A 72,089-nucleotide genomic window follows, 5' to 3' on the forward strand; every position below is an offset into this window, starting at 1 on the left:
CATCGTCGTTAACTATTTTGTGTTTGTATTCTAGAGGTGACGCTTTTGCTCGAATGTGGGCATTCAAAACTTGAAATAGCGTTAAACAACAAATATTTTGTGCTCCCGATCTCAATGAACAAATATCCGGTTGATAATGAAAGTTTATAAAAATATGTTACTTCAGCTTTATTGTATTGCAGCCACAAACTACATAATTACACACATTTCAATAGTGACATAAATTAAATCATCTTTCACATTCGACAGTACTTTTCTTCACTGTTCACTATGATCCGTACCGACCAGATTTAAATACATTTATCTTGCCATGGTACATTTCCAGCATCGTTTATGAAGTAATCAGCGAAACCATTTCTTCTAGAATTAGGTGAACTTCGTCCTTGGGTTGTTGGAACTTCATTGCCAAGATCGCATAGTCCCTGTATACTTAAAGTGTCTTCAAGGTTAAGGCCATCTCTAGAGCGACAGTAGTTGTGAAGGACTCAGCAACATTTGATGATGCTAACAGTGACGTTCAGCGTAACATTGATAGGTCTGTGAAATATTCGTCATTTATTCGTCAGAATACCAAATGCGCACTCCACATATCTCAAAGCACGACTTAAACGGCAGTTAAAGATACGTTTCGCAGGAGAGCTTCTGTAAAGTTTGGAAGGTAGGAGACGAGGTACTGCAGAAGTGAAGCTGTGAGGACCGGGCATGACTCGTGCTTGGTTAGCTCAGCTGGTAGGACACTTGCTCGCGAAAGGCGAAGGTCCCGAGTTCGAGTGTCGGTCCGGCACACAGTTTTAATCTGCCGGATAGTTTCATGCGTTTCTTGTAGGAGAGGAAAGTTCCGAAGTACGGTCTCATGACGAAACTAGACAGACAAAAAACTTCATCCCCCAATAACGTAAAGGGCACAGAAGGTTCTGTAGGTCCTGGTAGAGGTTGTCCTTTTGTTAGGCTTGCTTGGCCACTTTCTAGTAGTTTATACAGCTTAGAGTTTTCGAAGATAGTGCTATCCGATTCTCTACCACGAAATCCAACTTCATCAAAGCTGAACAAACAGTTTCCATCTGCAACTATAAACAGAACTAAAGAACTGAATTTCTTATAGTTGTAGAACTGAGAGCCACTGAACTCTGGTTTAACTATTCTCACGTGCTTGCTATCTAAGGCACCTAAGCAGTTCGGGAAGTCAGCATGCTTTTCAAATCTCTGGCATTTTTCAGCCACCTCCTTCTGTAAATTTTGGTATACACTCTTCACCAAGACTTCCCACACAGCTATCCTTACTATTTTACACAGTGTTGTGTGACCGATTCCGTATTGATAATGTAAGTCAATTAGATTGCAGCCACTACCCTGGAATCTAAAAAGAGCAATATTAACTTAATAATAATAATAATAATAATAATAATGTGTTCTTAGTATCACCCCGTTACACAAAAGTTTGGGTTTTGTTACAGGTTCAGAATTCATGAAAAATTGAAAGGGTATTAAAGATTCCTTCATTAAATGTGAAAGGAAACGCACAAAATCAGGGCAAGGAGCGATTTCGTCTGGAGGGTATATATACGCCCGTCAACTGTCGTTCCTTGCGAACACAAAAATCCAGGTGCCACACAAAGCAGTGTCGATGATGTTGGAGTGGCTGGTAGTAAAACTGAGGGTGAACTGACAGCAGAATCTGCACTGAGTGAGCCTTTGAAAAATTTTTAAGAATGCACCTGCTTGCCTACGGCGCAGGATAATTGAAGATTGTTTATTAAAATTTATGGATACTTCACTCCAGTACCGTCAGCTACACCCGAAGCACCGGATGATGACAAATTATTTTTTTAGTCACTGGTTCCTGCAGTTAAAACGTTGCCTTTGGCTGTGAAATTCGAGTTTAGATGCGAGGTGATGAAAGTATTGCAAAAGTTCAGAAGATGAGACTCAAACTTAGTGCTCCGCAATGTCCTCAAAAAAGGCAATCTATCGATCGTTCTGCACACTGGTACAAACAAGCGAGTGTGTTGTCTCGGGATTCGCCTACCCAGACTCTCGCACGTGCCAGTTCCCAGCAACATCAATGCTAGCCCTTCGTCCTACAGCAGTATATGTGTGACAACACATACTCAACAAATATAGAAAAGTGTGTTCGTGATTAATTTTCGAATGAATATTTTGTTTTGAGATGTGTGTATGTAGTTAGACTGCCCTTAACATATTCTTGTATTGCACTGAAATTTCTGCACAACGTTGTTTAATTACTTTACAACTATTTATGAAAAATTTTTGACTACTCCTAATCTCCTGGTGTTATATTGATGCTTTATATCAAAATACTTTAGTAAAATCCCATATTCAGTAATAGGAAAACAGAATATCGTTGATATAAGAATACCATTTATAGTTATGATCCAGTTCACTATATTCTAGCTTTTGATTGAAATAATTAACATGGTGTGAATACTTAAATACTCTCTGCTTACCTTAAAGTCATAGTAAAAAATTCTTGAGGTGAAACTGAAAGCCACATCGCAGAGTCTACGCTTTTTATGAATGACTGCAGTTTTACTGTTAATTAATCAAACGACTGAACAGTTGTAAGGTGTCAGGCAAATCCAACACCTTCCATGAAAACCCTGCCATGATAAGCAAATCCAGTAGTATGTCACATAGCTCCGAATAAATCATGACATTAAATTAAACAAAGTAATACGAGTAACGAGTGAGCAAATGGAATACCACAGACTAACACAAGAATGCCTAAATGCATGTCATACCTTCCCACCGTGAGACAGACGCAGCTCCGAGGGGAGAAACGAGAACAGAAGCCGAGAGCAGAACCGTGTTAAGCTGGAAGGCCCTACGATAAGGGACAGACGGACACCCACGTCGCCAGCTAACCGCTAGGACCACACCACCCGCAAGTTTTAGCGTGAGACTTTTTCGCGTCACTGTTACATTGCAAACTTTAAAAACATTGCCCCACCACGAAAAGTATAACGTTTCTCATTGGATATACAGAATTTTTGTAGGCGGAGCTTAAGGTTAACATTGAGACCATGATTGGTCAGATGAAAACACAGACAGATAGTTTTTTTTAAACCAACTTCGGTAAATTGTAGTACGGAGAAGTTAGGAGAGAAGTTGCTTCCGAGACGGCGAGGTGAGCAGAGCTGTGCTGTCCGCCGCCCCCTGACGAACACCGACAAGGTAATGAACGCACGCTATGCCGCATAACAGCGCATAAAGCTTCACTCAGAACTGCAGAAGTCTCATCTGTTACACCCCCTTTTTGCGTAATACTAGTGTCGTTCGTCAATTAAAGCTCATCGTGTTCACATTTGCCACTTGAAGCAAAAATCTGAAATGCGATGATTTTTCTGTTATATTGAGAAGCCACTTCAGCCACTGTAATTTACGCTGAAATCATTAAGTATTTGGTTATATCATCGCTAGTCTCACTGAACTCTTCTGAACTGTACATGTCATGTGTGGTCTGACGTCTCCTTACCAGCAACAGGTCCCAGGTTCAAACTAGTCAATTCCCTAAAAAACACGTTCAGAGCGTTGTTGCACGAAAGTGTTAGGGAGACACGATATAGAACAAACAGACACCACGCAGAATGATAGACAGTCTTTAGAAAATAGTTAAAGAATTTACTTTCATCTTCTCGTAAATCTGTAAACAGAGTCACGAACGCTCCTTTCAGCAGTCGTGAACTAACTAGTAGGTGAACCCAAAACCTCCGGTTGCGTTGCTTGATCTATCTGTAAACGAAATAAGCCCACTGTCTGCTTTCTTCTGCGTATGTCCATACTGGTTGGCTCCCAATCTAGTACTGCTGCGGGGTAGTGCAGAGCGCAGTCATAGCGTCGGGTATGGCGCGTCGTGATTCATCGCGGCCACAAGACTCGAGACTGGAAACAGGTACGGCTTTCCTTCCAGCGTTACAAACAATTTGAATATGTAAACTATATTTCTTACCCAGCATTATATGCCGTAAAATGCACCAAACGCAAACTGGCCAGTGACTACATTTTTCATTGCAATCTTTTCAAAATATGCGCGGCGTTCTACTTTGCTTTGAAGTATCACAATAACTACGAGAAATAATGAAAAAAAAACAGTTCATTGTCAAGCTGAGGTTTCTGGCTATAACATACGAAAAAAATCATTTCGTTTTACATAATAGTTTTCTCAAAATCGAGTGAGAAAGACTGTATAGAGAGAACATACGCAATTCTAAAACAGTGGTCTTTACTTTTTCGCACGAAAAGTAAAAGTTTTATTGAGAAACTAAACACAGACATGGGTGTAGTTTTGCTTCATCTACATAAAGAAATTTTTCAGCGCAAATTGGATTACTTGAAATTTCACTCCCCTTTGCGCAATTATAGCTGCGATGCCGCCGAGTGTGCACTGGAATTGTTGACGCCGCGATCTCGTTGCGAGCACTCGCGGCTGTTTCTCGCCCGTGTGCATCGAGCCTACGACATCACTACGTGCAGAAGGACAGAATGGGGTCAGTGGTAGCTATCTCGATATTAATTACAACAACGCATCGGACCATCAGGGTTCACTAGGTTTGAAAGATTAACTACTCCCAAAGCTATTATCAATCACCAGAAAAATACTAAATGTGAGAATCTACGGAGACTAAGAATGGTGTATTTACTTTACCAATAACAGCAACCTATAGTGAAGCTTACTCTGTGTACTCTGAAAACGCAGTCAAACACTTTCTCACCAACTTAGGTACCAGAAACAATAGCTTTCGTATGTAATGGATGAACACATCATATAGGTCCGTTGCCTCTTGTAGTTGCTCCTCTCCTAAAGCTTCAGCGAATAATCATGTATACAAGCAATCAGTGAGAACGTTATAAATTTTTACGAAAAGTGGAGAATACGTTCACAAGGCGAAGTTATAATTTATTAATGTTTATCTCTCGTTGTCAGTCAACGATGATCTCTATAAGCAGCGCTTTGCTAGAGCGAATCCTTGACTGTATTGAAATTTTATCGTAATGAACTATTTCGTCAATCTCAACTAATCAGAATTAAATGGGATAACTTTTCGTATATAATTTTCCGCTTTTCAATAATAGATTAACTTGTTTCCCCTGTCCAAATAAAGATTAATTATCTTTCTTTTCGTCGCACGTCATTCACTGAAAAGTATTATTCCTCCTCTTTAATTTCTCTGAACTTTGCTTTTACTAATATTCCAGTATTTTACTTTATTTGCCTTTAGATTTATTTTAGGATTTATTTTGTTACGAAAAGATATATTCATGATGTTATTCTGCTTTGAAATAAGCCTCTGATTATTTTTCTTGTAATAGTTTTAGATACAGGACAAGTCAGGTACTGGTTACTTCAGTTTATAGCAGTTGATTCTTTATTTCTTGAAATTAATTCTTTGGGGAGAAACGAATGTTAATAAGCCTCCATATCAGGTCTAATATCTCCGATTTACCTGTCGCGGTCATTTTGCGAGACGCACTTGAGAGGTAATATGTCGCTCAACTCTTCTCCAACGTATCCGTTCGGAATCTGAATGTGAACCTCTCCGTGAAGCACAACGTCCCTCTTGTAGACTGTGCCATTGTAGTCTAGTATCACGTTAATGGCGGCGCTGAAAATTGTTTCTTTCTGTGGGATGGCGAGCGTGTTCACGCTTGGTTTCATCTGGAGCCGCTGCTTTTCCCCTTTGTCGGCGTGGGGCGGCGTTCGTACTCAAACGCGCTAGGCTGCTGTTTAAATGTATTGAAAGCGGCCCAAGTCTATTCATTTAAGAACACGATAACAACCTGATTGCCACCCGCTTTGTGGCCAGTCAACCAGGAACAATGGCAATTTCTTTTCGTAGCAGCCTGGGTCAGTCCATACCAAGTGGTCCAGCACCGGTTACTTGATCATCTGAGAAAAATTTTATATTTGCTGGGTGACTTACCCGATGTTTAGAAGTCACAAAAATATTTTTTTTAAATTTGTTGTTTATTATTTTGAAATGGCGGCCATATTTGATCCAGGCCGCATGCTTTTTTTCGTATTTGCAAGCATTTACAGTTTTGGCAATTATTCAGTATTGGATTGTCCTAAGCCTTTCAGATAAAATGCATTAATTTCAACACACTCTGGGCAACAAATTAACATCATCATCACTTAGCTGAATGTATTCCTTAATATTTTTTAATAATTGAAAGTTATCAACCACAAATTAAAAAAACTCAAATTTTGATGAGTAGTTTTCAAAACAAAGATTAATTTTTCAGCTTTAATATTTTTCTTCTATTACGCTGTATAGTATAGTTACTTTTTATAGAGTATCCAACGTGAGCAGCTTACACTTAAAAATACACTATTATAAAAAATGTTTTTTTTTAATTTTTCCATTTTGTGGCCTGCAATATCTTTGTTGGGGGACCAGATAAAAATTGGAAAAATTCACAGTTAATACACCTTTATGATATCAAACTTCAGTATAAATTTCAACTTTGAGATTCAGTTGGAAGCTATGGAAAAAAGATTACCAACACGAGTCAAAAATACATGTTTTAACATCTGCGATATCTGGGCTTATGGAATAAAGTGTATCAGTTACAGTATCTAATTTAATCATATCTATGACCACTTACTTTTTTATTGAAACTAAGCCTACTAATTACATTATATTGTTCTCTTGTTATCTGGTTTTAATACATCGCTCATTGAACATTTGAGAAATTTGTTCACTCAGTTTGGGTGTTCGACCAGTCACAGTCGTAAAATCCATGGGAGACAGCTTCCTTAGCACATTTTTAAGTGGCATCCAAACCTGATGCTTTTTAATTTTTTTAAAAGATGTCCTTGGTCCTCGAGGGTGATCAAATACAACATGTAAATCTGGGTTTTGACAGTCAATATTAGCAACTTCGCCAATCCACCACCGTTCATCGTAAACACAAGCCACTATGTCTTCATTTTCAGGAACCAGTTTTACAGGTTCTTCACACTGATGAAGTTCACTATCAGGCGAATTTGATGTGATCTTACACTTCTGTAAGTTGTGTGAATGGGGTACAAAACAATGAAAAGATGAAGTGCCTTTAATCTTCTGACGAGTATTATACCTTTCCTTCAATACACTGTCATAGACTCTTTATTCGAGAGATGTTCTGCTGAGGGATATTATGCCAAAGTCTATCCTATTGGCGCGTTAGATATAAAAAATACCAAGGTCGTTGGAGGGTCCCGCTCGTAAAGCTCCAAACATTCTCGACTGGGGAGAGGTCAGTGATTTTGGTGGCCAAGGTAGGGTTTGACAAGCACGAAGACAAGCAATAGAAACGCTCGTCCTCTGCAGGCGAACATTATCTTTTTGAAGTGTAAGCCCAGGATGGGTTGTCATGAAGTGTAACAGAACGGGACGTAGAATATCGTCGACGTACCGCTGTACTGTTAGAGTGCCTCGGATGACAACTACATGGGGGCTTACAATGCCCTCTGTGGCACTGTAGCGAGAAGGAAGCGACTCTGCCTTACTTCTCTGGTTTCTGTATTACTAACCTGGTGCCTTGCTACTTCGGTTGTTCCTCGTCGCACATTAGTACCGGTCAGGTGCGAGGTTCAGTGTAGGTTTGTAATCCTGCTGCAGTGGGATATGTCGGGATGCTGGTTGTTAAATGTTAACAACGTTTTGTAATATACTAGTTTTAATTACTTTGAAACACACGTCACAAACTTTCCAGTATGGCGGCTCTTGGCTACGCCGTTATACACAACCCTTTGCAACACATTGATAACCATCCATACTCATAGATACTGCCCACGACCCGTGGCATTAACTGATATTTAATAGCCTCACTTTAGCTTGTTTATCACTGCTATATTTACTCGTGACCGTTCTTTTGGATTACTCTCGACCGTGCGTTTTGAGTGGCGCCTCGCTACTAACTCGCTCTGTCTTACCGACGCACAAAAGAGACCCCACCTTTCTCCCTCAGCCCATAGGGACAGTCCAATCGTCTCCAATGCATATGTATATGTATCATAACTCTCAGCAATTGGGCGTTCAGATTGCTGTTGTCAGGCGGATCTGACGTCCCGTTTGCGGACAGTGTGACGGAAGTTATCAGATTGTAGGATCCTACTCCAGAATAGTCGGATCTTGTCCCTACTAAGGTTGCACAACATTGCCTCTTATGATGTTCTCGTTAATACCCCTTGCTGACGCATGATTGAGGCATGTAGCCTGGCTGCTACTGGACATTCCCGATGGCATAAATGTGCGTAATAGTTAGCATAAACACGTGAAGGGGGTGCACGTATGTATTACAGGCGGGTTAATCCATACCAAGTGGTCCAAGAAAAAAATTATTGGTTGCTTGACCATCTCATAAAAATTTTATATTTGCTGGGTGAATTACTCAATACTTTTTAAAAAAATTATTGTTTATTATTTTGAAATGGTGGCCATATTTGTTCTAGACCGCATGTGCTTTTTGTATTTACAAACACCTACATTGTTTACAATTATTCAGTAATGGATTGTCCTAAGCCTTTCAGATAAAATTCATTTAGTTCAACACGCTCTGGGCTACAAATTGTCATTATCACTTAGCTGATTGTATTCTTTAGCATATTTTTAATAGTTCAAAGTTATCAGCCATAAATAACAAATACTCAATATTTGAACAGTAGTTTTCCGAAGAAAGATAAATTTCTCAGCTTTAATTTTTTTTCTCCTATTACACTGTGTACTATAGATACTTTTTATAGAGTATCAATGGTGAGCAGCTTACACTTAAAAAAATACACTATTTTAAATATGTATTTTTTAATTTTTCCATTTTGTGGCATGCAATATCTTTGTTGGAGGACCAGATAAAAATCTGAAAATTTCACAGTTAATAGACTGTTATTATATCAAACTTCAGTATAAATTTCAACTTTGAGATTCAACAGAACACCCCTTGAATAGAACAACGAGTTTTTCTGCCATTTAATCATTTGTTTGTCTGTAGATGTTCATCACATCAACCAAATTGCGTCCCAGTCGAATAACCCTTTGTGGAGCGTCGATTTATTTTTATTTTTATTCTTTTAGCGTTTGTGACTTCTCATTTGTTGAGGAAGCCCTCTCGGTGAAGGGTCACACAAGATTGTATTCGCAGCTGTTCGTTGTGCCTATCTGATAGATAATACATCATACGTTAGTGTATTGGTGGCAGAATCATTGGCAGAGTCGAGTGTGAACAAGCAGTGGGAAATACTGCCGGATGGCACGATCTACAGTGTGTCACTTGTTGTGTATGACAGCACGAATTGGCACGTCGTACCTTCCTGCAGTGACAGTGTGTTTTGAATGGTAGCAGGTAGAGGTCCGACAGCTAAATTATGCACTTAGATCACGGACCTAACCACAAACATATCGTCCACGCATGCGAATGGTTTGCAGCAGATTGATTCCACAGTCAGGGGGGCCAGTGGAATCTGCTGATTCATCCACCTAGGTGTGTGGCGGAGGGGGGGGGGGGGACTTCAAAATGGGTCCAGGTGCATTGGTTACCCAACGGACCACTACATGTCGCCCCTACCACTACATACCAGCCCACACTTTGTCAGTGCAGGTAGGTAGGGTCCACCAAGCGGTCGCTGGTGTCCACGCCGTCAGACAGGTCCACGAGCGTGTCAGCAAGAGAGTGGGCGTAGCATTGTGGCTGACGTGCCATTAGCGCTAGGATTTCACCCGGAACACGTCCTGCCCATTCACCCCCCTCCACGCCTATCCATAGTTTAAGGCCCTCCCTTAAACAGCCTCCAGTTCCGCAAACTGGAAGCTACATCAAAGTTGTTATCGTCACAGTCCAACACATGTAACACTGTGATGAAATTCACTGATAAGAAATGTAAGTTTTTCTGGGTAGTAATATAATATGAATGTGCATTATTAAAGATATAAAAATATTTATGCAGAATTGAAAGCACCACCAAAAATAGAAAACAAAAAATAACGTGATGTTCTTTAAGGGCAATAAGGACAAATCTTCCTTATATAATTCACTTATTATAATACGTTTGAGGGAAACAGAAGAGCAAACATACAATGCGAAAACAATGGTCTTGAATCTGTCATTTCGGTAGTAAAGTCACGGATGCAGTCGAATAACTCTTATCTAAAATCAACGTTATATAGAAACAGGTCAAAGTCGTTTTGTTTATGTAGGTCCTTATAGTAGCTCACGAAAATTAAAGAATATAAGAATGCCATAAAGTAGAAATGCCTAATGAAGGCAGTAAGATATTTGATTGTATGACATATATCGTTAGTAATTGCATGTGTAATGGGTGAACTTTAACTTGTAAATTCTTCCAATGCCATACCTGCGCATTCTAAATGAGGTTATAAAGAATTGTGACTGTTTTGTGTGATTAGAGTCCCATGTGCTGTTGCAAACGACCCAGGAAAATAATCTGTCGATATTCTTTGTCCTGTCGGTTTTTAACCAAAAGATTTATTAATTTCGTAAATGTCATTCAAATCATTTTTTTAAAAATAATAATGATGATGTGTATGTTTGTCACAGAGCAGTTATGGAGGAAATACATGCTGCAGTGTTTCACGGCTGTAAAACGTCCTTCATGCTGCACCAGTTCTTCTTCCACCCCTACAACTTTTCAGCAAAACTATTCAGTGAATAACACGCAAAAACAGCTTGGATCGATCTAGCAAGAACAAAGTAATTTTGATGCCCTTCGAAAGTATAGTGAACATTGGTGCTAGTCTCACATATACTGCCTGAGTTCTGAAACTTTACTGTGGTTCCTCTTTCTCCAAGCAAATTATCCTTTGAGGGGTGAGTTTTCTCACATAGAAGTATGTTTCTTCATAGGCTATTCATCTGAATACTGAGTTCTCGTATTTAAAGAATTCAGTACTAAATTGTTTTCTCTTACGTTTGCTGTGAAAGTACCTGGCACAGCTTAGGCCAATTGTGCAGGTTTTTTGTAACGTGTCTTTTAACTATCTGGCAAAATTTAAGACCTAGCATGATATTAATTTAACATTCACTCCAAGTGCAGCAGAACGCGGTAAACCACGTGGGTCAACTGAAACGATGCCCAGGCGCCGAACAAAAACCGGAAAAACCAGGGGTGAGTGGGCGGGACTTGTTCCGGGTGAAATCCTAGCGCTAACGATTCCTATGTGGCTGTGAACGGCGGCCTTAAGCTTCACGCTGAGTGTACTCATTCAATTTGTAGTTCATTTGTTTGATGAAATCGATTGCGCGAACTAGTAAACTAAATGTACAAACTAACCAATCAAAATTAGATACGACAGGTGAACGGCTATTCACCATTGGTGACAAGTGGAAAAATAGAGCCCCTTACTTGAGGTAGTAGATACTTCTACTGTGAACGTTAGAGCGATGTAATCTTCTTGGTGTTTCTGACACAGATAATACTGCCAACAAGGCCTTATATGATCATCACCGCAGATGTGAATAAGTGACCATTCATGTTTGAAGAAGACCTCTGAAAATTAATATACCTATAAAAAGCGTTCTAAAGAAGCACAATTTACAAATAAGTGAAAAATACTTTATCATATTTTAACACAGTTGCAGTGATCGTGGAATTTTCGTAAGTACTGTATACCCATAAATCTTCGATGCTCTTCTATCTGGTAACAATCATTAAACTTCAAAATTTCCAAGTAGATGATCTGTAAATCACCACAATTGGCGCAAGATAGGCACGTTACCGTTCCTTGCAGCTAGCACATCTCTTACGTTGTTTGAATGTTCCATTACTTTTAAAGCAGTCAAAGGGAGATATGAGGCAGAAAAATAATTAGAATTGACGGCTGCTTCTGATAGAATCATCTGTTTACACAACTATCTGTGTTTCAGTTGCATCGATACTGGGAAAAAAATTATACGAGCAGCAAGTGAGCTACAGCTGTAGACAGGAAGTGTAGACAGGAAGAGAACGTGTTTTCGTGGCGTAGCGTCCTTTATGATGAGGTACACCTCGAGGTAAAAATATAAGCGCGCGACAGCTATGATATTGTCGCCGGCTTATGAAGAAACTTGCCCGATCCGCACGGGGCGCACCTGCCGCAGGTAATGATGGGCGCGGCGGGGGGTAGGCGGGGGCGGCCAGCTGCCCCTAACGACCCCAACTTGGGCCCCAGGGGTGGCTGGCTCGCTGGCTGGTGGCGGTTTCTTTCTCGCGTGATGCCTCCTGGGAGAACTTGGCCCGACCCCAGCCGTGCATAATTAATTCATAAGGGCGGCGGGCCTTATTAGTCGCCGAAGAACTCCAGCCGGCGGAACGCTTTACCGCCACACGTGATCCTCCACAGTCCTACGTCAATGCCAGATGTAATATTTGGCCAATATCCCTTGTGACGTCACTTAAGTATGTGACCATTCTCTTACTTTCTCCCTGAAATGGAGATGCTCAGCTTCGTAATAATATACAAGAATATGTAGTTAATATTGTGACAATAAACTTAACACTTTTATACTTTGCAAAGTAAAACTAAATGTTGTCTTGTACAGATATAACCAAAGTCTTATACAAAATCGACGATGAAGGTGACAACGTTTACCAGGTGTATTTTGTTTTAAAATTAGTCTCCCATTTCATATCTACGGAATATATGTTCTTGGCTGTAAGCAATGCTGATGGTTTTGAGGATTTACAAAGTACAGTATCCATCAAATATTATGATTAACATACTTCAAATACATCACTTGTGATTTGGTTAGTAAGAAAAGTCGTTGTTTTCAATTGTTTTTAGAGTAACGAAAAATTTGCAAAATCGTAAATGCTGTCCGAAATTTTGTTCTTAAAAGTACAATGGGTGCTTAACATGTTTTATTTGCAAACTCAGTGTACTTTACATGACTTACCGTAGACTTACCACTGTTTACTTGTTAGGCGAGTGAAAGAAATATTAGTGCGTGATCCTCTCAAAAATACAAAGTTTAAAAACAATGGATGCAGTTGAACTCCGTGACTGCTCCTATTAGTGTGCACAATAATAGCCTCTACCAGTCACAGGAGACGGTGATTTTATTTAAAGCACGACCAGTTTCGGACTTGTGCCCAGCTTTAGGTGGTTTTACGTTCAATTACATGTTTCAGTGCTCAGTGTTGGACAATACTTCAGCTGTATTGATTTCCAATACCGAGCAGTCAACAAGTAACAGAATGTAACCACCTGAAGATGGACGCTAGACCGAAACAGGTCAGGCATTAAATAAAATCATCTTTTATTGTGACTGGTAGCGGTTATTATTCTACATCCTTCAAATTTAAAACGTCCGATTTGTTTCAGTTAATGCTACTAAGATATTAATTAAAATAAATAGTGAAGTGCAACAACCTCAAAAATAATCTATGACCTTAAGGATGTTCCGTAATATTTCTTCCTTCACACTGTCACGTAAATTCACTCAAACACGTTAATAACGTTTACTTGCTTGGAGAATCATTCACAAGTCGTGAAGCGAGTTTGCTTTCAGGAAAATATTTAGTGTCTTTATCTGAGTCATAATTATCCTCATCATCCTTGCATTTGACAATTACCAATGGTTACATGCGCACATTCCGACAAAGTTGCCATTAGTGAGAATCTGAAATAGGGACAGAGCTGCTGCTTCTCGTTTTATGGTGGAACTATCAACTAATAAGAATAAAACACACTACATAATGAGACCAGACCCATTGACAATGACTGTTTACGGAAAAGAATAGACTCACAACGAAGTTTCCAACCATTTACCTTTTTTTTTAAAAAAAAAATAAGTTTTCGTTCTTGAAAATACAATAACCGTTGTAGAACAACATTACAATATTAAAAATTCACTAGAATTAATAAAAAAGACAAGAAACTCTGCTGAAATTTAACAAATGAGAGCTTTACAATGATCAGTTTACAAGAAATTATATCTGTATATAAAAAAGCACAATGTAAGTCATTCATATACAAGTTACATGATTGATGTATTATTAATGCATACCAGTGCCTGCACTTCACCTCTTCATTAAAACTCATTCTCCAAAGTAATCAAGAGCACAATAACGGAAGTGCAAAACATAAAGTGACTAAACATATTAAAAGCAATCCCGTAGCGTCAATCCCCCTCGCAGAAACTATTCTGAGCACTTCGAGTGTGGATCAACTACTTGGGATTTTCCACACTAACAGGAAGCCGGACCCGTGGCCATGCCTCGGATACGGATTAACAACCTGTTTTCTTAGCTAAGTACAGAAGTTTCTCTGAAACATTACTTTAGGGACAATTAGAAATGAATGGCTTACACACACCCACAACACAGATTCACGCCCAGTACTCTCCAGCAATCCATCAACCCTCATTAATTTCTCGCCATTACAAGAAGAAATCCATATAGATGATCATGAAAGAGTTACATATGTTTAGTAAATATTCTACTCTTGATATTTTTTCGAGTCCAGGACATAAAATAATTACAAAAATTAATAAGTGTTGATTCATATAACTAATTTTCAAAATTAAATATATACAGTAGTACTTATGACGCATATTCAAAAATATATAGAAACAAGCAGCAGATAAACAAGCAGCAAGATGATTATATTTTTAGACGGGCCCGGTATTCGGCGGTTATCACAGCAGTTTCGCTGGCTGCAGCAAGATCACAGATTTGGCATGCAGCCGGTAGGGTCCTGCAGACTAGCTGAAGTTGTTCGTCCAGTACGTCACCACACTGATAAGTTTCCTCCTCATTGCGGAAGCCCCACGTTCTGAGGGTGGCTTTGCACCTTACACCCCAACTCGCAGTCTGTTCAAAGTCTTCCAGGTCATGTATGATAGGTGTGAACCTTCGGCTATTTCCTCCTTCATCGTTATGTGATTGTCTTCAGCTGGGGAGTCTCTGTTGTGGGTTGGCAGGAGAGCCAACACCGTGATTGTTAAGAGGAAGCCGAAAGGCACGCGTTTTAGCTCACGCAGGCTGGCGTGAGGAGAAGGAAATTAGAATTTAGAAAAACGGACGTAGCTGGTGGAATACTTAACTTTAATCCATTAATGATGAGCGTCGCTCTTGACGGTACATGAGTACAGTATCAATAGTAACTGGTAATGGCGCCTTGCTAGGTCGTAGCAAATGAGGTAGCTGAAGGCTATGCTAACTATCGTCTCGGCAAATGAGAGCGTATTTTGTCAGTGAACCATCGCTAGCAAAGTCGGTTGTACAACTGGGGCGAGTGCTAGGAAGTCTCTCTAGACCTGCCGTGTGGCGGCGCTCGGTCTGCAATCACTGATAGTGGCGACACGCGGGTCCGACGCATACTAACGGACCGCGGCCGATTTAAAGGCTACCACCTAGCAAGTTTCTGATTTCGGAATCTCTGTCTGACCATGATGTAATCTAATCGAAATCTTCCCGTATCTTCCGGCCTTTTCCAAGTATACCTCCTCCTGTTGTGATTCTTGAACAGGGTATTCGCTATTATTAGCTGAACCTCAATTAGTGTTTCTCCTCTTTCATTCCTTATCCCAAGCCCATATTCTCCTGTAGCCTTTTCTTCTACTCCTTCCCCTACAACTGCATTCCAGTCGCCCATGACTATTAGATTTTCGTCCCCATTTACATACTGCATTACCCTTTAAATATCCTCATACACTTTATCTGTTCATCTTCAGCTTGCGACGTCGGCATGTTTACCTGAACTATCGTTGTCGGTGTTGGTCTGCTGTTGAATCTGATTAGAACAACCCAGTCACTGAACTGTTCACAGTAACACACCCTCTGCCCTACCTTCCTATTCATAGCGAATTCTACACCTGTTATACCATTTTCTGCTGCTGTTGATATTACCCGATACTCATCTGACCAGAAATCCTTGTCTTCCTTCCACTTCACTGACCCCTACTATATCTAGATTGAGCCTTTGCATTTCCCTTTTCAGATTTTCTAGTTTCCCTACCACGTTCAAGCTTCTGACATTCCACGCCCCGACTCGTAGAACGTTATCCTTTCGTAGATTATTCAATCTTTTTCTCATGGTAACCTCCCCCTTCGCAGTCCCCTCCCGGAGATCCGAATGGGGGACTATTCCGGAATCTTTTGCCAATGGAGAGATCATCATTACACTTCTTCAATTACAGGCCATATGTCCTGTGGATAGACGGTACGTGTCTTTAATGCAGTGGTTTCCATCCTCATGTCGTTGATCATTGCTGATTCTTCCGCCTTTAGGGGCAATTTCCCACCCCTAGGACAAGAGGGTGCCCTGAACCTCTATCCGCTCCTCCGCCCTCTTCCTTATGCCGGAAGTGTTCGGCCGCCAATGCTGATTATTTATCAAAATGTAGGCAGTGGCGGGGATCGAACCCGGGACCGAAGATGTTTTGATTATGAATCAAAGACGCTACCCCTAGACCACGGGTACATAGCGATGATAATAGTTATTTTTGCCCAGCACACTCTGTAGCTGCTTCAAGTTCTGCGGCGAAGGCAAGTCTTGTGTGGCACAGATGTGCTCGGGACTGGGATGTATGCCTTGGGCATTGAGTACATGTCCCAGGTAGAGTAAGTCACGAGCAAAAAACACACATTTGTCCTTCCGCAAGCGAAGGCCATTTTGTCGTAAGACCTGAAATAATGTTCTGAAATTGGCTAAATGTTCTTCTTCCGTTTTTCCGGAGATCACAATATCGTCCAGATAGTTTGCTCCAGTAGGGACCGACGCACAAACGGTTTGTAGATATTGCTGAAACAATGCAGGGGCGGATGCACACCCGAATGGCAGGCGTTTGAATCGATACAAACCAAGAAGTGTGTTAAGCACCAAAACACGCTGGGATTCTTCGTCCACGGGTATTTGCAAGTACGCATCTGCTTGGTCCAACTTCGAAAAATGTTTACCTGAGCACAGTTTGTCAAAAACATATTCTGGGCGGTGTAAAGGAAACGTTGCAGTCGCTAGTTGTGGATTCACTGTTGCCTTGAAGTCCACACAAAGTCTCAATTTTCCCGAAGGTTTTGGCAAAATTACTAAGGGTGATGCCCAGAGAGAAGCCTGCACACGTTCAATTACACCTTGTGATTCCAAATCGTGTAACGTTTTTGCGACCTCATCACGCAATGCGTAGGGAACATTGCGCGCTCTGAAAAATTTCGGTTGCACGTTTACTTTCAGTTCCAAATGCGCTTTGTAGTTCTTAGCGCAACCGAGGCCCAGTGCAAAAATGTCTGCAAATTCGTCACATAGACGAGAAACACTGTCTGAAGGCACAGTCTGGATCACTGATAGGATCTGATTTACTATAGACAAGTTAAACAACTGAAATAAATCGAAACCAAAGAAGTTCACTGCAGAAGAAGAACGAAGGACGTAAAATGACACAAGTTTTGTTTGTCCCTTGTATGTTGCAAGAAGGCTGCGCTGTCCTAACACAGGGATCTTGTGACCTGAATAGGTAGTTAACTTAACAGTTACGGCACGCAACGGAGGTGTGCCCAGCAGTTTGTAAGTGTCTTGATTGATCAGTGAAACTGCAGCCCCGGTATCGAGCTGGAATGGTATCAGTTTGCCGTTAATGTCCGACTCCACAAAAAGTTTATTGTCTCGTCGCCAATGTTGTGGGTTGGCAGGAGAGCCAACACCGTGAGGTCTGGAACGGGACAAGGAAATAAGAATTTAGAAAAACGGTCGTAGCTGGTGGAACACTTAACTTTAATCCATTAATGATGAGTGTCGCTCTTGACGGTACATGAGTACAGTATCAATAGTAACTGGTACTGGCGCCTTGCTAGGTCGTAGCAAATGACGTAGCTGAAGGCTATGCTAACTATCGTCTCGGCAAATGAGAGCGTATTTTGTCGGTGAACCATCGCTAGCAAAGTCGGTTGTACAACTGGGGCGAGTGCTAGGAAGTCTCTCTAGACCTGCCGTGTGGCGGCGCTCGGTCTGCAATCACTGATAGTGGCGACACGCGGGTCCGACGTATACTAACGGACCGCGGCCGATTCAAAGGCTACTATCTAGCAAGTGTGGTGTCTGGCGATGACACCACGGTCTCGACATACCTCCCTGGTGATGCATCGAGATTTAGAACTTCCATATCGAGGCCTTGCGTGAAATTATCCCATTTTGCTTTCTTGGAAGTTAAATTATCTTTTGAGCTGGACGCTCTCTGGTTTCACAGCTGCTTAAACAGAACAAACAATAGGTCTATGTTGTGCGCGTGGGATTACGTCTGTAACGTACTTCTTTACTTGTTGGGCAATATGTTCACTGGCGAAGATGTTATCTGGGTTATAACCTCTATGCCACTTGCCACTGTTGAAGGGTGGTGGTAGCTTCCGGTCATAGATTAACATCAGTCCCATTCGTTCACTCCAGTCTTCCAGATCTTCTCCATTTTCGTCAGTTTCCTTGTAGCCCCATAATGTACTGTGGCAGTTAAAGTCGTCGATTACTAACTTTGTTGGTTGAGAGAGGAAATTGGGTGATTCATTGAAGGCCGGTCGTGGTAGCCGAGCGGTTCGAGGCGCTACAGTCTGGAACCGTGCGACCGCTACGGTCGCAGATTCGAATCCAGCCTCGGGCATGGATGTGTGTGATGTCCTTAGGTTAGTTAGGCATTTAACATAAGTTAACTGTAAAGCTATTGCGCACTAGACAATTACGAAATTCTGTAGTTAAACATACCATTATAAGCAGATCAGGGCAGTCCATCGCCATTGTGTCTTTACGATGCCTGTCTCCATTCTTACATGATAAGTCACTTGATTTCAGTATATGACTGTACCTGGATTCAGAAGATATGATCTTAATATAATCTTCATAAGCTGAATTTTTGAAGGTGTGTTTTTCAGCGTACTTTGACTCTAACAGTCTTCTCCATTTCTTGATTAACACTGATTACATTCAAAGGAAATGGCTTCCATCTGGATGATTACATCATTTGCTTGAAATCTTCAGATCCTTCCAACAGTAATTTTGCGTTCCGTAACCCAACATCTTTATCTCACATGAAAACGAATGCCCACAAACAGGAAGTGTCAGGGGACTAATTTGCTTGAGAAAGAGTAGATGGTGAAGTTTTAATTTTCACTATTCTCATTATCACAAAATATATAGGATATTCCGGATAGGATGATCAATATTCAGGGATACGACAAGAGCGACCATTGTAAGAAAAGAAGTCTAGTAAACGTGTGCTTACAAATGCATACTTTAAGGTTAAAGTACATACTACTGGATATATGAGCTCTTGTTCATTTTCTCTATGTAAAACTTCTGTTGTACTGAATAAGTGATCATAGCTCCTAGGGGTATGCAATTTAAGGCCCATTTTTACTAATGCTGCGCCATTAATACGTACAGGTGTCGATTTGGAGAATTCTTGTAAATTTCGCGCAGCTATGGCTGGAAGCTAGCAGTTAAGGTACCGACTGGCACATCTGATGGCAGTTGCGGGCAATGTTGTTATTTACTATTTTACACATCTTCAACAACTGTAGTCGTATATAACGAAATGACAAGCCACTAGAATCATAAAGGAATTTTAATTTCTTTACCGATTTCGGGAACTCACTGCCCTTCTTCAGAAAGTTATGTCTGTCGTATCATTTGTGTCATACAGCAAAATGTAGTTCAGTGTCTACATAAAATTAGTAATACTTTATCCAGACACTGAAGTACATGACCATGGCATTTTGTTGTAAGCTCTGTTTTATTGCCACTCTGAAATTGACAGAGTTCGGATTGGAAGAGTGTCTTAAAGTATCTTCAGGTACGCCATGTCCAGCTGAAGCCACTCATTGAGTGTTAGATAATGTAGACCTACCAGATTGCGTGAATATTGATTAACGCGTTTCACCCGTTCATCCCAATAGTCCCACACATTTTATGCACGATTATGACTGAATGAACCTGGCAGGCCATTCATCGGTGTTCCACGGACATAGCAAATCGGCAATGTGGGTCACTATCACAAGAGCACCAATGGTCCACGACAACAACATCGAGTGATTATTGTCAGTATCACCTCCGTATACTGTTAAAATGTTGTTTGAAATGAATTTGTGAAAATATATCAGTTCTACAGAAGGAGTCACATTTAATGCAACCTGAATAAATGAATGCCTCTCTGCTTTCAGTAACGCACAGATTCCAGCCGCTGTACTCAGGATAGGATAAAACGTTATGCTCTTCCTTCAGACGTACCGAAGTGTAATGAATATTCTCCAAAGACTCTTTCCGTTGGTATAAATGACCGTGTCAATTGTCACAAACACCCCTGATACGAAAGCTTTATTAAAAGTTTATTTTGATGGCAAAATCGTCATAGTCGTCATGGAACTTCATATTACTCTTAAAAATTATAAAACATTCGACGTTTCGATCCCTCAGGTGGAATATGCTTGGAGATACTCTTCTCTGGTGGCCGAATACGTCTGGGGACGCGTGAATAGTCCTGCCAACGCTCGCAGTTGAAGAATCGAAACGTAGAGTATTTTAGTATGTTCGCAGATGATGCATCTGTCGATGACAATGGGTACCCAAGCTTTCAGTTTAATACGCTGAATAACTAAAGAATGGAATGTAGTCGAATTAAGTCGGGTGATGCTGAGGGAATTAGATTAGGAAATGAGATGATGCATCTGTCGATGACAATGGGTACCAATGCTTTCACTTTAATACGCTGAATAACCAAAGAACGGAATGTAGTCGAATTAAGTCGGGTGATGCTGAGGGAATTAGATTAGGAAATGAGACACTTGAAGTAGTAAAGGAGTTTTGCCATTTGGGGAGCAAAATAACTGATGATGGTCGAAGTAGAGAGGGTATAAAATGTAGACTGGCAATGGCAAGGAAAGCGTTTCTGAAGAAGAGAAATTTGTTAACATCGGGTATAGATATAAGTGTGAGGAAGTCTTTTCTGAAAGTATTTGTATGGAGTGTAGCCATGTATGGAAGTGAAATCTGGACGATAAATAGTTTGGATAAGAAGAGAATAGAAGCTTTCGAAATGTAGTGCTACAGAAGAATGCTAAAAATTAATTGGGTAGATCACATAACTAATGAGGAGGTATTGAATAGAATTGGGGAGAAGAGGAGTTTGTGGCACAACTTGAGAAGAAGAAGGGACCGGTTGGTAGGACATGCTTTGAAGCATCAAGGGATCACAAAATTAGCATTGGAGGGCAGCGTGGAGGGTAAAAATCGAAGAGGGAGACCAAGAGATGAATACACTAAGCAGATTCAGAAGGATGTAGGTTGCAGTAAGTACTGGGAGATGAAGCTTGCACAGGATAGAGTAGCATGGAGAGCTGCATCAAACCAGTCTCAGGACTGAAGACAACAACAACAACAACAACCAAAGAAATTGGTACACTTGCCTGATATCATGTATGGCCCGTGCGGGTACGCAGAAGTGCAGCAACACGACGCGACATGGACTCGGCAACGCCAGCCGCAGTTTCCTCATAACTGAACCTTAAGTTCTGATACGTAAAAGCCACGTATAACACTATATAGCTAGCTAGCGTTACCCTCTGAGGATTTATAGTTGTTTGACCGTGTGTTTGCCTAATGAATAGATGGTATCTAACATTAATTTCGTATCTATGCCAATTAATAGAAAACTAAAATGCTTTATTTTGGAAGTAATGAAAGTAGTGAAATTCATGTTAATGAAACAACAAACGGTCACCAGCCTAGTTAGGCATAATAATTTGAAACATTAAGTTTAACGAAAAATGAATGCGAGTTGCTAAAGTGACTCATTAGTACTCCTTTTGAATGGTGCCATGAATACACACGAATACCGGACGAACTGATTAGTGGGTAACTGCAGTTACCATTTAGACAAATCAGTAATGATAGGAAGTTAAATGATATTTCACTTAAAGTACTAATAGTTTCTGTCTCAACCATTAACCAATTCAGCACTAAGATGTTACTCAAGACATCACGACACTAAAATTGGGCATGACAAGAGGTCTGATTTAATATACAAACACCACCATTGAAGTTAAAAAACACTACATTAACACTTGTTATACTCTCACTGTTACCGAAATGTGTCAGATTTCCTTAGCAAGTGCAATATTCCGTTTACCTTTCTTATAATAGAAAAGAATATATTGGGGACTCAAACTGAAACTGTCTTTACAGACAAATTCTGTGACTATTTGAGAAATAAATTGTAATTTGTCAGTATTGGTTTCTAACCCCACTTGAAATAATTGATATGTGAAACGTTCTTCTGCTACGGAATAGGGAAACAATAGGGAGGACTATACCCCTTTTGTTATCACTCGTTTTATTTAACAATCAAATCATCAAATCCCTTTAAAACAACAATATCTTAATCCTGATTACTTTAGGTAATAAGAATAGTAAGTCACAAGAATTTATTGAATCTGCTACCAATGTCGTTTTATGAAACAAAGTGTATCTCATATATAAGAAAATTGTAGAACCACTGACAATTATTCGCCTGACGGCTTAAATTAAGACACACATTGTTTCTGACCAGTCTTTGAACACTGAAAACTGATGTTCTCAAAAAAATTTACCTAAATAACAAGCTGCCAAGATACGCCCAATAAATATCAGGATGAAGTTAATACAAAGGCACTTGTTTCACACTCAAGAGTCAATCAATATCACTAAGGCTTAAGTTTTGAAACTTTGGCTCCAAAGCCCAGTAACACAATTAGTCAGCGCAAAGTCTTACTAAGAGTAGCACAGCAACAACCTTTCACAATTGTATGTTGCTCTTGAGACAAGGTTTAATAAATATAATAAATACCCAAGTAAATATAATTAGCGCCAGAATTAATTAGCGAGGAGTGACGCCAGGTCGCTCGAAGGCAGAAGGAAAACTTAACTTGGAGAAGCCAAGCCGGAAGGCGGCAGTTCGTACAAGACCCACTTCTCGAGCTTCGACCCGGAGTAAACTACCATTACCCATGATTTCACAGCCCCAGTACCCACAGGTGGAGAGGCAGCGCTTACTCCAAACACTAACCAGCCCCCTGTAACATTTAACAAGCGCACAGAACAGGTCCGCAGGAACAATGTAAACAACCATCAAAAGATATTAAATAACAGGTTAAATTATTCACTAGTAAAACGGCACATAGCCTTTGCCCCACTACGAATGAACTACACAGGCAAAGTACAACCAGAAGCGCAAATCTTATCACTAACCTTGAGGATGGTGGTGGTGGTTTTTGGGGGGAAGGAGACCAGACAGCGAGGTCATCGGTCTCATCGGATTAGGGAAGGACGGGGAAGGAACCATCCCGACATTTGCCTGGAGCGATTTAGGGAAATCACGGAAAACCTAAATCAGGATGGCCGGACGCGGGATTGAACCGTCGTCCTCTAACCTTGAGGAGAATTGCTTGCTATTAAGATATAAAAAAATAGCTTACAATTACTAGCAAGGCCAGTGAGCACTCGAATCTTAGTCACAATTAAATTACGTGAAATCTTTTGCCCCACTGTTCTATGAAAACCGTAACGAGCACAATTCTAAAAATTTCACTATAAACTTTACTGTGGCTCACTGCGCTAAGGTTACCAAACTCTCGAATGCAGTATATTTGATAAACAGATTACGGCCTTGCAGCTCATTACGTATTACATCAAACAACAATTTCCCACGAGCTGGGAGAGGCACGCTCGTGCATTACATTAATATTTAACACCTGTCTTAAACACCATGAGCTCTTCATAGGCACACCTTTACTTCCATGGTAACACCCATGCGCTTACAGTTACCAGAAGTGAGGCAGCAGCCCTCAACACCTTCACACACATGCCCTAAGTACAATTTCACCTTTCGCTGTACGTCCGATATGACTTGCGTCGGGTGAAGCAGGCGGCAATAAGGCAGCGGACGACCGTAGACAGCCGTGTCCGGAACTAGCAGCACACAACCCAAGGCAACAACAAGCCTCAACACAGGCGAGAGGAAAGGCTCTCCACCAAAGCTGCCCCATACACGTGGTCGGTTCACGCTCCACTACAAGCGCACTTCGGCCTCAGGTAACATTGAACGCCAACTGTCCAAGTCCTTGGTGAGAGCCTCCGTTAATTCCTCCGGCAAAGATAAGACAGCCAAGACTCAGTACGTGCCACAAGCAACGATAAGAGCGCGAAGGCGAGGTACTTGCAAATACGCTGGCGCGCCAGCAAAACGCCACGTCTGAATATGTTCATACTTTAAAGCAAGTAATTCAAATATTAATTTCTGTTAACTTCAGAATATAGTTCATACTAATAATCAAAGCAAAATTACTTTCATATAAATTCAATTTGTGTGCCTTTCTCACTACCTGTGAATCAGGTAATTTATCTAGTAACTAACAAACTTTGGCACTGAACTCTGGCACATTTAATGCAGAAACAAATCAATAATTATTCAGAAACAGGATAATCGGTCTTCTGCACGTTTAGGATGGGACTCTTCATTGGTTTCATGATCAGAACAATTTTAAGGTCCACACACATGTTTATATCACTGAAATTATTATTGAAAACCACTCACACAAACGTACTGGTCCATGCTATGATACATATTTGAGTTCTTAAAGCAGACGGAGCAGTGACGCTATAGTGGTGACAAGCACGTGGCAGCTATCTGGTCTCACACTCTTGTTGTTGAATGCTCTTTATAAATTCTTCTTGGTGACGTATTATCCACGTTTTGGAGCCATTCCATAATAACAAGAGCACCATACGACAGCCGGAACCACGTCCGAGTCAATTTCAATATAAATTGACTTTCAAATGCCTCATTAGGCACCCTCGATATTAACCGTACAACGGCTAGCCTCAGACTGCGTAGCATGTTCCCCCGTAGCCGCCCAGATCGACCGCCAAATCCATATTTTAGCGCGCGCCAGTGCATTTCCGTAGCGGAGGGGTTTCCCTGCACCTATTTTACTATACAAGATCCCTAAGCATTAACCAGTTTTTACATCGACATTTCTTTTTCTTAACTTTCATAATTTTTAAAGTTTCATTACTTTTAAACATTATTAAGGTTGTTTAATTTTTTGTACTGTAAGTACATTACTACTTCCCTCTGACAAATCAAAGATCTTAGCTAGTAAAGGACAACCGCTTCATAGTCAAATACACGTAATTGCACTGCATAAACTACCTACAATCAAATGGTTCAAATGGCTCTGAGGACTATGGAACTTAACATCTGAGGTCATCAGTCCCCTAGAACTTAGAACTACTTAAACCTAACTAACCTAAGGTCATCACACACATCCATGCCCGAGGCATGATTCGAACCTGCGACCGTAGTGGTCGCGCGGTTCGGGACTGAAGCGCCTAGAACCGCTCGGCCACACGGGCCGGCTTACCTAAAAACGATATTGGTGTTGTAACTCGACTAATGTCTGAAGTAGTGGTAGAAGGAACTGACATGTCCATGAATCCCTAAGGGTACGATGAGGTGAAGATGGCCTCTGAACAGCACGTTGCATGGCATCCCAGATATGCTCAATAATGTTCATGTCTGGGAAGTTTGGTGGTCAGCGGAATTGTTTAAACACAGAAGAGTGTTCCTGGAGCCACTCTGTAACAATTCTGAACGTGTGGAGAGTCACATTGTCCTTCTGGAATCGCCCTAGTTCGTTGGAATGCACAGTGCTCATGTATGGATGCAGGTGATCAGACAGGACGCTTTCGTACGTGTCACCTGTCAGACTCGTATCTAAACGTATCAGGGGCCCCTTATCAAACCAACTGCACGCGTCCTATACCATTACAAAGCCTCCACCAGCTTCGACAGTCCCCTGCTGTCATGCAGGGTCCATGTATGAATGAGGTTGTCTCCATACCCGTACACGTCCGTCCGCCCGCCACAATTTGAAGCGAGACTCATCCGACCTGGCAACATGTTTCCAGTTGTTATCAGTCCAATATCGGCGTTGTAGGGCCTGGGCGAGCCGTAAACCTTTGTGTCGTGCAGTCGTCAAGGGTAAACGAGTGGGCCTTCGGCTCCGGAAGCCCATATCGATGATGTTTCGTTGAATGGTTCGCACGCTGACATTTGTTGATAGCCCAGCACTGAAATCAGCAGCAATTTGTGGACGGGTGGCACTTCTGTCACGTTGAACGATTCTCTTCAGTCGCCGTTGGTCCCGTTCTTGCATGATCTTTTTCCGGCCGCAGCGATGTCCGAGTTTTGATTTTTTTACCGGGTTCCTGACATTCACGCTACCCTCGTGAAATGGTCTTACGGGAAAATCCCCACTTCATTGGTACCTCGGATATGCTGTGTCCCATCGCTCGTGCGCCGAACACGTTCAAACTCACTTAAATCGAGATAAGATGCCATTGTAGCAGCAGTAACCCTTATAATAACTGCGCCAGACATTTGTGTTACATAGGCGTTGCGACCGCAACGCCGTATTCTGCCTGATTACATATCTCTGTATTTGAATACGTATGCCTTTACCAGATTTGGCGCTTCAGTGTATATTGTTTAACGTTATTCATGTCTGTTGTAACACTGTTTTTTATTTAAAAGGTTGAAGTAGTCATTTCTGTAGAGATGCACAATATCTAGGAGACCGTAGCAGAAACAACATACTATTTCGCTTCTGACAACGTTAAATATCCATTGAATCTATTTTTATCAGCATGGACGTAATTCTTGAAAGAATTTCAGCAAGAAAAAGTAATTATGAAACCAATCGCTAAATCAAACAATTTGTTTCGTATTCCACCTGGTTGCCCAGCTTCTTTATATGACGAAGTGTCTTGATCACGTGCTACGATAACGCCCCACCCTCATCCCTGTAGAGTTTCGTCCATTTTTCATAAGTGCACCCGGAAAGTGGGCAGTTTGCGTATACGCTCCTATGCGTAATTGTGTGTTAATGTTTCACTCACACGAGAGCGGTCCGGTGCGGTGTCGAGAGAGACTGTGGAAGCGATACGCTGGCGCCGCCTGGGGCTCCGGCTAGCCGATACGCCTCATCCCCGCGTCAGCTGGCTGTGTGTGGGCGCGCATTGTGATTACAACGACCTGGGCCTGGGTCCGCGCGTGTATCGCGTGTGTGCCCTCGGCAGAACCTCCAGTGGCAACGCTCCCATTGTTAAGCGCCGGCCATTGTCGGGCAACAATGCGTGCACGGCGCCGGGCTAATACGGCTTCCTCGTGCGCGCCCTCATCACCACTCCGGCAGGCAACGATCCCACGGGTAATGCGGGAGGTTGCGGCGGGCAAGTAGGTCGTTAGCGAGCAGATGGTGCCCCGCGTCTCTGCCGCCAAGGAGATCAGCGGGGCTAACGGAGCGGCACGGCAGCACGGGCCCGCCGCCCGCGGACTCTTGTTTTTGCCGTACACGTTAATGTCGCGCGAGAAATTAAAATATGTTACGAGAGACTACTAGGGAAAAATCTACCACGCGGCTGAAAAATTAGTGCCGTCTGAAGAAAGAAGATTCTACGCCGAACGGAAAACAAGGTAGTTGGTCGTCAGACAGCAAAATACTAACAGGACCAGACTACTAAAACAGGAGATTTTCAAGAACAGTGCGTGACATAGGAGATTCATAGATAAGACAGACAGAAAAGGGACATGTTGCATAAGACTCATGAACAGCCGGTAAGTACTTATAAGTGACAATGGGAAATACGTTTCTTTAACTGTGCTTGACAACAAAACGGAAAGACAAGAAGAAACCCACACCGCACTATAAATCGGTGACCGGCAGGGCGTCACGCTAATACGGGGTAACACCCCTCGAGCCTTGACAAGTCTCAGTTTGGCATGGAAGAGTGTGACGACACTGGCTTGTCACATGTTGCTATTGGGCAATTCGTGTAACTATTTCATGTTGTATTCGTGTTAATCTTCGAATGTAAGAGCGAAGTCTGAAATTATGCGGCGTTAGAATGTGGCAAGAAGGCCCAACTGCGAGCTCTGGGTGGTCGACAACAGTGGAAATCGAGGTTTCCCACCCGGAAGTCCAACAGGCAGTGGGCATGTAGGTAAGCCACTTGGGATATTTCCTTAGCCAGTGTACTTCAGAGGCCTTTTCAAACCAGTGCGAGCCATGGGATTTCTCGTGAGAATTGCACAAAATCCCACATTTTTTTCCTAGAGGCAGATGGAAAGAAAGAGCCACCGCTGTGTTTCCATAAACTGCATGGAATGCGAGCTACATTTTCACGCCCAGTCATGTCTGCCAGTCATGAGATAAGAGTCTGTACGCCGCCAACAACCTGTAGTTCGTTAAGAGAGAATACGAAAACGCGCTCCAGGAGCAAATTCTGCAGCCTTCGTTGTCTCTGTGGGAAACCGCACATTTTCCTCCCCCCCACCCCCCCCCCTAATTTTGAGGTGTGTTGTGTGGGAGCAAGAGTCCATCAGGTATCGCGTTGGGGGAAGGGGAAGTCAGGAAGGCCTTGTGGCTCGTCGAATGAACCTGTTTTACGCTTGTCAGAAATGGTACAAATGGCTCTGAGCATTATGGGACATAACTTCTGAGGTCATCAGTCCCCTAGAACTTAGAACTACTTAAACCTAACTAACCTAAGGACATCACACACATCCATGCCCGAGGCAGGATTCGAACCTGCGACCGTAGCAGTCGCGCACTTTCAGACTGTAACGCCTATAACCGCTGGGCCACCCTGGCCGGCTTACCCTTGTCAGTGTTGTTTTTGTGTGGGGAACTCCGTAGTTGACCTCAAATTGTACTATAACAATAGACGTGTTGTAACGTTACGCGTGTGTAGGCGTGTGATTTGGCCTCCTTAAGGTGCTGAGAGACGAGGTGAAGCTGTTGAACGACTGAATGCTAGGCAGCCCAGTGCACAGGATGCACCCAAGCAGGTCGGACTATGCGCGATACTGGTGAGTACAGACACAAACACGAGCAGCATCGCCGGAAGCGGGTAAATCCCAAAGTTGGAAATTCGAACGGCTATCTTTCGAATGGTCTTTGAGCAGGAGACGCAATGAAAACGGTGGAGTGTCAGACAAGCTGAAAGATGGCTTCTTCAAGAACCTATAATAATTCTGTCAAAAATTAAGGTGAATCTGAATACATCTGAGATCTCAGAAAAATGAATCACATCCGATTGTATAATTGTATTTCAGTATCTTTAAAAGCGCTTAAGTTAATATTTCACAGCAAATAAACATTTTGGCAGTTAAACTCTGGATTAACAACTTTTAAACGCTTCAGGCCTTTTCAAAATGCGATATCTCACATGATAACATTGCACCATAGCTATCATCTCTGATAGCTACGTATCTGTATATACTTTATTTCTTGACTTATTACGCTTTTTATATCTTTTCATTATGCAAATGTTTGTGAGAAAATTCTATTCTTCACAATTACCCAGCAAATGGATACAGCATGAGTACCTCACATATTGTCATACTTGTGCGTTTATCTAACAGTTTACTATTTTTTCAGTAATTTTACTTAAATATTACTTACAGCTGATCGCACAAGATCATGGTAGTTTAAGAAGTAGTCAATCACGTGTGTTAAGTGACACGACCTTTCTGAACGAGAGCTAAAATACGCTTCTCACAAGCAGGCATAAATAATTTTTAAATAATACTTAACGACGATCTGTAGTCATTCATCGCGATCGCACTTGCTCTAGCATACGGACTTATTTATTAATGAACAGATCTATATTGGTGTTGTAAGTATTCTATAAAGAGTTGTCTCGATATGAGAAAACTGTATAATCGTACACTACTGGCCATTAAAATTGCTACACCAAGAAGAAATGCAGATCATAAACGGGTATTCATTGGACAAATATATTATACTAGAACTGACATGTGATTACATTTTCACGCAATTCGGGTCCATAGATCCTGACAAATCAGTACCCAGAACAACCAACTCTGGCCGTAATAACGGCCTTGATACGCCTGGGCATTGAGTCAAACAGAGCTTGGATGGCGTGTACAGGTACAGCTGCCCATGCAGCTTCTACACGATACCACAGTTCATCAGGAGTAGTGGCTGGCATATTGTGACGAGACAGTTGCTCGACCACCATTGACCAGAAGTTTTCAGTTGCTGAGAGATCTGGAGAATGTGCTGGCCAGGGCAACAGTCGAACATTTTCCGTATCCAGAAAGGCCGGTACAGGGCTTGCAACATGCGGTCGTGAATTATCCTGCTGAAATGTACGGTTTCGCAGGGATCGAATAGAGGGTAGAGCTTCAGGTCGTAACACATCTGAAATGTAACGTCCACTGTTCACAGTGCCGTAGATGCGAACAAGAGGTGACCGAGACGTGTAACCAATGGCACCCCATACCATCACGCCGGGTGATACGCCAGTGTGGCGATGACGAACACACGCTTCCAATGTGCGCTCACCGCGATGTAACCAATCACGGATGCGACCACCATGATGCTGTAAACAGAACCTGGATTCATCCGAAAAAACGACGTTTTGCAATTCGTGCACCCAGGTTCGTCGTTGAGTACACCATCGCAGGCGCTCCTGTCTGTGATGCAGCGTCAAGGGTAACCGCAGCCACGCTTTCCGAGCTGATAGTCCATGCTGCAGCAAACGTCGTCGAACTGTTCGTGCAGATGGTTGTTGTCCTGCAAACGTCCCCATCGGTTGACTCAGGGATTGAGACGTGGCTGCATGATCCGTTACAGGCATGCGGATAAGATGCCTGTCATCTCGAGTGCTAGCGATACGAGGCCGTTGGGATGCAGCACGGCGTTCCGTATTGCCCTCCTGAACCCACCGAATCCATATCGTGCTAACAGTCATTGCATCTCGACCAACACGAGCAGCAATGTCGCGTTAAGATAAACCGCAATCGCGATAGGCTACAAGCCGACCTTTATCAAAGTCGGAAACGTGATAGCACGTATTTCTCCTCCTTACCCGAGTCGTCACAACAACGTTTCACCGGGCAACGCCGGTCAACTGCTGTTTGTGTATGAGAAATCGGTTCGAAACTTTCCTCATGTCAGCACGTTGTAGGTGTCGCCACCGGCATCAACCTTGTGTGAATGCTCTGAAAAGCTAATTATTTGCATATCAAAACATCTTCTTCCCGTCGGTTTAATTTCGCGTTTGTAGCACGTATCTTCGTGGTCTAGCAATGTTAATGGCCAGTAGTGTATATTGATTTAAAAAACATTTCTGTCAAATAACGTGTATATTTGGTATCGTTTCCAGTTGCTGAGCAAAACTGATTGTTTGTTGGCCCTGGATTGCACATGTGAACATCATCCTGAAATAAAACTTTAATGTTCATGAAATTCAATAAATGAAACTAGGAAAATGAATCTAATTACATACCAAAAGAAACTAACTGTGTACTCAATGAAAATTGTATAACCAAAATCCAGTATCGATGTACATTATAACTGTTGCGTGATATGAAGATGATTGATGAATTCTTCTCGGACTAGCAGCCGAGTGGTGGTGTCGTCTTGTCGCAACGTTTCGATGAGTTTCGTACCCATCATCTTCTGGCGAAGTGTCGGGATGCTGTGTTCTACATATCTATATAGCTGCTTGGCCGTCGTCCTCTTCTGTAGGCCGGCCAATCACGTTCTTGCGGAAGGGGTTACCGCTTCGGTGGTGGTGGGTGGCCGCGGCGCGGTGCGGTGTCGAGACTCGGTGGCTATCCAGTCTGTCTGCGAACGCCGCTGCCTTCAGATCGGAGCGTTCCTGACGTAGTTTGTCAGTTGCGGGATTCCACGCTGCATTGAGCTGAAAACCACTATCCCAGTTTACTAAATTGTTGTGCAGATGTATCTCCACTGCATGTTTGAAGATCCAGTCACAGAAACCGCTGGCGCTGCACATCTTCTTCGTTTTTTCGAATTCGACGGTGTTTCCCTCGATAATGCTGTGTTCTGCTACTGCGGACTTCTTTGTCTGTCCTAGTCGTACGTTCCTGATATGTTCAGTACAGCGCTGCTAGGTACATCGCTGTGTCTGCCTGATATATTCGATCACACATTCGCACTCAATACTGTAAATGCACGGCGTCTGCAACCACGGTTGGTCTTTGGTTGAGCCAGGTATATCTTTAACTTTTTTCGGTGCTCGAAAGATGGTCGTTATTTCCTGTTCAGGTTTTCTCATTCTATTTAATGACAACATTTAAGTAATATTTTGCTCTTTGTGTTTGTTCTTTTTAAATATCGTCCAACAATGGCGTTGTGCCTTGCAGAGTGACCTAGTAACTTCATTTCACTGTTACAGAGCAAGGCAGTTCCGCTTTCTCTGCGTCTTTTTCCCTCGCAACTGATGGGATTCTTGACGTTGTCACCCATGCTGCATCAGTACTGATGGTACAGGTCCTGGGCCAGCACCTAGGCCAATGAAGTGACATGGAACGTCTGGATGGACACTGCGTACCACGAAATATTGAAGTGCTTTAGGAAGAAAGGAAAGAAATAAAATGCAAGGAAAAAAGAAATTTCACAATAAATATTTGTGTCAAACCTGAACGTCCTCAGTCGCAAACACCAGCTCTCCACTCTTCCTTTCCCATTCTCCCTGTACATGTCAGTGTCCACCTTCATACACACATCAAAATTAGTTCCCAGAACTCCTGAAGATAGACGTGGATATTGTATCACAGACACAGTCCCTTTGATTGTTCAGAGGTGTTACGAAACCTGCCCAAAGATGTAAACAACCATGCATGAGCAGCGCCTATTAGACGGAGGGGGTCCGACAGCCGATGAGTTCCAGTCATTCCACCAGGAAGGAATTACACGGCTCGTGTTGTCTGTAGTTCAACCATGCTTAGATGGTCAATACTACAGTTCGATCGCGTTCGCATTGTTACTTTGTGCCAGGAAGGGCACTCGACAAGGGAAGCGTCCAGGAGTCTCGGAGTGAACCAAAGCGATGTTGTTCGGACATGGAGGAGATACAGAGACAGGAACTGTCTATGACATGCCTCGCTCAGGACACCCAAGAGCTACTACTGCGGTGGATGACCGCTAACTACGGATTATGGATCGGAGGAACCCTGACAGCAACGCCACCATGTTGAATAATGCTTTTTGTGCAACCAAGGACGTCGTGTTACGACTCATACTCTGCTCAATAGGGTGCATGATGCCAAACGTCACTCCCAACGTCGATGGCGATGTCCATATTTGCAACCACGACACCATGCAGTGCGTTACAGATGGACCCAAAAAAATGCCAAATGGACCTCTCAGGATTGGCATCACGTTCTCTTCACCGATGACTGTCGCATATGCCTTCACCCAGACAATCGTCTGAGACGTGTTTGGAGGCCACCCGGTCAGGCTGACACCTAAGGCGTCTATCCAGCGAGTGCAGCAAGGTGGAGGTTCCGTGATGTTTTGGAATGACATTACGTGGACCGATGTACGCCGCTGGTGATCATGGAAGGTGCCGTAACGGCTGTACGATACGTGAATGCCATCCTCCGACCCATAGTGCAACCATATCGGCAACGTACAGGCGAGGCATTCGTCTTTGTGGACGACAATTCGTGCCCCCATGTGAATGGATTCCTTCAGGATAATGACATCGCTCGACTAGAGTGGCCAGCATGTTGTCCAGACATGATCCCTATTGAACATGCCGCGGTTAAATTGAAAAGGGCTGTTTATGGACGACGTGACCCACCAATCACTCTGAGGGATCTACACCGAATCGCCCTTGAGGAGTGGGACAATCTGGACCAACAGGGCCTTAATGAACTTGTAGATAGTATGCCACGTCGAATACCGGCATGCATCAGTGTTAGAGGACGTGCTACTGGGTATTAGAGGGTAGTCTGGACCACCAGCTCTGAAGTGTTTCTGTATGGTGGTACAACATGATGTTCATCCATCCAAGCATATGTAACGTTGCACTCTATCTGATGATTAGTTCAAAAATTTAACTTGCTTCATTTCCTGTTTGCTCCTCCAAACTTTTTCTCAGTGTTTAACTTACTAAATGTTACGGACTATAAGACGCACCTTTATTTTTAAGCATTTCTTGAAAAAGGTCTTTACCACTTTTATTATTAGATTCCAAAACCAGACCTAAAATTCTTAGTTTATAAACCCGAATTGGGCTTTAAAATCCCTGAAAACTGTCATCTGAACTTTCTTCTTCTTCTGCTTCTTTTTCTTCTTCTTATTCTTCTTTCTCTTCACGTCATGATTTTCCTCTTCTCTAGTATCAAGAGCGTTATTTACGCCGCACTTCTTGAAATATTTAAGAATAATGTCTTCTCTTTCTCTAGGCGACGAATGTTTTGTCCACTGACACAGTTGTTTGATTGTAGGCCGTTTTAGAACTACCTTGAGAATGAATTCATGTTGGGTTTTATCCATCATTCATTTCTTCCATTCCTCTCTCATACACACTTTAAATGGTTTATTTATCGAGACATTAAGCGCCTCTCCTTCTATGCACCTATATCTATTCCAGTATTTCGTACAGGTTCCGGAATTCTCGAAGAAACTTTTTTGATGTGTGTATTTTCTATTGCACTGTGTATATGAGTCTGTAACAGTGCTCTGGTACAACTACTCTAATGTTAAACGATGCATTATTTATTCACTTTTGTCCATTTTTGTAACTGTACCTCACAGCATTATCTGTTGCCACTTGCTCAGGATTCTCTGATACACCTCGCTCTCTCCGCTTCCTTTTAGGTTCTGCCTAGGACTGCCGCCAGTCAATTTCCATGCAGGAACAGCGGCACAACGGAGGTCACAATAAAGGAGGGCCGGAAATTCTTTCGCAGCTAGGAAGCGTTACGCTTCTCTTTCGGTTGACTGCTCATTTAACGAATGGCCAATCCGGTTTTTCGGATAAAGAGTAACGTTGCTTTGTTCAGTTTTATGACAGCACCTATGGCGTTCTTGCAGACCGCGGCCGGACGTTAATTAAAAGCGCTGACTCTCATCCGAAAAGCAATCCGGAAAAGGGTGCAGCAGAGTATAAAAGGAAGAGAGCAGCTTCGCTGCGAAATCGACCTCCGATTAAAATATTCATAAAAAGCACGCACGGTTGCGGCAGATAGGCTGGGAAGCAATGAATAGTTATGAAGTAATAAATATCCGGCCTGAACCAGAGCCATCAATGGAGCGCCTATTGAGTGAGGGGAGGAAAAAAGCAATTCTCGCGAATTAGTTATTGAATGGATGCCAATGCCTTGCGAGCCCGAGGAAGCCCGGCAGGAGATGGCAATTGGGGGAGGTTTCCTCCCTACGACATAATATGACCAATAAGAGCTTCTTCGTGGCTCCTGTGGAGGCCTAATAAAGTGTGTGCCGTGTCCTCTGAGCTCTATTAGACTGTTGTTCAGCAGCTAAAGAAGTACCGTTTACATTGTAAAATTCAATTGTTATACATAAATGATGCCTTATGAAAGTCCATACAGCACAAATTACTGCTATTAGAGGTTGTTCTATTAACCATGATCCAGCGCAAAAATGTGCTAACAATTCTATTATGCCTTACATGAAAATGACCTTAGAATTCTAGAAGAATGTGGCGAGGGAAACAGCAAACGTTTCATTTAACACAATTACGTGCAATAACTAGGCTTAAATGTAATTAGCCCTGCCAGGTGGAACTAGATTTAAAGAGGAAGAAATTATTCGTGCCACAATAATTCCTACATCTATATCTGTTGGAAAATGTCACACACGAAATGAACTCAACAGATTTGGTTTAAAATGTACCAGTCGAGGCGGTTGTATCTCAGAGACTAATTATCCAATCCAAGTAAACCAAGTCTCATTTTGAAGAGGTGGAGGCACGTGCTATAGCTCATTCCGAAACTCAATAGATATGAGTGCGACCGCGAAAAGGTTTCAGAAAGATAGGAGAATAAGAACTTGAAAAAGTTTTAAAATATCCTGGTATTCTAAAACTGTAGCGATATATGAGCGCCGAGCACATCGAGAATTACAGACGAGAACGCATACACTACTTGATTGTAAGTAGTCAGGTACCTAATAGAGAACACAAATGTTGTGTGTGTGTGTGTGTGTGTGTGTGTGTGTGTGTGTGCGTCCACTCTTCGCCTTTATGACGGCTTCAACTCTAAAATTACCAAATATGCAGCAACCAGTCGACTGGTTGCTGCACATTTGGTAATTTTATGGTTTACGGTCGCTGCACGACTTGGGAACCACATGGAGCCCACCATTCATAGGCTTCAACTCTGCTGGGTGCTCTTTAAATTAAATCACTTTATATCTACGGAGGAACGACAGCCCGTTCTTCCTCAAGAGCCCAAACCAGAGAGGGTTGTATGCTTGAGACTCGAGCGAAGTCGACGTTCCAAATCACCACAAAGGTGGTCCTTTGGGTTCAGGCCTGGACTCTGGTTTGGTCACATCAGTTCAGGAATTATGTTATTACATTTTTAATGAATGTTACTTCTTACTTTTAGTCACTTTATTCTGTAGTTTTACGCCTAGCATAGTCGAAGGTTTTTCGACACCTGCACCATCTGTGGCTGTTCTGCTCTGCTATCACAACCCACATAAGTTTATTTCGCACTATAGTTCTAAAGTGGCCTCGTTGTAAACGGTTTACTTACCTGGTTTTCAGGTTCATATGGCGTACTCTTAACTCTATGATGCGCTTCGCTTTCCAAGGTAATGCTCCGTGCCTAAATTGTTTTGTAAAGAGATTTCATCCACTTTCACACATTTGTCCCCGGTTTATTCCTATTGCCACCTTACGTGTGATGATGTTTCAGTGGAAATAGTCTGACAGAAATATCTTTCAGATGACTTCTTCACCCTCAGATCTGACCAACCGCCTTTCCAGCCAGTGATATGAACTGCTGCTGACAGCTTTTCGTGACTTTATTTGTTCTCTGGTTTTTGAAAAAAAATAATTAAATAGGCTTTCAGCACATCTTAGAATCATTCCGTAGTTCTATCCTCCTGTACGACTATACTCTTGCTTTCCTTTTCCTTTTGGATAAAATCCCACGAAGCCTTAACCAGACGAAACGCATTATCTGTAGTAAAAATAACTTTACAATTGAGACTGTTTCCTTGTATACTTCTGGAACTTATTTGCACAAACCATTGCCCCACAGACGCTTTTTTATAACAGGGTCCATTGTCATACTAATACAGTCATCGTCTCGGAACAGTTCATTTATTGCACAGAGTATACAATACTGTGAAATATGTTCATATTACAATGGTTGAAATAGCCTATTATACCTGTATGTGGATATGACGGTCTAACTATCAACTACAACGATCATATTCGCATTCACTACCGTTTCATCGAAATAAATCAGAATTGTTCAAGTGCCAAGACTGAACTGATAAGTGGCAGCGTCACACAAATCTAAGTTACCAACCACACACACACACACACACACACAAACACACACACACAATCCGCTCATATGTAGAAAGAAAGAATTATAAGATTTAAATAGTTTTCAGTACTTTAGTAGTACAAAAGCAAAGATCCTGAGTGTTAATGCTGCTAGTGCCAATTTTTCTCTGCACGATGTTATATGACTGTTTTGTGAATGTATGGAAACACAGTTAAGGACTCTGAGCGCAATTACCTGCAGCTGAACTGTAACTGTAATGTGAAATAGCTATAACAAGGTTTCCGTTGCTGTGTACGTTATCATGTATGTCGAGCGGTTTCTTATCACGATTCTCCTAGTAGAGATATACAATAATGAAAAGTACCCAACAAAGAGTGAAGACACTGTACTAAGTTGAAACTTGGGTGTTAACTCTATCAGACTACTGTCAACGCTATTTTATCAAATTCACGTAACTAAACACTTGTCTCTTTCGGTTAGTAAGGTAATCAGCTGTCGGAAGTTTGTGTATTTTATCTTGAACTACGTTTTTATACTACAAAGAGTATCTTTTTTATAAGTACAAAGAGTTAGGTAACATCTTGTGCTTCTGAAGATGACAGTCTTAGTACAACCGAAGCTTAGGTCATGTTTAAATAAATTAACTTCCTGCAGCTGTTTGCTTTACTAATCGAATCTTACAATTGCTGTTAATACCCATGTTCAAGATTGTGATTCAACCCTTTGGTATATAACTGGCTTCGCAACAGATACACAGTTTGATTTTCTCCATCGTCTGTGACTACAGTGGTGGTGATGGCTGAAAATCACTGCCTTCTGGCTCGGCAGATGATTTTCTTGATGCGGGAACCTAGCAATAGGGCGATGATCAATTTCATAAACAAATAAATTAGTGGAAAAAGCTAATGACTCAAACTGCTGCTTTGCCACCCTGTCCTGCTGTTAAAACTCCGTTAAAAAGGACGTTGAAATTGCAATGTATTAATTAATTTGTGTGAGGTGGCAGTAATTTATATAAACTTCCACTTCTAAACTAAGTCAATGTTTGGCCCTCACAATAAATGAATCTGATAATTAATTACACAGCACCAAAATAGTCTTCCCAGAATACAAAAGACCGTTAAACAGTCACTTTCCTTCCGCTGTCGGTATAGTTGACTCGTTCTCTTCGTCAAAACAGTTCTCTACTTACTTCCTCACACAGTCACTGCTCTCGTTCCGTACATTCATGCATCTTTGACGAAAATCGGACAGTTTTTGTTCACCTCATATCTTGAATCCTTCGTGCCTGATGATGATCGTCTACGTCTACTCTCTGTCGATAAAGTGCCTGCCTTCTATTCTCCGTTCCTCTTCCGTCTCCTCCCTCTTCACGCCCTTTCTTCGGTCGAAAACTTCAAAACCTCAATGTTTCCTCATAAAATTTAATGAATGATTACCTCAATGATGTTATAACTCATATCTGGCAACTTCTTCATTCCACTCATCGCTAACTTCGAGAAATGCTGCCTCTGTCTCTATACTTAGACCCCCTTCTATACAACCACTTCCACAAAGGAAACAACTCGTTTTCCAAAAATGAAAACTTATTTTTCCACTAATTATCATCATTTCCTGCCTGTCAAACTTTCCCCTACCGACTATCTCTTCCGTCTCAATAAAGTTGCACAAGCGATTTTTTCTTACTTGTCATAGAAAACGGGTACATTTACCATTGTATTTGATTGCTAAAAAAATTTAATACAAACACTACATTTGGAATTGCATTATAATTTTAAATTATGGCCAAGAGATGATGCACTAATTATACAATGGAGACAATCCTCGCTACAATATAGTTTCGCATTTAGGTTTTTCCTAAGTGGAATCAGGGGACCACATTCGAACCAAGGTAAACACCCTCATACCGTACATCGACTCCTCATTACATCACTGTTGGTACTACACTAGAACGCCAGTAACGTTCTCCTGGCATTAGTCACCACCACGCCCGTCTATCGGACTGTAGCGGGGTAACAGGAGTTGAAATCACTCTTTTGTTGTCATCCGCTGTCCAGTGGCGCCACTATTTATACAGCCTCAAGCGTAGCTTAGCACTGAGTAGACCACTAGCACGAATATCGCAGAATGTTCTTCAAACCAATCGCAGAAAACTGGTCTTGGTGACATACATCGTCAGCCTCAATACTTGCGTCGTTGTTTGGGAAAGAATATGACATTCATGAATGGCTGCAAATGGTCTTAAAGTATCCGAACACCCAGAGGACGCAGTCTATTCCACATGAACACAGCTCACACCATTTTGAAGCATCAGCTTTCACAATACATTGTTAACAATTAGGTTCCATGAGATGTCGTGTCTGCGGTATACTCAAACCCTATAGTCAGCTCTTACCAACTGAAATCGGGATTCATCTGCCCTGGCTACAGTTAACCAGTCGTCTTTTGTCCAAACAATATGGTCACTAACCCTGGAGAGGCGGTGTAGGGATGTCGTGTTGGTAGCAATGGCTCTCGGGTCGATCGTGTACTTCCATATTCCGTTAACGCCAGATTTTGGCACACTGTCTAACGGATACATTCGTTGTACGTCCCACGTTGATTTCTGCAGTTATTTCACTCAGTGTTTTTTGTACTTTAAAACTGACAACTCTACCCAAACGCCGCTGCTCTACGTTGTTAAGGGAAGGTTACTGCATTGTCTGTAGGGAAAGGTAATGCCTGGAATGTGGTATTCTCGACAATATCTTGACCTATCGATTCCATAGTACTGAATTCCCTAACGATTTCCGAAATGGAATGTCCCAGGCGTCTAGCTCGAACTACCAACCCGCGTTCAACCTCTGTTACACTACTGGCCATTAAAATTCCTACACCACGAAGATGACGTGCTACAGACACGAAATTTAACCGACAGGAAGAAGACGCTGTGATACGCAAAGGTTGGTGCCGGTGGCGATACCTAAAACGTACTGACATGAGGAAAGTTTCCAACCGATTTCTCGTACGCAAACAGCAGATGACCGGCGTTGCCCAGTGAAACGTTATCGTGATGCCTCGTGTAAGGAGGAGAAATGCATACCATCACGTTTCCGACTTTGATAAAGGTCGGATTGTAGCCTATCACGATTGCGGTTTATCGTATCGTGACTTTGCTGCTCGCGTTAGTCGAGATCCAATGACTATTAGCAGAATATGGAATTGGTGGGTTCAGGAGGGTAATATGGAACACCGTGCTGGATCCCGGGCCTCGTATCACTAGCAGTCGAGATGACAGGCATCTTATCCGCATGGCTGTAACGGATCGGGCAGCCATGTCTCGATCCCTGAGTCAACAGATGGGGACGTTTGCAAGACAATAACCACCTGCACGAACAGTTCTACGACGTTTGCAGCAACATGGACTATCAGCTCGGAGACCGTGGCTGCGGTTACCCTTGACGCTGCATCACAGACAGGAGCGCCTGCGATGGTGTACTCAACGACGAACCTGGGTGCACGAATGGCAAAACGTCATTTTTTCGAATGAATTCAGTTTCTGTTTACAGCATCATGATGGTTGCATCCGTGTTTGGTGACGTCGCGGTGAACGCAAATTGGCAGCGTGTATTCGTCATCGCCACACTGGCGTATCACCCGGCGTGATGGTATGAGGTGTCATTGGTTACACGTCTCGGTCACCTCTTGTTTCCATTGACGGCACTGTGAACAGTGCACGGTACATTTCAGATGTGTTACGACCCGTGGCTCTACCCTTCATTCGATCCTGCGAAACCCTACATTTCAGCAGGATAATGCACGACCGCGTGTTGCAGGTCCTGTACGGGCCTTTCTCGATACAGAAAATGTTCGACTGCTGCCCTGGCCAGCCCATTCTCCAGATCTCTCACCAATTGAAAACGCCTGATCAATGGTGGCCGAGCAACTGGCTCGTCACTACTCTAGATGAACTGTGGTGTGGTGTTGAAGCTACATGGGCAGCTGTACCTGTACACGTCATCCAAGCTCTGTTTGACTCAATGCCCAGGCGTATCAAGGCCGTTATTACGGCCGGAGGTGGTTGTTCTGGGTACTGATTTCTCAGGATCTATGCACCCAAATTGCGTGAAAATGTAATCACATGTCAGTTCTAGTGTAATATATTTGTCTAATGAATACCCGTTTATCATATGCATTTCTTCTTGGTATTGCTATTTTAATGGCTAGTAGCGTAATTCCCGTCGTGCAGACACAATCCCATAGGAACTTTTTCACATGAATCGCTGAACACAAAACACAGCTCCACCAATGAACTGTTCTTTTATACCTCTTGTACACGATACTACCACAATCCGTATATGTGCATATCGCTATCCCATGACTTCTGTCTTCTCGTGTAGAAAAGTATACGTAATCAGGAGCTGCTCGACGAATGTACCCGATTCTTTTAAACTTCCTACGTGCAGTCGTTGTTCCAGTTGGTCTTCTGGTAGCACTTTGGAACTCTAGAGTGATTCCTTCTGCTGATATGTCATTTTTTACAACCACTCGACGGTCCCTGTCCGTCAAGGCATGAAGTCAACCTGATCTTCGTGACTTCACAGTCACGTAACCAACGGTCGACTTGGACAGCTTTGAAATGTCCCTGCTTGATTTGCTTATGTTCGAAGTCACTGACCAGTCCTGACCGGTCCATTTTACTGCTACTGCTTCTCTACTGACATCGCAACATCACAGATTTCCCTACTCCTTTTATATTGGTGGATCTCCTCTTGTGACATTCAGCGGTCATTTCTGCGTTACATAAAGATGTCCGGATGCTTTTGATAGTAGTGTACATCAAGCGATTGGCCATTTCCCCCTACTCTTGGCTTGAGGTCTCTGTAAATTAGGATGTGGAAAATCTGTAATTGTATTTGTTCACATTGTGACACCATTCTGCTAATTCCTCATGTTCTATGAGGCTCCACTAGACGATTAGTAGTTGGCTACACAAATGATATATTTGAACAGCGGTCTCTATCGGTCTGTCTAAGCGGTATGGAACGTTCTTTGGCTTCTAGGTTCTAGCTTACAAGACGTCCCGTCACGCCCATAAATTTGCACTTAAACTCAAACACCTCTTGCAGATACAGTTTATCATCGATTAAAAATACACCCATGGGTTGTAGTGCATGAATGATTTCATACCGATCTTTCAGGAATTCGTCTTGAACGTTGCGTTGCAAAGCGGTTCCTTAAAGCCCTGCTTAAGTCTGAGAAGTTCATGCTTTCCGTATTGCCAAATACCAAATGTATCGCCTACATAGCGGAATCAGCGTTTATGCTGCACAGAACGCTAGCCAAAGTGCAATGGCCAAAAATCTGTATCATTATGTACTGTAGCGAAGCTTAGATGAGAAAGCCCCTACATTCTAGCGCTAACATGTACAGATGACTCTGCGACAGCGCGGCAGTTTGACGGCCTATATAGAGCCATCCCTTGCTGTTGAGAGGAATCAGCCAGTCATACTCACGGAGTAGAATTTTTATGTAAAGTTTTTTGGATATTCAATGACATCGATTACTTGTAACTATCATGTGCGATATAAGTAACCCGCTAACAATATTCTTCTTTCTACAGTTTCTAATCTGCTTAACAGTTAAACAAAAGCTAGACGTTAGCTTGCTTTTAATAGGCCTGAACTGTCAGGAATATAGGCCTCGAATAAAATTTCAAGCTTCTGATGACTGTCTGCATCATCGTTATGTGGAGATAGGTGTAGAAATGTTGCGATACGTAAAAGACAATCGCGACCTATGAATCACAGGGAATTTATTCCACATGAGTGTGTGGCAGTCTCATGAACATGGGGATATCTATACTGTATCTTAAGGACTATAAGACGCATTTTTTTCTTCGAAAAGTCGCTTTTAAAATTCCGTTGCTTCCTATACTCGAAGGAAATATAAAAATGACCAATTTTTGATTTAAAACACCCGCCAGTCTTAAAAACGGCAATATTCGATGCTGCGGGGAATCTATTTCTGTCTGACAACATTGGATTCAACTGGCTGCAGCAGTGTACTGATGTGACGTACATGAGTTGCGGAGATTCTCAACCTTCCTTTCTCCAGCATAAGACTAGAATAATGCTTTTCTGTCTAATGACGACGGACCACCAATAGCATCCACAAGACTTTAGCCAATAATGTCCCTTCTTCTGCATCAGCACCGGAATATTATCCTACGACGATGGCCCACCAATGGTAGCCACGAGAATTTTAACCAATACTCCCACTTCTCCAGCATAAACGTGGGAAAACTTCCCTTTATAAGAGAACGTGAAACTCGACTCTGACAGTATTCTGACTATAGTGGTCACCGGAAGATCCTGAAGAAGATCCCAGCAGAGGGGTCGAAACATCGATTATTTTAGTGGAAATATGACGCGGCGTAACAGCCCAGAAGATTTTAACTTTAATGTTAATCGTGTTGTTACGGAAACAGAAAATACTTTGAATGTCTCATAAGTGACGTGAAGTGGGGAGCCCAACCAGACATGTTGTACTATGGACTAATAAACTCTGCAGTGGACTACCTAAGTTTCCTGTTTGGAAATATATACTAGAAAAACTAAATGTGCTGCTATTTTTGCTATTAGGCAGTGCCTAGAAGCAGCGAAGTCGTCACCAAATAGTGCCTTTTTAACAGAAGCCAAAGCAATTGCTCTTGACCTTCTTAGAGAATTACTTTCTAAAAAGATTCTGCCTCTATGATCCGTGTTAATTAATCATTCCATCACTGTTAAAGCTAACGGTTTGCCAACTAGAGTACGCAGGAGAATACACACTGGAACCACTGTTAATAACAGGCTTTTAATGTCTTATATTTACATTCCCGTTGACCCAGAAGGGTCGAATGTTACCATTGTTCAGCAAAGAGTATGAAACGTCTGATAAAAGCTGTATCTACGACGTGGTAAATATAATATTGAAAGCCGAAAATGGAAATAAATCCGATCATCTAATGCGGGTAAAAGAGCAATCAAAGGTATTCGGTTAAACGAAGCAGTAGATGGACTTGCAAAAGAAAACATCAAAGAAGGGGGACCCGCTAATTACACAGTTCGATGTTCGGACATTCTCTATACTTCAAGAACAGAGGTGGGAACAATGGCGGAAACTATCGCAGCAGGAAAAGGGTTTTACGTTTCGTTCAGTTTAGTGCAATATACCAACAAAATCGTCGTAGTGTCGCAAAACTCTCCCAAGAAGGTGCGTGACATCAGTTATTAGAATAAGGTCAGGACATGAATGTTTCCCGGCATACCCTAACAGGACTGAAGTGATGAACTCCTGCAAAACTGTGAACAACCAGAAGACGGTCGGAGATCTTTATCATATCACTCTGCGATGTTAAAAGTACGCTTCATATCAAAATAAACTGTGGGGAAAATCTCAAAAAATGAAGATTCCCTTGCCAACAAATATTAAAATGAAACTTCCTGGCAGATAGAAACTGTTTACCGGACCGGGACCCGTACTCGGAACCTTTCCCCTTTGACGGGCAAATGCTCTACCAACTGCGCTACCCAAGCAGGACCGACGCCCCATCCTCACAGATTTACTTCCGCCAGTACCGCGTCTCCCACATTCCAAACGTCACGGAAGCTCCCCTGCGAAACTAGCAGAACTAGCACTTGTGGAAGAAAGGATATTGTTGAGACATGGGGCGTTACCACCCCCTGGGGGTGTTTCCAGAATGAGATTTTCATTCTGCAGAGGAGTGTGCGCTGATATCGAACTTCCTGCCAGAGTAGCTGCACGCGAAATGCAAAGGTCTCGGTCCGGCTCACATTTTTAATATGCCAGGAAGTTTCATATCAGCGCACACTTTGCTGCAGAGTGAAAATCTCATTCTGGAACTATTAAAATACTGATGTGCGAGAACAGTTTCAGAAACAATGGTTTTAACATTACGTTACCTACAATAAGTGGAGATATTGCCCTGACATACAAAATACCTAATCAGTAATTATGTACAGGTAGACGTGTATTGAAACTTTAATTGCTCTCACTAACGTATACAATTTAATGGCTGTATTGTTTGCTACAAAAAAGTTAATAAAAAAATCACAAATATTATGAAATTAAGAACCACTTCACATCACACAAGCATATTAAAAAAAGTCGTTATACCACTTTCAACATAAAAATAAATATCTTAATTATGTGTATTAGGTATTATCAGTTATATTACGTACATCAGTTTGACTCGACAGTAAAAAAGATAAAGGACGTATTGAAATTTTTCCTACGGAACCGTTTGAATTTTAATATATCCGACCATGTTTTTTCGTTTCTTGGTCTAGGACGAAGATAAATCTGGAGATGCATTAGAGGAGTTTCCAAGCAAGAACATTCTCTTCCCAGAATCAGTTCTTATATTAAATAGTGGTAACAATTTAATGTTTAGCGATTCTGTTACCCTTTTGTTCGTTTAGCGACTTAATGCCACCTGGAACGCGCATCTTTATTCCTGTCTGTGACTAAATGACTGTATATGCTTCCGTATCATTACTTTATTTCAGATGTATATAAGTCTATAGAAACAACGATAATACGGCAGGGCCTCGTCCTTGTTTTGTTCTCGAATTGGCGCACTACAAATATCACGTCCGTTGTCAACAAGATACGCTTACTGGCACCTCAGGAGACAACGTAGACTTCTTAGTGTGAGCAGGTTCTCTTGCTGGTGCAATTTGTTTTCTTGCTGTTCCAAGATAGTGGAGCAGGAGTGGCAATTTTCGGTGCTTCGATATTTCGATAAATCTTGTACCTTATCCGGTGACACGTTGCTTACAGCAGTAGTTTGCTCTAATGTGCCAAATATTAAGATGATATTTCTTTTTTAAAACTGTGATACGATTTAAGGTCAAATAAGGTCGAAATATAAGGCAAAACGGCACTTTCCAGAAGCACTAAAAAGTCACTCTATACATACTCATATGCTGTAGAATGGGTTGTTACTTTCGGCGCTGAAACACACAGCAGCTAGGAAGCGAAGCGCATGTATATTTATTTTCATGTTCGCAAGTAATATCACGTTTTATGAAAACTGTAATCCGACGCCTCTAGTTCCACGTTAGCGCTCATAATATTAAATCACATCCTTTCATTTCACTGTGTAACTGATAAACTTTTCGATACCCAACTTTCAAACATCTACGCTCTGAGCTTCACAAAATGTCAGCCAATACGATCTTCGTTAAAGATGACTGCTACTCGTAGTGACGCAAATTCCCCTTGACCCACATAAAAACAAACTGGTTATCATTTCTCTACTCAAAATTAGTGCTGTTTCAGAGCAGTCTGCACGTAATGGAGTCTGTTCAAATCTCTCCCCACATTAACGTGTTTCACCGACTCCCGTTCAACCATCACTTTCTCTCTATGTTCAGATTCTGCAGAGAGTATTTACATCCCATTTTGTTATTTACAATTTCCTTCTGTATATTTATGCATCCAACGATTGCAATAAACCATAAAACGTTTCCAGATATTTAATAGGAACTACAGCCACCAAATAATAAGCACAAAAATATTGAGGTAACGTTTTTTATAATGCAATGTTACACATTTCACAATGTTGTATTAGAAAATAAAACACAAAACTACATGCTTCTAATAGAGTTCTAAAATGTCATCAGAATTTTGGTTTGTGTTCGTTGTTTTCTTCAAGTTACAGTACAAACAAACTGCCAAATACAGCACATCACCTTCTGTATAAGAAGTTTAAATATGATGCTTGGTCAGTCAGTCTGACATCAGTCAAACACTGCACACATAGGTAGCTTTCAATAACAGACAAGAAAAAACAACTATTTTAAAATTATCCGTGATAACTGTTATTGCAAAAATAGCCATCGATGCCGTACCTGCCTTCGGCTAACAGTACTGTACTATGCGTTGAAGTGGTTTCTTTTGTGTGAATTTATTAATTTTCCTGATTGTAAATATCGCAAAGTCTTGAACAAAAGAATTTGTTCGAAAAGCAATAAAAGAGAGGAAATGCAGTTTTTCATTTGCTACTGAAATTGTTGTAAATGCTGATCAATTTTTACTGTAAATAAAATTGCATTCATTGAGTTCAGTAGAATGGATAAAAATGAGCTTCATGCCAAAAGTCATTATTGAACAGTGGTGTGCTTGCGGACGAATGTTCACACAAAAGAAGTCGTTTTGTGAAATGTTAATCACACTTCTAATGAAGATGCTGGGCATTCATTTAAATAATAAACTAACAATAATGCACTAACAATACAGCACTTATGGCGCTCGAACTTTGTTTGACTAAACAAGTCGCTTTCAACTAAATTCAAAGGACCATAAATTAATTTGCATTACATTATTAAAACAGAGCATCTCAGAGGTGGTCTTTTTTCAAATGGAAAACAAATTAGAGATATAACGGATCAGATATTAATGTCAAAATGATACATCAACTACACTTAAAATCTAAACGTGCAAGTATATCCATAGTTTTTCATTGTTCTTTCAATGTACCTGCCATAATTTCTCAAGCATTTCAGTTGAAATAATTTTAGTATTTGTTATGTAACAATCCACAAGTTGGATTATTACTTGATATTGTTGTTATCTTGTTCCTTGAAGGTCTTTCAATTAGCCACATTTGTTCACTCTTTCATCTTTCTCAAAATATATGTTATACAGCCCCCTTGAATGGAAAAGGCACAATTCATTAGTCTAACTTGGCTTCCACCAATCGACTGCATGTTGTTCACTTCAGCTGGTACCAAATTTTGGGGAAAGTACAGCAAATATTAGTTACATAGCTACTACAGTAAATATTAGTTACATATCTACTACAGTTGATTACATAGTGTTCATGAAAAGGAAATTACGTAAGTGAACAAAGTTTGTTGTCACTGGAACTTGAGTTTGTGAAGATTGTACTCCTGTACCCATATTACCATTACAGTCTTTTCATGACACCGTAGTCACCTCATTAATTAGCTACAAATCAGGTCAAGTCTACAATAGGCAAATACATATTATGTGTTGTTAAAGTCTGGATTACTTTAGAAATATTCAGGATCATATTTAACATGATTGGCCCCTCTTTTTATGCGAGTCCAGAGCTGAAAACAGGAACAGGGCCTTCAGACTTCATCATTCATGATGATAAGTAGTAACGATCAGCAGGTGGACGCCACATAAAGTTTGAGATTCACGTTATACACAAGAGATAATGAATTTGAGCTTCTTGAAAACTGATATAAAAGTATGGCTTTTAGGTAAAGTTTCAGTTTATATTTCGGCCAACACAGCATCCATCGACATTTAAATTTGGAAAATGAGCAATGAACATACAATTGTGTCTGAGAACAAATAATTGACTTCTATGGGTTTCACTAGATCATCATAGTCATTACAAAAACAGCTTGCATAACCATAATGTAGAAGGAAAGAAACTGTTTGTAGAAGAGATAATTTCAGGTTCTACAAGTATCATTTGGTAATGTATGTGGAAAAAGAAACCATGTAGTATGTTGGAGAAATTGTTTTGAGGAGTTTGAATAATTGGAAAGGACGCTGTCGAAATATGGTCTTCTGTGTTGAAATAAGATGAACTGGACCCCATACAGTAAAGAAGGGTAGAACACTGGCGACAGGTCCCACTGTAGATAGAACAATTACAGTCATTGAAGAACAAAGTATAATGTAACATCAGTGGGATGCAGATATCCAGACAGGCAGGGCAATGCAGTTTTAGGTGGGTACAGGCCTCAGGATAATAGGTGTCATTTCAAAGAGACATCAGGCAGCTCATCAGATATAGTTTACATGAAACTGTTCTATTTGTGTTAATAACGCTTAACATAAATGTTCCATTAAGTTGTTTTCAAATAAAAAGCCTCATTATCACATGCTGAATGTACATAAACAAATTGTTTATTACTTGAATACAGTAAAAAAATTTATGGCTTTATTTGGGATTTGTTATTCGTTTCTTTTAGGCATGTAGGTCTAATCATCGTTCATTGACCCCTAAATGTTTTGTACATGGATTCAGATTACTGTCTGTTATTCATGTCCTGTAGTATATTTCAAAGGAAAGTCTTATAAATGTGAATGTCCACCATATGCACCTGATGAGTGACTTTGTAGGGCTAAATTTAAAAAAAATTGCTCTTCACATTTTAGGTGAGTAATGGTTATGAACTCAGTATTTCACTTCGTAAATCAGGTACAGCAAGTGCAAGTACACTGGCTGTTTACTGTTCACTCACAGTGAACTTGCATGCGCATGCTTACATAAAACAGTGAATCAGATTCGTCTGGCGTTGAGTTCTCTCATTGGATCACTGATGTTTGCAAATACTTCTGCAAACTTGAATAAGGTGAATGAGAAATCTGTTTTTAATCTATGAATTGGACTTGCTGTCCATTTCAACATTTGCTAGTATCACTAATAGATCAGTGGAGCGTCTTTAATTGCTCACTTTGAGAAATTTAGACACAGGCTCATCTACAAGGAGTTAGTTGTAGTGGTGTCTTTCATTTTTCATTGAATGTGAAGAGACGTTTCAGTATTGTCGCTATGGGCCCCAATTTTTCAAGATACAAAGTATTACCAAAATGTTTTCAAAATATTCATACCTTTCACAGGTAATAAGAACTCTAATCCACAATGATTAATTTGATTATTTACATTTATAACAATGTGACATTCTGGCCTGAATTTACAGACATGTACACCTTGAAAATCTTATTACATTTATTGAATCATTGGTATATCAATGTTTATTTCCAAAAGTTTAAATCTCTGCTTATACTACACCTATAGCAAAATGTGGGAAGTAGACCTCATTCAGCACGAAAGGGAAAAGCAATCATAATCTCAAGTTTGACTGAAAAAACATTACTTCAGTTATGAACGAGTGTCAGTTCCACAGCAGATGATTCAGAGCCAATACAGATGTACACTATATATGTGTACACTATACATGGTAAGTTTCTTGTCTTCCCTCCATCGACTCCTGAATGGGTGTCTACCACTGCCTTACAGAAAATAAGTTTCTCTGTAAAAACTATCCGAAAATTTACATTTCACGGACTATCACTTCAAAAGATTATCAATTGTAAGATTAATAATTATAATATTATTGATGCCCAAATTTCAATGAACTAATGACAGTTATCAACATACACACAATTGTTAATAGCTTTGTAGACAATCTTTAATAACACAGTCCTGCACATATCTGAAATGCTTCCAAAAGGATTTTATTCTATGTGTTTACTCACGACGATGTTCATATATATAAATACAGTGGATTAGTTAGTCTCTCACACTGTTTCACAGCTTAACTATATTTGTGTGTAACACTGGTTAGCTGACACAAAAGAGTTTCGGTTTCTGGAAATCACTTGTTCCTTGTTCAATGATTTGGTCCTCTCACGGATCATGCTTGTTGTTAAAGTTGTAGCACTCATCTACGCATTTTTGTTAAACAGCAATAAATACTACTTTTCTTTGAACATTTTGCAGTACCGCAAGCCACCATGCATGATGGGTACATCATAGGTTCTTCCGACCGTTTTCTTTAGCGTGATTGGAGTCTACTTTATTATTAATACGACTTTGGTTCGATTCTTATTTGTTCTGCTACTACTTCCCTTCAATAGAAATCTTTAGAGAAACAAAAGTAATCAAATATCATTCCATTATGTACGAGCACGTTGAAATAAGTATACTTTCACAGGAGTAACAGAGGCAGTGCATTGATAATTTAGTAGTAGTCTGTACTGTTATAACAGTACTTTATTTAAGTATGTCTAGATCTGTAACGAAGGTGGCTAGTTCGCTTAAAAGTCGTACAGCAAGAGAAGAATGACTTCGTTGATCACAAAATGTACTTGGTATATTTCGAAATTATTTTCGTCTTCAGAAATCCTAGTGGAAAGATAGTGAAAGGTCAAGAGCATTATCAGTTCTGTATTTAATTTGAGATCTCGTCATGTCATCTCATATCATTTACACAACTGGTAGCACTTCTGTCCTTGCTATTTTTGCACTTGGTTTTCTGAAAATAGAGATAATTTCGAAATCTGATATGCACACTTCCTAACCAGTGAAGTCACTCTTCACCTTTTGTATGACTTTCCATGCGACCTAGCCAGCTCAACTACAGATGTATGCCGATTTATGGAAATTCTTACTAGCCTCCTATATCGGTTTCTGTCACACTGTTACGAGTGCTTACAATGTTTGCCTTTTGTTTTCAATAAATATCTCGTGAAAATACAATACCAACGATGTAATCAATGATAAAACCTTCTTCAGTTAGAAATATGCATCTAACTCTCCATTTCCTAGGGTTACCAGCACTTGCGTTTGCACCTTGACATTACTGGATCTGGTACCATCTGTACCGATAATTTTCCAGTTCTGAACCCACAAGGCAAGTAGTTTTGCAATCTCATTATTTCTATTAAATGAGTTAGTGAACATTGCAGTGAGATCTCGTCATGTCATCTCATATCATTTACACAACTGGTAGCACTTCTGTCCTTGCTATTTTTGCACTTGGTTTTCTGAAAATAGAGATAATTTCGAAATCTGATATGCACACTTCCTAACCAGTGAAGTCACTCTTCACCTTTTGTATGACTTTCCATGCGACCTAGCCAGCTTAACTACAGATGTATGCCGATTTATGGAAATTCTTACTAGCCTCCTATATCGGTTTCTGTCACACTGTTACTAGTGCTTACAATGTTTGCCTTTTGTTTTCAGTAAATATCTCGTGAAAATACAATACCAACGATGTAATCAATGATAAAACCTTCTTCAGTTAGAAATATGCATCTAACTCTCCATTTCCTAGGGTTACCAGCACTTGCGTTTGCACCTTGACATTACTGGATCTGGTACCATCTGTACCGATAATTTTCCAGTTCTGAACCCACAAGGCAAGTAGTTTTGCAATCTCATTATTTCTATTAAATGAGTTAGTGAACATTGCAATGGGAGAAGCTCCAGCGTCTAGTACTGTCGCAATTCGTACATTCCTCACTACAGTGCTGACGGCACCCTGAACTAGGCTTTCATGTTGTTTGTTACACATATTTAAATCAGTACAGAACATGTTTGTAATTTCTGTTCCAGCACTGTATTGCAACAGGTAAATGAAACAGGCATCGTTGTCCTCACCCCAGCCTGCAACCGACATTTGAGGGCAGCACCTTGTTGAAATTTAAATAATAGGTGGCAATTTTCCACCACCTCAAACACAGTAACTATTTGTTTCTGAGTGCGTCAGTTAGGTTTAGCAGTGAAATTTTGCACTTGATTATTTCCCTGATGATTTGTTTACATTTGAATGACCATGGTTTCTTAAATGAGGATTCCACGTGTTATGACACTTATTGTGTCACTAATTTCCTCTTTTAACAGGTTATCTGGGATTGTACCTACTGTGCTACCTACGCTCGCACGGTTCCAGACTGTAGCGTCTAGAACCGCTCTGCCACTTCGGCCGGCTTTCTTCTTTTATTTAGCTTTAGAATATTCTGATTTTCTTGCGTACAGTGCTTCATCAGAGGCCCAACCAGCTGCACTATACAATTGTTATGACAATCGTTTGTTCAGCCTTGATTGTTGGAATGATTGCCCTCTGGCGTAGACTAACTGGTGCTTCAGGCATTAGTCATTTTAAAATATTCATGTAACTGTTGCCGAGTCCAGTATCCACATGAAACGCGTTAAGGTCTATTCAGAATTATGTGCAAAATTTTCCCTGATACTTAGTAGTAGTTAGTTTTAAAAATCTGCTACCAATTGATACCAGTATCGTGTTTCGTTCAAATATTTTTCGAAGTTTTTTCATTAATTACCCTAACGCATATAGAAAGGCTCTGGATTACTAATTTCTTTCGTAGACCTGGTAAACTACTATGCTAAGAACACCTTTTTAAATTGTTCATATGACTGACAACACTTGGCAGTTTCTGTTGCCCACATTGCTGCTCTGCCTTGCATAAACCCTGTGGCGAACTTTCTTTTTTTTTTTGTAAATTAGATCCCGTCTTAGTTAAAACTGCTTCAAATGGTTATATTATAACGAGTGGGTGCGTGATTTTTTGCCAGGCGGAAAGACTTCGAAATGCTTATGCTCTAACAGACTTTCCTCTAAATGGAGAGAATGACAAAGTAATACCTGCTCTATTCCGTAATATACCCGATTAGATGACTGACTACTATAATCTACATCGTCTCCACGTCTCATATGAGACTAACTTGGAATGTTCTATGTATCACCTGTTCTAGTTGGAAGGATTGGTGTGTCATGCACAGTTCCCTTAACAACGGACAACACCCTCCTGACATCATTAATTTGTGCAGCAACATTGTTATGGAACTGAGGGAGATCACTATACATAGTTTTAATTTGACAAAATTCAGACTGAATTAGAACCCTCGAGGTATTTTGTTCGAATGAAGGGCCAATAGTAAACTGTCCTATGGCAACTTTCAACTTGGAATTCAGATTTTCATTAATATGTACCTTTTTCTCAGATATTCATTTCGTAAGTTTGTGAGAAAAGTCCTGGTTCTGTAGATAAAATTGTATTTTGAATTTTACCTCAGTAGCTAAGCTACCTACTCTCTCGATTAGGTGCTGAGCAGTTCACTTTAGGATGGATTGTTCTGGTCGTATTGAATGAACACCTTTGTCTGGTAATCCTCTTATAGCATCAGGAATGCTCTTGTATTCACCCTTTAATTCTGAAACTTCGGACGCTAGTGCTTCTGGTGTAGACTCCAAAGTGTCCTGTTTGCACAGAATGACGTCCAGTTCGGATTTAAGACTATCCTGTTTTGTGGCAAGGAACAGAAATTATCCTTCAGATTTACTTACTTCATCATTATTTCTCTCGTTTTATACAACTCCACGCAACGATCTGTAGTGTGGCTAGTTAGTGGAATAAACTCCTTCTATTCCGCTCTTCATTACGTTTCATCTGCCGAAGCTTCTAAATTATCAATTGCCATATCTGCAATTTCGCTCCCCCCAAGATCGTTCTTTTCTACAGTTCCCCAATTTATAATTTTACCTATTTTTAGCATACCACAGTTGTATATCTGTTTTAAACAGCAATATACAAGTAATATTGACTCAGAGCGTGAATTTTCCACAAGAAATTATCGTTATGAAGAGCAAGATCCTACCACTATTCTGTATTTCCCGCACTGTGCGTCTAGTTGACGCTAATTTAATGAATGAAGTAGTTTATTAAAATATTTCAACACTAGATTTGAGATAAAACATGGACTGTTAATTATCTACACGATTCACAGATTTACATAACATGCATGGGCAAAAGCATAAACAATGACACCTTCACCTTATGCATGGTAGCATATTTTAGATCGTCTGTGAAACGAAATGTCGTGTGACGAGGGCCTCCCGTTGGGTAGACCGTTCGCCTGGTGCAAGTCTTTCGATTTGACGCCACTTCGGCGACTTGCGCGTCGATGGGGATGAAATGATGATGATTAGGATCGTCTGTAAAAATATCCATATCGGAAAACTTTATGTAGACAGTTTCATGAATTTGTAAGTTCCCTTTAGCAGTTTCATGAGTACAAAAGTAATATATAGAGGAAACACAACGAAATTACATTGTTGTTGTTGTTGTTCTTGTGGTCTTCAGTCTTGAGACTGGTTTGATGCAGCTCTCCATGCTACTCCATCCTGTGCAAGCTTCTTCGTGTCCCAGTACCTACAGCAGCCTACATTCTTCCAAATCTGCTTAGTTTATTCATCTCTTGGTCTCCCTCTACGATTTTTACCCTCCACGCTGCCCTCCAGTACTAAATTGGTGATCCCTTGATGCCTCATAACAAGTCCACCAACCGATCAAGTTGTGCCACAAACTCCTCTTCTCCCGACTTCTGGTCAATACCTCCTCATTAGTTATGTGATCTACCCATCTAATCTTCAGCATTCTTCTGTAGCACCACATTTCGAAAGCTTCTATTCTCTTCTTGACTAAACTATTTATCGTCCACGTTTCACTTCCATACGTGGCTACACTCCATACAAATACTTTCAGAAACGACTTCCTGACACTTAAATCTATACTAGATGTTAACAAATTTCTCTTCTTCAGAAACGCTTTCCTTGCCATTGACAGTCGACATTTTATATCCTCTCTACTTCGACCATCTTCAGTTATTTTGCTCCCCAAATAGCAAAACTCCTTCACTTCTTTAAGCGTCTCATTTCCTAATCTAATTCCCACAGCATCACCCGATTTAATTCGACTACATTCCATTATCCTCGTTTTGCTTTTGTTGATGTTCATCTTATATCCTCCTTTCAAGACAATGTCCATTCCATTCAGCTGCTCTTCCAGGTCTTTTGCTGTCTCTGACAGAATTACAATGTCATCGGTGAACCTCAAAGTTATTATTTCTTCTCGCTGGATCTTAATTCCTACTCCGAATTTTTCTTTTGTTACCTTTACTGCTTGCTCAATATACAGATTGAATTACATCTGGGATAGACTACAACATAGTCACACTCCCTTCCCAACCAATGCTTCCCTTTCATGTCCCTCGACTCTTATAACTGCCATCTCGTTTCTGTACGAATTGTAAATAGACTTTCGCTCCCTGTATTTTACCCCTACCACCTTCAGAATTTGAAAGAGATTGTTCCAGTCAACATTGTCAAAAGCTTTCTCTAAGTCTACAAGTGCTAGAATTGTAGGTTTGCCTTTCCTTAATCTTTCTTCGAAGATAAGTCGTAGGGTCAGTATTGCCTCATGTGTTCCAACAATTCCACGGAATCCAAACTGATCTTCCCCGAGGTCGGCTTCTACCAGTTTTTCCTGGCGTCTGTATAGAATTCGCGTTAGTATTTTGCAGCTGTGACTTATTAAACTGATAGTTCGGTAATTTTCACATCTGTCAACACCTGATTTCTTTGGGATTTGAATTATTATATTCTTCTTGAAGTCTGAGGGAATTTCGCCTGTCTCATATATTTTGCTCACCAGATGCTAGAGTTTTGTCTGGACTGGCTCTCCCAAAGCTGTCAGTAGTTCTAATGGAATGTTGTCTACTCCCGGGGCCTTGTTTCGACTTAGGTCTTTCAGTGCTCTGTCAAACTCTTCACGCAGTATTGTATCTCCCATTCCGTCTTCATCTACATCCTTGATATTCATGCAAGTGGTTCTCTTTCCTCCAAAGGTCTCTTTAATCTTCCTGTTCGCAGTATCTATCTTACTCCTCGTGAGATAAGCCTCTACATCCTCTAGCCATCCCTGCTTAGCCAGTTTACGCTTCCTGTCGATCTCATTTATGAGACGTTTGTATTCCCTTTTGCCTGCTTCATTTACTACATTTTTATATTTTCTCCTTTCATAAATTAAATTCAGTATCTCTTCTGTTACCCAAGGATTTCTACTAGCCCTCGTCTTTTTATCTACTTGATCGTCTGCTGCCTTCAATATTTCATCCCTCAAGTCTAACCAGCTATCTGAAACCTTCTAGTATCTCCGGAGTTCTTCCATGTATACTACCTTCTTTCATGATTCTTGAACCAAGTGTTAGCTATGATTAAGTTATGCTCTGTGTAAAATTCTACCAGGCGGCTTCCTCTTTCATTTCTTAGCCCTAATCCATATTCGCCTACTACGTTTCCTTCTCTTCCTTTTCCTACTCTCGATTTCTAGTCACCCATGACTATTAAATTTTCGTCTCCCTTCACTACCTGATTAATTTTTTTATTTCATCATACATTTCATCAATTTCTTCATCATCTGCAGAGCTAGTTGACACATAAACTTGTAATAGTGTAGTAGGCGTGGGCTTCGTGTCTATCTTGGCGTCCGCAGTTCGTGGTCGTGCGGTAGCGTTCTCGCTTCCCCCGCAAGGGGTTCCCGGGTTCGATTCCCGGCGGGGTCAGGGATTTTCTCTGCCTCGTGATGACTGGGTGTTGTGTGACGTACTTAGGTTAGTTAGGTTTAAGTAGTCCTAAGTTCTAGGGGACTGATGACCATAGATGTTAAGTCCCATGGTGCTCAGAGCCATTTGAACCATTTTTTTTTTCTATCTTGGCCACAATAATGCTTTCACTATACTGTTTGTACTAGCTTACCCGCACTCCTATTTTTTTATTCATTATTAAACCTACTCCTGCATTACCCCTAGTTGATTTTGTATTTATAGCCCTGTATTCGCCTGACCAAAAGTCTTGTTCCTCCTGCCACCGAACTTCACCAATTCCCACTATATCTAACTTTAACCTATCCATTTCCCTTTAAATTTTCTAACCTACCTGCCCGATTAAGGGATCTGACATTCCACGCTCCGATCCGTAGAACGTCAGTTTTCTTTCTCCTGATAACGACGTCCTCTTGAGTAGCCCCCGCCCGGAGATCCGAATGGGGAACTATTTTACCTCCGGAATAATTTAACCAAGATGATGCCATCATCATTTAATCATACAGTAAAGCTGCATGCCCTCGGGAAAAATTACGGCTGTAGTTTCCCCTTGGTTTCAGACGTTCGTAGTACCGCGACAGCAAGACCGTTTTGGTTAGCGTTACAGGGCCAGATCAGTCAATCATCAAGACTGTTGCCCTTGCAACTACTGAAAAGGCTGCTGCCCCTCTTCAGGAACCACACGTTTGTCTGTCCTCTCAACAGAGACCCCTCCATTGCACCTACGGCACGGCTATCTGTATCGTTGAGGCACACACAAGCCTCCCAACCAACGGCAAGTTCCATGGTTCATGGGGGGGGGGGGGGAGGGGAATTACATTAAGTCCTGGTAAATGGTCACCACTTGTAGTGATATTTTTTTGTATCACTTATTTAATTTTTTTATAGACTATAAGTGCCATAAGCTCTCAAACAAAAGAATCCGCACAAAAGGAGATAAAAAACTGGAAGTGTAATTAGTTTCATAGGAGACAGGAATGGGAAGTGTAATTGTTCTCGTTGTTCTCAACTGTTCTCATTTGGAAATACTGCTTATGTTTACCTTAAATAAAATTGTATTAATTGACTTTGATAGAATGGATAAAAATGAGCTACAGGCCAAAAAGCCATTTTTGGTTTATGGCGCGCTTGGTGACGAGTCACTATGACTGTAGTTAATGTTAATATAAAAGAGATGTTTTTGTAGACAGTCAATCGGACTTCAAATTAAGACGCAGGTTCAGCTTTTTCATATTAAACTAACAATACAGAACTTATGGTGCTCGACAGTTGCGTCAACAAATAATTTGCTTCCAACTTAATTTAAACCGCCAGTAATTAACTGTACCACATCATTAAAACAGGAGAACTGAGATTTTTGTTTTTTTATGTATGGAAAACACGTTTGAAATATAGTGTTCTAAATATTATTGCCAATATTATACACTGAAAAGACTTACATCCTTATCGAGCCAATGCCAGAAGAAGAAGAAGAAGGAAACATTCTAGTGGCCCATTTTTCTCAAATAGAACACCTACAGTTATCGAAGGACAAAGATTTCTATAAAACCTGTGGGTCGCATGTATTGTTTTTTCCGGACATTATAAGTTTTCGTGAGTAAAAGTATAATAAATAGCCTTTACTGTTCATTCAGTGTAACTGGTATGATCTTCGAACATTTTAACTAAAATAATATTAGCAATTCTTATGTGATACTCCACAAGCATAAATATTGCTTCATATTATTTTTATTATGGGCCTTCGGGACCATTCAATTAAGCTCAAGAGTTCACATTTGCATCCTTATTGAAACATATGTTGTAGCGTTTCTTATGATACCAACATTGCAGAAAGATTACCAAAAACGTCTTTGCTTGATTCCCTTCCCACATATTTCACAAATAATTTATGTACAAAAGCCACAAGGATGGAGTGCAAGAAAATTAGTGAATGCTTTTTTATGGCAATGTAATACTGTATTTTGCATTTAATTGCGTTTTAATTTAATCAAGTGTTTATGAAGTTGAGTACAGGACGTATTGAATATCCTTGGTCCATCTTCAAGAGTAGTTCACTGTCTTTGACAACAGAAGTCCTGAACAAAACGAGACGTCAGCAAACAATGTGAAAACTTAACTAATTTTAGATACTATAAGAAATTAAAACACTTGATTTTCAAAATGAAGAAGGTAAATAGCTTTCATTAGCTTTCAAAGAAAAAGCTAATGTGTTTGTGTTTGTTGCTTAATCAAAGAGTAAATTGTGCGTCAGTGAGAAACTGATACCGTTTGCAAGCTATGGCAAATGTAATCGGTAGGCTATGTTTGAAAATGTACGTAGCTACTTCCTCATACAATTGGTAATGAAGGATAACAGTAACAGAATTTGTTGCTTATGGCAAGAGCTTCTGCTAAGGCTGGATGTGCAGCAAATGAAATAAAGAAAAGAGTAAAAATGGTCTGGAAGAAAACCAAACAGTTTTGTGCTTGAAACGTGTTTTAAGCTACAAGTTTACAGTCAACTTATACTGCCAATTTTCATTTAAAGCAGAGTTACATAGATGTCAAATGGAGCTACCACTAAGAAATGGAACATTATTTGTATATCAATTGAACTATGAATGTTGGGAATTACTAGAAGATTAAGGAATGTCAAATATTCTTCATGGAACATTTTGGAATGGAAAACGTACACTGAGGTGACGAAAGTCAAGGGATACCTCCTGGCATCGTGTCGGTCGTCTTTTTGCCCGGGGTAGTGCAGCAACTCGACGCGGCGTGGACTCAACATATCGTTGGAAGCCCCTGGAGAAATATTGAACCATGTTGCCTCTACAGCCATCCATAGTTGCGAAAGTGTAGCCGGTTAAGGTTTTTGAGTAGAAAGTGACCTTTCGATCATATACCATAAATGTTCCATTGGATTCATGTCGGGTGAGCTAGATGTACAAATCATTTGCTCGAACTGTCCAGATTGTTCTTCAAACCAATTGCGAACAATTGTGGCTCAGTGACAAAGAGCATTGTCATTCATAAAAATTAAATCGTTGTTTTGAACAAAACGTCCATGAACGGCTGCAAAATGGTCTCCAAGTGCCAGGACATAACCATTTACAGTTAATGATGGTCCAGTTTGACCAGATGACCTAGTCCACAAAACACAGACCACACCGTTATGGAGCCGCCAACAGTTTGCACGGTGCCTTGTTGACAACTTGGGTTTATGGCTTTGTCGGGGCTGTGCCACACTCTGGCCCTACTGTCAGCTCTTACCAATTGAAATCATGATTCATCTGACCAGGCCACGGTTTTCCAGTCGTCTAGGGTCCAACCAATACGGTCAGCAGCCCAGAAGAGGCGAAGCGGGCGATGACGCGGTTCTCTCCGGCCATAGCCCATTAACGCCAAATTCCACCGCACTGCCCTAACAGATACGTTCACCGTACGTCCTACACTGTTTTCTGTTGTTATTTTAAGCAATTTACTTGTCTTTTAGCACCGACAACTCTATTCAAATGCCGCTGCTCTCGGTCAGTAAGTGAAGACCGTCTGGCACTGCGTCGTCCGTGGTGAGAGCTAACGCCTGAAATTTCGTATTCTCGGTCCACTCTTGACACTGTGGATCTCGGAATTTTGAATTCCCTAACGATTTCCGAAATGCAATGTCCCATCACCGTGTGGCGATAATCAAGTCAGAAATCTATTCACACGAATCATCAATGAACTGCCCTTTTATACCTTATGTGTACGACACTACTGCCATCTTCATATACGTATATCACTATGCCAAGTCTTTTGTCTTCTCAGTGTAGTAGTTACCATAACCAAATGAAATCGAGGTGTGCTCGACATGTAGCCATGTGAATATATGGTAGTACTGACATGATCTGAACTGAATAAGATAGATACTTGTTTGTGGATCCTGCTTCGGTGGAAGAAGATAGTGTAGTTTCGTGCTTCAGCATACAGTTTGGTGCTATTTTGTAAGACTGCTGCGTGGTGTAGGCGCTTGCGAAGCCACCCCATTCGGTATGTTTTAATTATTCTCGTTTTTCAGATATGTTCGGAAAAGATTCATTCAAAGTAAGTTCCCGAACTGCATATGTGTCGATTTGCTACGGAACTATACTATTACCGGCACTTTACAAGCTGTGAGAATCCACATGCACGTGTATGGCGATATCCAGTTATAACTTTTCCATCTGTGAGTACAACTGGCTGATGATATCTCACTCTCACTGAAAATCGACATTGGAAACATTTGGTAGCCATCATTATAAAAATTATGGCCTGATTAAGTGATTTGTGTACATGTGCCTCAGTTATATTGGTGATGTGTACTGTACTTTCTGGACTGCAATTCCTCAACGACCTTTTAAAACATTTCTGAGATTTTTTACACGCCTTTTTATCGCAATGCACAATTCTGTTTTCTGAGGTTTTTCATACGGCTATTTATCTCAATGTGCAATTATCAATGTCCACCGATATAGACACGTAGGTTTGTTCATTCGTATGCAATGTGGCCTCATTGAACCTAGCCGCATTGTCTTGTGTAGTCGGTTTTGAAACGAAATCATCTGTTCGTTTTCCAGTGGCCACGTCTATAAAACAATATTTATTATATCACTTGGTCTTTGTTAAAGGAGCTAGTATTCATAATATTCCATCTGTGCTACTTAAGAACATTTTACCCAAGACAAATCGCATTGCAGTGTCCAGGGTTCTGTCATATCATTACTTAACTTTATTAAGACAGATAGGGTTGTTCACGATTGCATATTTGAAAATCGATATAAAATTCAAGGTGAAATATGTTCAACGTTTGTTTGAACTTACACTTCGTGTTTTACAAAATGTGGTAGGCTTCCAACCTTTATGGTGAAATAGCAAGTCGTACTCGAAGCACCGACCGTACTATACAACTGGAACAGTACGTCACAAATACTAAATAGGTCAGTTAGTGAAACGTCGTCAGCTGGTGAGTGACTAACTTTCATATTTCGCGTTTGGGGATAATGTATCACCAGATATCAGGTACATCTAATTTAAAAGATGAACTGAAAAAATTTATTAGCTACGAATGTATGTCTGCCTCTGACAATTACGTATGACCATTTAACTTCATTCAGTTAACATATACGACTCGATTATCTGATATCTGATGATACGTTATCCAGAAACGCGAAATATTAAAATCATTCATTCTCCAATTGATGTCATTTTACTAAGTGGGCTATTTAGCATTTGTACGGTACTGTCCCAATTTTACAGTGAAATTTATACAGATTGTAGACTAGCATAAACTTAATATAGGCAGTTAAAGAAATATAGGCTGGAAATGAGTTATTATGTGGCACTGAATCCTGAATGAGTAATTCGTGTGAGGCACGTGTCGACAAACCTCTTATGTTTCATGATAAACAGATACCTGCTGTTTCGGTGTTGGTGGCGTTATGTTGGGAAACTACACGCAATATTCTGTAATGCCTGCGCGGTGTTTGTACGACTAGTTGTGGATGCTGGAGAATTAATCAACTTGCAGATATGTAATTAATGTATGGTGTTGAAGGTTGTAGTATCCGAAAACGCAAACGAATGTACCTTAAAAAAAATTCGGAAAAGGCGTGATCCTACTTGGGAGAAACCATTCACCATGGGTAGAAACGTACGAGAGACGTCGTTCTAGCCCCAGACGGCTGGCCAGAACTATTTGAATATCAGTATCGTGTGGACCAGGGTCCATCAGAAATCATCCATCCAGTCGACCGTGAAATGCTTTTTCTGACAGTACAGTGCCATCTTTGTCACAAACAAACCGTGGAACAAGCATGCTCAAATGGTGTTAATCTCTGAGCCACTCTGTTTATTGGTTATCCGTATCACTACTAGAGTGCAGAACGCCGTACACTTTGTACTGTTCACGGGTAAGAGGCGACTTTCATCCTGTCAGTACAGCGACGACTTGTGTGATAGAAATCTATTGGTAACCGTGTTTAGAGACCACCAGCAACCTATGCACGCGTTGAAACTGACAGATCACTCTGTGAAAGCTTCTATGAGGTGAAGTTGTTCCTTTGATGTGTAGATTACATTATATTCTCATTTTGACCTGTTACCTCGGAACCTCAAGTATAGTTTAGGATACCCCATCCGCAATGTAATCTTGACACCTAGGGTTTAGGACATCTTGTACTGCAACAGCATACTGACCGACGTCTGACACACACACACACACACCACACACACACACACACTCACTCACACATACACACACTTGTGGGAGATTCCGTCGCCAGTACTTTTTACTCATCGTGGACTGACCACTGCTGTAGGTCCGCATCGCGTCGCACCGTATCCGGTGAGCTGCCTGCTATCCCCGGATACTCGCCCGCTGGCTGGCTGGCTGGCTGGGAGGCGCGCATCTATCCGCGTTTTTCATTTGGCCGTCCGCTGAGCTTTAGCGGTGCTGTCGCCCGGACCGGCCTGGCGGGTCCGGGCACCGCCCGCTAATGGAAGAGCGCGCCACACACGCCGATAAGTAAAATAAACATCGAAATAACTCATTTCTCTGCACAGTGACTTCGGAGGATCGTAAATCACAGCCGGTGTTGCGAGCTGGTCTGCGCGCGCTTTCATTACGATAAAAGATCTATTGAATTCGGCCGGCGCCACCGTTGCCGCCGTCGCCGCAGCCAGACCGCTCTCCAGAGCTGCGTATGCCAGATTACCTATAAATTTCCGGCTTTTATGGCTGTAAGTACACATTTTATGTTTAAAGAATGTCGCCGTCATAAATTCCGTGGCACATTAAGGGCTGTGAAAGAAAGCTTTATGACACGTCTAAATACGGAGAACTCCCCAAGAGCTCTGGACGTCTTTACGAGTATAACATTACTTATCTGTGAAACAAAGGAATGTTGGCACAGTATCGCAAAGATTGCTGAAGAAGACTTTCCGCTATCATTCCATTAGTGTACTAAGTACATAGAGGAATTCTGGTGGCAGTACTTTGCCTGGTCTGTTAAAATCGTAAGCAACATTTTTATTCATGTGTCACTTAATATATTGCACTTGTTCTAAAAGTTGTAGAGTTTAGGTCACCACATGTTCTGACACAACTACACTGCCGGAAAAAATTATTAGACCCTTTAACAGGTTTCAAATGCACTCAAGATGTATTGTTACAACAGTGCATATGAAATGAATACATTTACTGATCAATAGCACAAGCTGTTCTGAGGTACCAGGTATAATTCCATGCTGAAACATTCATGTTAATATGTGGTGAAACCTTCATGGACAGCAATGAGTCTAGCATTCAGTCGATCGGACTGGTGGCGAATGCTGTCCTGGGATATATTATTCCAACCTTGCTTGACCTGTTCATGTTCTTCTGTAAGAGTTGCTGGCTGACGACTCACATGAGCCACTACTTGTCTCTGTCATGGAGTAAAGTCAGGCGCCAGCACGCTGGTCTGGAACGACAGAACTGAGAAGGCTGTGAGAAGTGGTCAGCTGATCGACCTCCCTTCCAGGACGACAACGAGACAGAAGCGGCCCCTATGTGAAGAGGACATAAGCTCCGCGACCGACTGGTGACGGCCCAGTTCACTAACAGCTTCAAGATTACGCATCAACGTTAGGCACTTCAATAGCAGTTGAGGAAAGACTTTTCTCAGACAGAGATCAGCAGTCACTGCAAGGACTGATTATTTCGTACGTCACCCTTTGCTTGCGACACATCTGTGTAATTGCCTAAGTATTGTAATTTTCTTATTGTAATATAACTCATTAATACGACTTGTTTGATTGTTTGTCTAGTGAATCGAGTACGCAGGATTCCTAGACACTAAAAGATTGACGACGAGTCTGGAGGAAATATTGGCGACGAGATCAACGAATAACACAGCGACAACCTGTTCACAGAGCCACCCGCTACCACAGATTTTGTTTTGTCGTGGGCTTTTGTGTTTTGCTGGTGCCTTAATTCTACCTTCCCTTTTCTTTGCAGGGGTGTTTTTAAATGTATTAAATATCTCTTATAGTGTTTTCCTATTCAGTATTTTCAGGTGGGTGTTGCAGAAATTTTGTTGCTTGTGTGCTTGTTTTTATTGCTTCCACTGTCTTTTTACTGCATTTGCCTATTCCAAAATGAGCAACCGACCTCTCCCAGCCCCTGCTCAGTCACCTCAGCTGCGAGCTAGAGGTGCAACGCAACTAACACAACTGTTTCAGACGCAGCAGATTGCAGCCACTCTCAATACGGTTCAGCAGTTACTAACAAACAAAACAACGAACCCTGCACAACATGCAACAACTGTAGCTCCATGTGCCTTACCGAACTTTCACAGTTTAGCGAAAAAGAAGAGGAATGGCTCTAGTGGTTGCAACAGTATGAAGCCCACATCATTGCACACAAAGTATCTGGTACTGTAAAACTACATTACTTTCCGTCAACGGCAGGGAGTGCAGTTTTTCGCCTCACTCAGAAAACGTTCCCTAGCACCACTCCGAGTGAAGTTTCCTACGCTGCTGCTACAGTCCCAGGTTCGAATCCTGGCTCGGGCGTGAATGCGTGTGTGATGTCCCTCATCTATCTACTTCTCTTGTTGTTCTTGAACAAGATATTTGCTATTGCTAGCTGAAACTTATTGCAGAACTCAATTAGTCTTTGTTCTCTCTCTTTCCTGCTACCAAGCCCACGTTCTCCCGTAACATTTTCTACTACTTCTTCCCCTACAACCGCATTCCAATCCCAATGACTATCACATTTTCCTCATTTTTCACACTGAGTTATCCATTAAGTATTCTCATACACTTTTTCTCTCCAGATCTTGCGCTTGCTACGTCGGCGTGTCTACCTGGAATTTCTTTTGTATATCTTGGTTTGCTGTCGGTTCTGGTTAGAACAAAATTGTCATTGAATTGTTCGCATCAACACACTCTCCGCCCTACCTTCCTATTCAGATGTTAAGTCCCATAGTGCTGAGAGCCATTTGAACTATTTTGAAAGTTTCCTATAATCAGGTTGTAGGTTCTCTAACCAACTATTATGACCAACAAATGAATGTGGTGCAACTAGGTACCAATTATTCCACTGCAATAAAAGGTCAGGACAAACTTATCGTGGATGGGTAACAGATTTGCAAGGTACGACGAGGAAATGCAAATTCAAGAGTGCTTGTGGTGTTTTTTAATCAGATGTTACGTTGCGTGATACGATTGAGTACAATGTAACTGATGTCAGACTTAGAGAACAGATACTGAAACATTGAGATCCATCATTTCGGCTCGTAGTGCAAATCCCAGATCAGTATGATTCAGGTGGTATAGCGGCCGATAGATTTTAGCAGCCGCCAGTTTGTCGGGTTGAGTCACCTTTTGCCCACGACCGGCCCATTAGGCAGCAACACCACATGTGCGCCAAGCAGCCGGCCGGAGTGACCGAGCGGCTCTAGGCGCTAGTCTGGAACCGCGCGACGGCTACGGTCGCAGGTTCGAATCCTGCCGTGGGCATGGATGTGTGTGATGTCCTTAGGTTAGTTACGTTTAAGTAGTTCTAAGCTCTAGGGGACTGATGACCTCAGCAGTTAAGTCCCATAGTGCTCAGAGCCATTTGAACCATTTTTTTGCGCCAAGCAGCGTAAACATTTCTGCAAACAGGGTAACAGAATTAATGCCTGCCCTCAGTGCCATTCGTGGCACAAACGCAAAGACTACCCGTCCAGACAAACACAGTGTTACGCTTATGGCAAGAAAGATCATGTACACTCCGTATGTTTGCTGTGGAACAAACATAAGAATTCCGCCCACTCACATAAATCTCATCATACGGTCCATGAAATCAAAGCAGTGCATACGAAGCCTGTTGCAGCCATTACCAAAACTAGCAATTGAACATTTTCTTCAGTGCTAAGCCATTCCAACAAACTTTGTGTTCATTTGCATGTTAGTGGAAAACGTGTGTTAAATTTCAGTTGTACATGGTAGCCTCTGTTACATTGCTGAATCGTAACAAGTATGAATTGTTAGGCTCCCCACGCCTGTCTATAACTAGCACGCACCTGACGGCTTATAGTGGACAAGACATTCCCGTTCTCGGAAAATGTACTTTGCCTGCCATGTATCGCTCCCATACCCGAACTGTGACTTTCACTGTCCTACAATCAAGCGATTGTGAGAACATATTTGGCCTTGATTAGTTTGATTTGCTTGACTTTCAAATTCAGGACAATGTGTTGTCAGTGACTGAATTCAGTGCTAATGACAGTTCATCAAATGACACTAGATGAAAAATTTCATATAATGTGTAGTAAGAACACTCATTTGGACCTGTTTAAATATTTGCGTTTGCCTTTTAGCAGTGCTACCGCGCCCACCATTTTCCAACGGTATATGGAACAGCTCACTGGTCAAGTATCACACTGTTCAAACTATTTGGACGATAGTGTCGCAGTAGGTTGTAGACTTGAAGTACACACTCCAAATGTGCGCGCTTTGTTTCGCGTGTTATCTGATGCAGGAGTAAAGTATAGACTGGACAAGTGTGATTTTTTTATACCTGAGTTGCAGTATCTTGGTCATGTCATAAACAGTCAAGGTGTACATCCTCTCCACTCACATTTGTTATCCATACGTGACCTGCCAGTTCCTCGCTACGTCACAGAATTACAGTCAGAGAAAATGTACTACTATATTCGGTTTATACTAAATTCTGCACAAACCGCAGCTACATTGCGTCGCTTAGGTCCCAAGAACGTCCCTTGTTTGGACAGCTGAGTGACAAAATCTTTCCAAAAACTAAAAGATGCTTTCCTCAGTTATCGATGTTTGGTTGACTTTGATCCTGACAAGCCAGTTGTGTTTCAAGTAGACGCTCCATCTTACGGAATCGGTGCCGTGCTTTCGCATAGAATTGGTGATAAAGACAGGCCTATTTCTTTCGCATCAAAAGTGTTGTCCAAAGCTCAGTGTAACAATTCACAAATAGAGAAAGAGGCGTTGTCTATCGTGTATGGTGTCACCAAATTCCACCACTCTTTATAGGGCAGAAAATTCTATTTCGTAACGGATCACAAGCCATTGCAATCCTTGTTTCATCCGTTGAAGTCGGTTCCTGTACGAACTGTCCAAAAAATTGCAAAGATGGGCCTCTTTGTTGTCTCAATGCCATTACGAGATTGTTTATCGTCCGATAGCTCAACATGTTACTTCGGAGGCACTTTCACGTCTTCCGATAAGCCTTGATACAGAGTCTGACGCTTCTGCTGCATCTTGTATTCACATCGATGCTCACGTTGTGAATTCCTTGAATCCTTTCCTAGCCGTCCGCGGTGGCCGAGCTGTTCTAGGCGCTTCAGTCCGGAACCGCGCGACTCCTACGGTCGCAGGTTAGAATCCTGCCTCGGGTATGGATGTGTGTGATGTCCTTAGGTTAGTTACGTGAGCCTTGTTCAAACTGACGGTGGACAGTCACGTGTAGGGATCCCCAAAGCTTTGAAAAAAGAAGTGTTGCAGTTAATTCAACAAGGACACAGGGGGATTGTTCGACCAAACAGTTAGCGTTTCGATACTGTACCTAATGGGGTATGGATACTCAGATAGAACAGATGACATCACAGTGTCACGAGTATGGGGAAAATCAGTCCTCTCCTCCCGCCAAAAAAATTCTCTGCTTGGTCTAAGTCACAATCACCATTGCAACGGGACATAGAGTTCGCGGGTCATTTTCGGAATGCTCGTTGGTTGCTTGTGGTAGACTGTTATAGCAGATTCCCTTTGCTGTTCCATTAACTGAACAACGTCACGTAGCATAGTTCAGGCGTTGTTCTCTATTTTTTGCTTCGAAAATTTTCATGAAGTCGTTGTGCCGGACAACGGCCCTAAGTTCACGTCAGAGGAATTTTAAACATTCTGAGGACGCAGTGGCATGCAACATCTCACTAGTGCACCGTTCCATCCACAGTCCAACGGCGAAGCGGAACGCTTTGTCAGAACCTTCAAACAGCAGGTGGCAAACTTCGCATAGCGCACACCAGGTATCAAGCATTGCAACTGTTTCTCAGCTCCTATCTTTCTCACCCACGAGATGGACCATCGCAGGCGGAATTGATTCACGGCCGCCGCCGCCGTCTGACATTGCTCCACCTGCTCCACCCTCCTCAGCATCCGACGCCTAAGGAAGGCCGCAAGTATCGCTTCGCACCGCATGATATTGTGTTTTTCAGGATTTTTAGCGGCAGCAGACGGTGGGTACGAGGCGAGATCCTTCCTCGACTTGGCACATGAATGTATCTCATTTCAGGCCCAGACGGATAGAAGCACTGATATCACAATTAAATTCGCCACTGTCTTTTGCACGCTGATCCTTCTGTATCTCTTCCACCGGATTCACGGAGACTGAAGACAGCTAGGCTACAGCAGCCGCCAGAGGGTGTCATCACGACACCGCGGGACGACCCCCAGGAAACGAAGCCTTCTCCTCCTCCGCCTCCTCTCGTCCTACCGATGGAGCTGGACCAGCCCACGCCTCAGCAGCCGACGCCTTTTACATCCTGCTATGGGCCTCAGGAGGTGGACTCATACCCTTCTGGCGTTTTCTGCGGGACATTTCTACCAGAGCGATGCCGAATGGTGTGGTACGACAGGAAGTCTGACGTCCCCTGCAGCCACAGCCTTCGGTCCATCAGAGCGTCTACGTTTCTGCCTCCCCTCCCGTTGTCGTGCCCCTTATATGACGAGGTTCCGTTGCTTTGGAGCGGGAGGAATGTTACGGCTTAAAGTCAAGCGCCGGCACGTCAGTCGGGAACGGCAGTGCAGAGAAGGCTGTGAGAAGGGGTTGGCCAATCGCACGCTGACAGACCTTCTTTCCAGGACGACAACGCGACAGCAGCAGCCCCTATGTGAAGAGGACATAAAGGCCGCGACCAACTGGTGACGTCCCTGTTCAATAGCAGCTTTAAGATTAGCGACTCGGATAGCAGCGTCACCGTTAGGCACTTCAGTAGCAGTTAAGGAAAGACTTTTCTCAGACAGAGATCAGCAGTCACTGCAAAGATTGATTATTTCGTGCGTCGACCTTTGCTTGCGACACATCTGTGTAATTGTCAAAGTTAAGTATGGTAATTTTCTTATTGTAATAAAAGTCATTAATAAGACTTGTTTGATTATTGGCCTAGCGAACCGAGTACGCAGGTTTCCTAGACAGTAAAAGATTGACTACGAGTCTGGACGAAACAGTCCTATCATATCCGACACGTTCTCGATTGGAGGTAAGTCCAGAGATCGTGCTGGCCAGCGAAGTTGCTGCACGTCTTTCAGACGGTGTTGAGTTCCATAGACAGTGCGTGGGCCAGCATTATCCTGTTGGAAGAACAGCAGAAGAACGGGTCTAACGACATTCTGCACGTAGCGAGGGCTGGTTAGCGTCCCCCATAGAAACACCGGAAGTGAACGAGCGTTTAGCTTATCGCACCCTAGATCATAAGACCTGGAATGGGGCCAGTGTATCTTGAACGAAAACACTCTACGAGACAGGGCTCGCCAGGTCTACGCCGAGCACGCATACTATCATCACTTGCTTGCAGGCAGAATCTGCTTTCATCACTAAAGACCACGGCGTGCCACTCCATCTTCCAAATGATCCTCTGACGGCAACAGTCGAGACGTCCACATCGTTGCTTGTGGCGTGGGTGGCAGCTGGGTTAGAACTGTGCCTGAGCGTACTCCCACTGCTGATAACCAATTCGCAACAGATCGAGTTGACACGTCTTGGCCCATAAGCCCTCTTATCTGTGCTGTGGTTTCTGTACCCTCTGCCACTGCTGCTCTTGAAGTACGGTCGTCTGTGCTGAGTGCACGTCCAGAATATCCTCTACAGGTTTGAGGCTGTTCACGTGACCACTGATGCCAGCATCGTTACACAACTGACGCCGTACGCCCAAATTGTGTGGCGGATCTCGAAAAGGACCATCCCGCCACTCGGAAGGCTACAAACTGATGCCTTCAAACTCGTTCAGCTGGCTGTAGAAAGCACCATTCTTTCTCCGTGCTATGGTTCCCAGCTCGCTTCACACATTTGCAACACACTGAGTCTGTGAGCATTCCCTATTAAAGGGTAGACACAGATGGCGCTCTGGTACCTGGCCAATACGTTATCTGTTGGCAGAACACATTGAAATCATTATCAGCACATACACTTCATATCAAAATTGACGTCGTGTACTAACTTATTTTTTTTAGGTCAGTGTAAGTTAATAGCTCCTTGGTGTTCTTCACAGAAACAATTCCCTTACATGAAAAATCAGTTTAATTAACATAAAGTTCATTAGTTTGTATGAACATGGCAAGCCTGAAAATTTTCTGGTCTCATTAGTATGTTACACTTACCACAGCTGTCATCGCTGCAATCGACTCGAGTACCTAATGTACCGCGTCAATTTCCTGGACCCTTAATCGCCAATGACTAAGTTGAGGGGAGTGTGTCTATTAACTTAACGAAGTTAACTGAGTGAAATCTTCTGCAGAAGGTGATTAACATACTTCTCATAATATTAAAAATCGTAAAATATTTACTTATTCTATTACAGAAACAGCTTCTTAAGTGTCGCCATACTCCAAGAATATTGAATTTCACAGGCAACGTAAGATAGATGCATGTGTTGAATGACATTAATTCTTTCGTTCGTGCACCTCTGTTTTCACCTCTTCGTCGCTCTTGAAGTTCCTGCCTTTCATTGCTTCTTTGAGAGCACTACTGTCT

Source organism: Schistocerca piceifrons, chromosome 5, assembly GCF_021461385.2.
Source record: "Schistocerca piceifrons isolate TAMUIC-IGC-003096 chromosome 5, iqSchPice1.1, whole genome shotgun sequence".
Lineage (NCBI taxonomy): Eukaryota > Metazoa > Arthropoda > Insecta > Orthoptera > Acrididae > Schistocerca > Schistocerca piceifrons.